The sequence below is a fragment of the Cygnus atratus genome, chromosome 11 (genome assembly GCF_013377495.2).
Source record: "Cygnus atratus isolate AKBS03 ecotype Queensland, Australia chromosome 11, CAtr_DNAZoo_HiC_assembly, whole genome shotgun sequence".
NCBI classification, from domain to species: Eukaryota; Metazoa; Chordata; class Aves; order Anseriformes; family Anatidae; genus Cygnus; species Cygnus atratus.
The window spans coordinates 13,825,846-13,894,192 of NC_066372.1; the positions used below are offsets into that span (position 1 = coordinate 13,825,846).

The 68,347-nt window shown below is 53.5% G+C and overlaps 3 protein-coding genes across 7 annotated transcripts; 2 read left to right on the forward strand and 1 right to left on the reverse strand.

Annotated features, from left to right (window-relative positions):
• Positions 1-679: 679 nt before the first annotated feature.
• Positions 680-9,478, forward strand: MFGE8 (milk fat globule EGF and factor V/VIII domain containing). 3 transcript variants are annotated; one of them, XM_035554613.1, is made up of 10 exons: positions 680-891; positions 2,977-3,102; positions 3,316-3,441; positions 3,726-3,839; positions 3,954-4,135; positions 4,413-4,568; positions 5,327-5,471; positions 6,458-6,642; positions 7,713-7,868; positions 7,988-9,478. In XM_035554613.1, the coding sequence occupies exons 1-10, from the start codon at positions 819-821 to the stop codon at positions 8,129-8,131; spliced, it is 1,407 nt and encodes a 468-aa protein (XP_035410506.1). In that variant the 5' UTR covers positions 680-818; the 3' UTR covers positions 8,132-9,478. The 3 variants fall into 3 exon arrangements, with proteins under 3 accessions (XP_035410506.1, XP_035410505.1, XP_035410503.1); XM_035554612.1 differs by having other exon boundaries at positions 715-891; positions 6,440-6,642; XM_035554610.2 differs by having other exon boundaries at positions 715-891; positions 3,726-4,135.
• Positions 9,479-12,542: 3,064 nt separating this feature from the next.
• On the forward strand, positions 12,543-16,782 carry HAPLN3 (hyaluronan and proteoglycan link protein 3). The gene is made up of 5 exons (XM_035554657.2): positions 12,543-12,616; positions 14,085-14,243; positions 14,433-14,804; positions 15,426-15,728; positions 15,916-16,782. Exons 2-5 carry the CDS (start codon positions 14,117-14,119, stop codon positions 16,194-16,196), a joined length of 1,083 nt encoding a protein of 360 aa, XP_035410550.1. The 5' UTR covers positions 12,543-12,616; positions 14,085-14,116; the 3' UTR covers positions 16,197-16,782.
• A 1,257-nt stretch (positions 16,783-18,039) lies between these two features.
• Positions 18,040-44,996, reverse strand: ACAN (aggrecan). Of its 3 annotated transcripts, XM_035554753.1 has the most exons (20): positions 44,927-44,996; positions 44,014-44,385; positions 42,791-42,965; positions 42,306-42,433; positions 41,417-41,710; positions 38,883-39,395; positions 38,204-38,378; positions 37,646-37,773; positions 37,208-37,501; positions 36,641-36,835; positions 34,329-36,185; positions 33,719-33,974; positions 33,479-33,658; positions 32,502-33,358; positions 23,467-23,580; positions 20,368-20,526; positions 20,200-20,282; positions 19,816-19,960; positions 19,031-19,213; positions 18,040-18,128 (listed from the first exon to the last, which is right to left on the reverse strand). In XM_035554753.1, exons 1-20 carry the CDS (start codon positions 44,994-44,996, stop codon positions 18,040-18,042), a joined length of 6,267 nt encoding a protein of 2,088 aa, XP_035410646.1. The 3 variants fall into 3 exon arrangements, with proteins under 3 accessions (XP_035410646.1, XP_035410644.1, XP_050568918.1); XM_035554751.1 differs by having other exon boundaries at positions 33,479-33,974; XM_050712961.1 differs by lacking the exon at positions 23,467-23,580 and having other exon boundaries at positions 33,479-33,974.
• Between the last annotated feature and the right edge of the window lie 23,351 nt (positions 44,997-68,347).

The window sequence follows — 68,347 nt, forward strand, 5'->3', positions numbered from 1 at the left end:
ACCAGCTCTGGAGAGCACGGCTGGGCTTTTCCAGCACGGCCTCCCCTGGGGTCTGGGCTGGACAACGCTCAAAGAGGGTCTTGTTCGTGGCTGAGCCAACAGACGTGTGGTGCTGGGCTCTGGGGCTGTCCCCGGCCTGGCTGCAGGCTGCTCCGGAGGAAATTGGGCTCCTTGGGCTGATCTGTGCGCGGTGGTGTGGGATGCGCCCTGAGCTCCAAAGCGCCCTGCAGGAACACAGGGGAAGCCCACCCAGGGAGAGAAAATGCACCCCGAGCACGCACCCTGTGTGCTGAGCGTGCTCCCCGTGCACTCTGAGTGTGCATCCATGCACCCTGCGTGCGCCCTGTGCACTTTGAGCGTGCCCCCCAGGCACTCTGAGCGTGCACCCTGCGCACTGAGTGTGCACCCGGTGCACTCTGAGCGTGCATCTGTGCACCCTGAGCGCGCACCCCGTGCACCCTGAGCGCGCACCCCACGCACCACCAGCACGCACCCACAGCCCCGGAGCGCGCACCCCACGCGCCCCAAGCGCGCTCCCCGAGCTCATTAGCGCCTCGCTCGGCGCTTACTAATTAACCACCTCTACCTTTGAAGCCCGACCCACGGGGCAGCGGCGGCAGGGCTGCGGGGGGCCGTGCCGGGCCGGGCCGGTCCCACCCCGGGGGCGGGCGGCGGAGCACGTGAGGCCGGGCCGGGCCGTGCCGAGCCGTGCCGGGCCGCCCCGAGTCACTCCCCGCCCCGAGCCCCGCGGCGGAGCGGAGCAGGAGCGGAGCGGCTCGGCACGGCTCGGCACGGCTCGGCACGGCTCGGCACGCAGCATGGAGCCGGCAAGGCGGTGGCGAGCGCTGCTCCTCCTGGGGCTGGGGCTCTCGCTGCTGCTGGTGGTGGCCGGTGAGTGCAGGGGGGGCCCGGGGGGTGCGCGCAGCCCCCGCAGGAGCAGAGGGGCCGGGCGGGGCGAGCTCGGGGTCGCAGCTCGCTCCTGGCTGCCAAGCCGGGAGTAGCCGAGCCGAGCTGGGCCGTCCCGTGCTTTCGGGCTGAGATAAGCGTGTAAACAGCTGCCCTGGGAGCGGCCGGCGCGGCGCGGCGCGGCGCGGCACGGCGCGGCACGGCACGGCACCGGGAGCCGCGGGGAGAGGCAGCGCCCTGCGGGTCACCGTGGGGTGGGTGGCCCCAAAAGGGTGACCCCCAAGGGTTACAGTGGGGTGGCTGACCCCAAAAGGCTGACCCCAAAAGGGTGACCCCAAAAGGCTGACCCCAAAGATTGACCCCATAAAGGTGGCCCCAAAGGGACGGGTGTGAGCAGGGACCAGGGGAGCGAAGCCCACGCGCAGGAGGGCGCCCGTTCGGCCCTCCCCAGGCAGCCCCGACCTGACCCCCCCCAGCCCCGCCGGTTTTCGGAGGATGTTATTTTTGCCTTCCGGCCAGCCTGTGGGCTCGCATAAGCAAACATTTCCAAAAGCGGTGCCTGAGCTTTGTGGCCTTGGTTCCTGGCTGTCCAGCCCGTGACAGCTCCGTCCTTGACCCGAGAGATCCGCGTGTGGGGAGGATGGAGGTGCTGAACCGCTCCGCCACCGGCCCTGAAACGTCCCAAAAAGTAGGAGCATCCAAAACTTTTTGCAGCAATGGAAAATGTGAGCGGCGTGCCTTGTTGCTGGGCGAGGGGCTGGCCGGTGACACCCGCCACCCGAGGAATTATTCCTGGGAGGGGATAAAAGAGAATCTGCTCCCTCGGAATAAATGAAGTATAAATCTAGCACCGGGACCCCTCCCGTCCCAGCCCTGGGAAGATATGCAGGGAATTTTACACCGCTCGCTCCTTTTCCCGCAGTGTCCCACCCCAGAAACTCCCCCGTCGGAGCGGCGTGCGCGAGGATGGCAGGGCGCACACGTCCGCTGGCACACCGTGCTGCAGGAGGCAGCCAGCTCCTGCTGCTCAACACAGGCAGCTCTGTGCGCAGGGGATCCTTGGGATGCACCCAGGACCTGCGGAGGAGTGTGGGGCGAAGGCATCCCCACGGACCAGCCCGTGTAGGAGCTCTCTCCTCCCGCGCCGTAGCTCATGGCAGCGCATTGATGGAGCATGAGGTCATGCAGAGCTGGCTGGGCAGCGCAGGCAGCGACTTGAACCGGTGCCCGAGGTTTTCTGTCTCCCAAGGCTGGGCTAAGGGAGCTCCAGCATCCTTTTGGAAACCCTCGTGGGACGCCCGGGCCCTGCCTGGCCTGCCTGCTCCTGGTGCCTACCCTACAGTTGCTGAGCATCGGGAAGAATAGGATTACCTCCGAGCAGCCCTGCTATTAAAAGGCTAATGAGTAGGAGCTCGCTGAGTAGTAGCTTAGGCTAATGAGAGCCTTGCTGCTTGGTGTGGGTCCAGGCAGCAAGCCCACAGCTCATTACCTTCCACCTTCTCCAGGGCACGCAGGTAGTGGGGGATCACTGCTGGGTCTCCGCCTGAGTTGGAGCTTTGCTCCGACTCGAGCGTGGCACCGAGCGACGTGCTGTCCCTGCGCTTGGCGTGGGGCTCTTAAGGTTTTCAGGCAGCTCTGTGGGAATCCGGTCGAGGTTTATGGAGAGCGTTGCCACCCTGCAGCTGTTTGGGCAGGGTAGATTGGGGGTGGGAGGAATTTCCCCGAGGCCATGCGGCACCCTGCGCTTCCTCCTCTCCCGTCTCCAGTGGCTGTGAGCGCAGGCACGTGGCTCCCCCTGCGATGATTTTTTTTGTTTGTAAATACTGACTTTGGTTAGCAAAACCCAGCAGGGTGAGCAGCCCCGTTCCCTGGCATCATCCTGTCCTGCTCATGCCTGTGTGTGCCCCAGCCTGGCCAGCCCCGGCCTCCCGGCACCGCAGCCGAAGCAGGAAGGGCGCTGCAGGCCTGGGATTCCCCTGGGCGCTGGGCTGACCTTCGGGCTCTGTCCAACCACTTTTTCTGTGCACTTTTTTCCTGATGGCTCGCGGTGACGCATGGTTTTGCTGGCAGGTGATTTCTGCAACGTAAACCACTGTCAGAACGGGGGCACCTGCCTGACCGGCATCAACGAGGCCCCCTTCTTCTGCATCTGCCCTGAAGGCTACGTTGGGATTGACTGCAATGAGACAGAGAAAGGTGAGGCTCAGGGAGGGACCCGAGTCCCCGTCGCAGGGGCTCTGTGAGGTGCAGGGGACCAGGCAGCCCGCAGGAGCCTGGCAGCGTGCCCTCCTCGTGGCCCTATGCCTCCAGCCCTGTTGCATCCTCAGGCACTGAAAACACAGAGGATGCTCTTTATTTTCCCCCTGTGCCCATGTAACATCCCTTTTTACCTCCTGTCCCCTTCCCCAGGCCCCTGCCACCCTAACCCTTGCCACAACAACGGCGAGTGCCAGTTGGTCCCAAATCGAGGGGACGTCTTCACCGACTACATCTGCAAGTGCCCCGCGGGGTACGACGGGGTGCACTGCCAGAACAGTGAGTACAGCAGGCTGGGGGGCCGGGGGGGGGCTGGAGGTGGCAGCTCAGGCACCCCTGGACCTGCTCCCAAGGGGCTGCGGTGATCCCGGTGATGTGACAGGGGCTGCCCCAAAGCTCAGCCTGCTCCACGCGTGTTACCAGCCCTGCGGTCAGCAGGGACACGGCTTGGAGGAGAGCTTCAGGCTGTGCCAGCAGGCCTGGGGGAACCTCGCTCTGCAGACGCCTCTTTTCCCGGGGCTGGCTTTGGGGTCACCTCCTGAGCCCCCTCTCCTCTGTCCTAGACAAGAACGAGTGCTCCTCCCAGCCCTGCAAAAACGGAGGCACCTGCCTAGACCTGGATGGCGACTACACCTGCAAGTGCCCTCCTCCCTTCTTCGGGAGGTCCTGCCACGTCCGTAAGTTCCTGGCACCCCTTGTCCCCAGGCAGGAGGCAGACGAGCCCCTGGTTCTGCTGCCTGGTCACGTATGGCCCCTGCTCTCCCTCCTTCCCTCCCTCCCCGCGCCCCCAGGCTGTGCCGTTCCCCTGGGCATGGAAGGAGGAGCCATCTCGGACGCGCAGCTCTCGGCCTCCTCCGTCCACTACGGCTTCCTCGGCCTCCAGCGCTGGGGGCCAGAGCTCGCCCGCCTCAACAACCACGGCATCGTCAACGCCTGGACCTCCAGCAATTATGACAAGAGCCCGTGGATCCAGGTATCTATGGGAGGAGCGGCGAGCAGCCCCGTTAGCTGCTGCTGCTGGGGTTTAGCACGGTGCCACCTGGGACGCCGCGTGTCCTGGAGAAGGCGGTGGGCACCCAGCGCGGTGACGTCCCCTCCTCTGCCCAGACCTGGGGCCAGGGGATGCAGGGCTTTAGCGCCGAGGAACCCACGGTGCCCAGGTGTTCCTGGGTGCGATGCTGCCAGGCTGGGTGGTGCCGTGGGTGCAGACCTCACATCCCACTATATTCACCCTCTCGCTCCCCCCCCAGGCCAACCTGCTGAGGAAGATGAGGCTGAGCGGCATCGTCACGCAAGGCGCTCGCCGCGTGGGGAAGTCGGAGTACATCCGCGCCTACAAAGTGGCCTACAGCCTGGACGGGAGGGAGTTCACCTTCTGCAAGGACGAGAAGCAGGACACGGACAAGGTGGGCTGAGCGGTGCGGCTGTGTGCCCAGTCCTGAGCTCGGGGGAGTGCTTCTGACCCGGGTCAAAGCCACCTCGGGGACCCTCCGAGCAGCGTGCCGCACGGGCGGTGGCGGTTCGGGAGTGCTCTCCGGCTCTTTAATTGACCATAATGAGCACACCCAAAGAAGCAGGGCTGATTTATTCAGGTCATTCAGATAACATCTTTGTAGTTAACGTGCTACAGAGGATGTGGGCACAGCCTGGAAGCGCCAGCAAATAACTTGCATGGCTCTGGGCTGAGCGTGAGCCCACCGCGTATCTCGGTCTCGAGTCGCTGAATGCAGCACTTTTTTAGGGGAAATGCCTCCTGGCTGTTTTTTTGTGCACCCAGGGAAAGGCTGGGAATATCTGCCTCGCTTTAAACAAAGAAAAGTTTATCTCATCTGCACAGTGCTGGAAAAAAAAAAAAAAGCATGGAAGCGTGACCTGACAGCACGCTGCATTTTGAACGCAAACAAGCACGCCGCCCCTCTGCTTTTCGAGCGCATGTCGTGATTTGGGGAGCGCAGCTGCAGGGAGTGGGGGCAGCTCTGTGCGGATGAAGCAGGGGGCAGTGCTGAGAGCAATGGGGCTGCTGCCAGCTCGTGCGCTCTTCAGGGGCACAATCGAAGAGCTCAGGTTCCCCTGGTTCTGGGGAACAGACACCGAGGTCTGTCCGTCTGGTGGGCAAGGGCTTTTAGGAGGTGCTGGGGTGCCCACCTCTGCCTGCTTTTCCCAGGTTTTCCAGGGGAACGTGGACTATGGCACCATGCAGACCAACATGTTCGACCCTCCCATCACGGCCCAGTTCATCCGCATCTACCCCGTGGTGTGCCGCCGCGCCTGCACGCTGCGCTTCGAGCTCATCGGCTGCGAGATGAACGGTAAATGCACGCCGTGTGCCGCGGGGAGGTGGCTCTGCGCGGGCTCCGGGTGCTGGGCAGGGGTTGTCCCCTCCCCAGGGACCACGGGGCTGGCAGGGGGGTTCAATCCGGATGGGTGTCGGTCTGGATCCACTGCTGACGTCTCACCTCGCCAGGCTGACCCCGTGGTCACTGCAGGGGACGTAGGACAGGGCGTCCCCCCTCGTACCCGTCCTCGTCCCTACTTGGCCAGTGAGCGCTTGTTTTTCTCAGGCTGTCTCGTGATGCCTGGAAATCCCCACGGGAGCTTTTTGGGAGCGCAGGCTGTTAATCCCATCAGCTCAGCCGGGTAGTGCTGCGTTCTCACGCTGCTAACACCTTCCCAAGCTGTCCCAGCTCACGGCTGGGGTTTTTTTTTATTGTTCCGCATCCAATCCCTGACCCGGCTGCTTTTCCTGCCGGGGAGCTTGGAAAGCTACCGAAGATCAAAGTCCTGTGGGAAACGTGACTGATGATTAGCCGGAGCCCTCGGCTTTCCCTTCTCCTCCCCGCATTCCTGCCCTGCCGCACGTCCTAGGCAGTGCCTGGCACAGCCCCGAGCGGGGTGAGCGTGCCGGGCTGGGGCTCGGGCCGCATCCTGCCCCTACCCAGGTGCGGTGCCAGCTGTGAATTCAGCGCTGAGCTCTGTCCTCGTGCCGGGCTGTGCTGCAGGGCTGTCCACACGTCCCTGCAGCAGGAGGCACTGTGAGGCAGGGAATGGCTCGGCACCGAAAACACCGTCCTGGCTGCGGCCGGGAGCGTGGGCGAGCTGCCAGCCCCGCACGTCCCCGGTGCCGTCCCGTGTCCCCGGTGCCATCCCGTGCCCAGCTCTGCTCTCCGTGCCTCCGGGATGTGCCCCCCGGCCCCACGGGGCTCTGTTGGCTGCGGTGGGGGTGCTGGTGCTTTGGACTCTTTCCATTTCACCGCCCGCATAAACCGTTGTGTTACAGTGTATTTCAACACGGCAGGTTGCTCGGAGCCTCTGGGCATGAAATCCCGCCTGATCTCTGACCAGCAGATCACAGCCTCCAGCGTCTTCAAGACGTGGGGCATCGACGCCTTTACCTGGCACCCCCATTACGCCCGCCTGGACAAGACGGGCAAGACCAACGCCTGGACGGCGCTGCACAACGGGCAGGCCGAGTGGCTGCAGGTGGGTCTGCGTGCCCCAGGCTCTGCCCCGGGGCTGGGGGGGGGCTTACAGCAACCCCCGTGGGGCCCTGACCGCACTCCGGACCCCGACTCCTCAGCCCCAGCTCCTCCTCCCTTCTGTTTTGCAGGACAGCTCAGGTCTGCGTTTCCATTCCCAGCCTGGAATGGGAACAAATAGTTTTGAAATTTCCTTCTCGGTTTCCTTTCCTCCGCTGTTTTTATACTTTTCACATGATTTCGTGACATAATAGGACAAAGCAGTTTAGATATTTGTCCCACTTTTTCTTTTATTTGGGAAATGATTAAAAGCAGCTGCTCCTCAGCCCTAAATCAAGCAGCTGAGGGAAATGCCTCCTGATGGGGTCGCAGTGACACGCTGCCTTGGGCTGTAGCACTGAAGGCTGTACGTTTGTGTACGTGCAGATAGGTTTACATTTACACTCATATATATAAATATACAGATATGTATGGCTAGTACTGGCCTGAAGGAACATAAAATAGGAGCTAAATTAATGAGGCTTTCAGCTCGTTTGCTGGGTTGCCCCGCGCCGTGCCAGCAGCAGTAGCACAGCGTGGCAGAGCAGGAGGCAGAGCAGATAGAACAGAAACCATCTCGCTCACGGCCCAAATGTCAGACCGCGTTGAACCGCGTGTTTCCTCAGCCAGAATCGCTTTCTGCTGGAAATGCATTTCCCCTGGGGGTTCTTTATTTTTTGCCTGGAGAGCTTTGCCATCCTTCCCACAGTGACCTTTTCAGCAAACGGTGCGTAAGGGGCAGCAGCGACGTGCGGGGAGCAGACCCCTGCCCCACGGGGGCTGGGCTGAGGCAGCTGGGCTTGTGTCTCGCTTTGGGTCGCTCGGAGGGATGCTGCGAGTGTTAAAGGCTCGGATATTTCACGACAGCATTTTATTAGCTGCTCTGCCACCGGGGGAGAGGTTGAGTGGTGTTTTCTGTGCTCCGGACCCCCGGGAGGCGCGGGATGCTCTGGGTGGGAGCGCTGCTGCCCCGGCAGGGCTGTGCCAGCCCCGCTGATGTGCGGCGCCGTGCCACCAACCTCCTCTCTGTGCCAGATCGACCTCCGGGACCCGAAGAAGGTGACGGGCATCATCACGCAAGGCGCCCGCGACTTCGGCCACATCCAGTACGTGGCAGCCTACAAAGTGGCCTACAGTGACAACGGCACCTCCTGGACCGTGTACCGGGACAGCCAGACCAACAGCACCAAGGTGAGGGGGCGGCGAGCTCCCGGGGCTCGGGGGCGCCTCGGGATCGGGTGGCACAGGGGAAATTCGGGCTGGTGGCCGGGGGGTTCCCTGCGGTGCTCACCCCGGCCCTCTCCCCCCAGATCTTCCACGGCAACAGCGACAACTACTCGCACAAGAAGAACGTCTTCGACGTGCCCTTCTACGCCCGCTTCGTGCGCATCCTGCCCGTGGCCTGGCACAACCGCATCACGCTGCGCGTCGAGCTGCTGGGCTGCGACGAGTAGGCGCCGGGGCGGCGCGCAGAGCACCGACGGGGCTGCTCTTCCCCGCCGCCCGGCCCGCGCCCTGCCCGCCCCCGCGCACCTCCCGCTCCCAGCTCAAGCCTCCCTCTCCCCCTCCCCGAAAATTCGGAGGCGCTGCCTTTCGCCCTGGCTGGATGGGGCTGGGGAGGCTCCCCCCGCCCTGCCTTGGCGCTGGGGCTGCAGCACTGCGCTTCATGGGGCTGTCGTGGGTGGGATGTGGGGATGGGTCCTGCTCTTTTGCCCCGTGAGCTGGGAACGAGGGGCCCTTCTGCAGCTGGGGCTTGGCTGTGGGACCCCCCGCAAATCCCGGAGCCAACTTTTCTGCCCCTTTTCGCTTCTGCTTCCAGCAGCGAGGCTACAGCCAGCAGCAGCGCCCTGCCTGCGCCACGCCAGAGCTCAGGGCTTGGCTGTTTTGGGGGGACCAAAACCAACCCCCGCCGTCCCTCCTGCTCCGCGCACAGCTGCACGCAGGGGGCTGCAAACCCTCAGCTGGGTCCCCTGTCCCTTTTGCAAGGCCCCGAGTCCCCTTGCCGGTGGTGTCAGTGCTGCATAGTGCGAGAGGAGTGATGAGACGGGGGAGAGGCTGCTCCTATCACAAAGTGCCGCGTCTCCTTGGCCGGCAGCTCTGCCCCCTGGGTCTGGCTTTTTGGCAGCCGAGAGCCCTCCCCAGCCCCCAGCCAGGCTGTTTTCCCCAAGGGAGCAAATCCGGGGGTCTGCGGGGTGCGGGTGGTGGGGGCACCCTGCTCTCCTAAGGGGGGAGGTCTTGGGAATTGTTTCTCTCCCCTTTGATCACATTCCCAGGGTGCCAGCACCAGCGTCCTCCAAGCCTCAGCAGTGCCACCGTCCCCTTTTACTGGGGGGGCTGCAGGTCCCTCGCCCCCAGAGCCAAGCAGTGGCTGCCATCTGCAGTGGGGACGGGGAGCTGGGCACGGGATGCCGGGAGGAGCAGCAGCAGGCGGTGGCTGAGCAACCCAAGTGCAGTGGGCAGGCAGTCGCATCCCTGACCCTTTTTGTAACCTGATTTTTCCCTTTCTGTGCTGGAGGGGAGCCTCACGATGCCGGAGCAGGCGGGAGTGGTAGTAGGAGAGGGGTGAGAGCTGGCACTGCCAGGCGGGAGCGTGGCCAGGGGCTCAGGGCAGCGGCAGGACAAGCCCTCGCCTTGGGGCCGTGTCCCCATGGGCAGCACTGGTGGCGATGCTGTCCCCGTGTGCTGGGACGGGAAGCGGCCGCGGCGCCGGGCTGGCTTTGGAAAGCACCGAGGGGACCTGGCCGGTCTGGGGCTGGCCCTGCTGGGGTGTCACTGACAGTATTAAAACCAGCTGAAACTTCGGGCTGTGTGCTCGCTGCTCTGTGATGCGGCTGGAGGGAAAGCGGAGGGGCCCCGGGGTGCCCCTGTGCCCAGGGTACCCGGGCTGCGCGCATCCTTCCCACGGCCTCCACCCCTCCCAGCTGCTGCAGCCCGGTGCTCGCAGCTGGCCCAGCGTAACGGGACGGGACGTGGGGAGGGGAAGTGGCTATCAGCACCCCACACCCTGCGTATCCTCCTTTGGCTCTGATCCTGGAGCAAATCCCCCAATGTGAAGCGAAACTGGCTCTTGGAGCGAGAGCTTTGGCCAGGGCTGCGCGCGGGGATGCGGCCGGCCGAGCTCCTGGGGGGTGGGGAATGGAGGGTGCTGGATGGGGACCCTGGGCCTGGCGGGGAAGGTGTTGGGGTGGGTCAGCTTTGCTTCCTTCCAGAGGTTTCTGCCTCGCTGGGCAGGGACCCCGAGGCTGGCACGAAGGGCCCTGGTGCCACCTGCATCCCACCGCAGTCCCGCTGTCCCCGAAGCTCCTGAACTCCCCACAGCCCTGGCTGCTCGGTGACAAATCGGTGACACAGCCAGAGCGGGGGGGGACACGCTGAGCTCTGCTCCCATCCAGACATGCCCCCCTTATCGCCGGGAAGCTGCGGCAGAGATAAGGGCAGCCTGCTCCAAGGCAGGCCGAGACAGCCCTGAGCCGGAGGAGGCTGTGCAGGGAGGACGAAGCGAGCCAAAGCCACACGTCGGAGCAGGGGACGCGTCCTCCACGCCCCGTCACCGCTGTCCCCTGCCACCCCCACCCCGCTGGGGGATGCTGAGCCCCTTCCCAGCACTGCGCCGCTTCCTTCCTCCCGCAGACCTCGGGGCTGCCTTTGAAGAGGGCGAGGAGGGCCGGGGCACCCTGCTCACCACGCAAAGCCTCTGTCGGCTCGTCCCTGTCCCTCGGATGCTCTTCCCGGAGGCAGGAAGGCCGGCACGCTGCAGCCGCGGCACCCCGCTGCCTGCTGACCCCGCTGCCGGTGCTGCCAGCTGCCCGCGAGCCTGCTCGGCAGGAAGCAGCCGCAGGGGAGAGCATCCTCTCGCCTCTGCCCGGAAAGCCCAGCGCCGATCGCAGCCTCCTCCGTCCTGCCGCGGGTGCGGGTTTTCCTCCCTGCTTTTAGCCTTCAGCAACAGGTTCCTGCCGGGAGCTGAGACGGGTCCCGTGCAGGCGGCGTTTCGGAGAGAAATCCCCAACGGGGCCGCGCCGGAGCTGTCAGCCCCTGGCTTTGAGGCGGGCGAGCCAGGGATGACATTTTTATGGCTCCTGTTCAACCCGCAGCTCGGCCAGCCCCAAGCACGTGCCCGTCCCACATGCTGCGGGGTTGGATCTGCCCTGACCCCGCGCAGCGCCGCTCACCCCGCAGCCCACGGCCGCCCTTGGGGGGCTCAACCCAAAGCCCCAGCAGAAAGCAGGGCTGGGAGCGTCCCCTAAGCACCGACAATAGGGTGAGAGGAGGGAAGGAGCCCAGGGGATTCACCAAACAATCCCTCTCCCCTTCTCCTGGGGCCGTGCGGAGGGATGGCTCGTTGCGGGGCATTTCGGGCACCCTGCAGCTTTTTCCTCCTCTCCGAAACAATGGGGCGGCCGCGCCAAGGAGCAGCGTGCCCCGGCGGGGAGGGGACCGTCCCCGATCAGATCAGATCAGACGCTGGCTGGGACGTGGGGAGGCATGTCCCGGAGCCGCCGTGCCGGGAGATGTAATCGCCCCCATTGTGGGCTGCGGGGCAGCGCGCTCCGGCCGGCAGGGCGGGCGGCACGCCGGGCGTCACGCACCCATGGCTGTCCCTCGCCAAAAGCGAGCTGGCGGTGCCGTGGATCGGGGCCCCGTGACGGTGCTGGGGGCAGGATGTATATGATTACAGCCAGCATGGGGGCTCGGTGTCCCCAAAATACCCGTGATGGCCTCTGCGTCCAGCCAGAGCTGCTCGGCGAGGCCGCCTGAATGCAGGCTGTCCCTTTTTTTGGGGGTTTGGATTTAATCTCTTACTTCTTTGTGATTAGAGAGGCAGAGCTGAGCTGTGAGACCCCGGGTGCCCCAGCAGTCCCAGCCATGCTTCCCAAGGGGGTCGGGGCAGCGTGGGCCCGGCGGGCTGGTGGCAGATAACGCCGTGTCCCGGCCGCCGCCGCTCCCTATCAGCGTGCCGCCGGTGCCAGACGGGCTCAGGCCCGGGGCCGCCAGGATGGGGTTTCCCATTTATTTTCGCACGCCTTGTTTTCTTTCCGGTTTGACGCCGTCCTGAGCGGCGGCAGGAGCAGGGCCCGGGCCCCTGAGCCTCATTTCCTCGCCATAAAACAACAAAGCGCAGCGCCGGGCTGGGCCGGCGGGGCACCGGGTCAGGCCACACGCTGCTGCTGCTCCCAGGTCCTGCCGGGCGCTCGGCCACCCCCAGCCCTGGGACGGCAGCCGTGCCCTCCCGAGGGATAGATCCAGGGCTCTTGGAGCTGGAAGGAGCTGGGGTTGTGCTGTGGATGGAGATGCCCCAGCGGATGGGCTGCCCGGATGTTTTGGCCCCGTTTCTGTGTCCCGGTGCAGAGCCATCACTGAGTCGCGCTCTCCCAGCTCTGCTTTGCCCACCTGGCCTCAGGCTGAGCCCCGACGAGGCTGAGCCTCGTGGCTCAGTGCCTCCCCTTGACCCCAGAGCACAGGCACCCCCAGAGCTGCTTGTTGCCTGCATGACATGCTCGTGGAGCTCCCACAACGTGCTCGCTTGGCACCACCGCTGCCCGTAGCCAGTCCCCACGTTGGGCAGCGGGATGCATCCTCTCTCCGCGCACACATCTTTGAGCAGGACACAGTGGGGCTCACCCCCTCATCCCGGCATCCCCAACGGGGCACCCCGTTCCCCTCGGCTCCCCCCACAAGCCGGGGCGATGCCGTCCCGTTACCAGGCGGGTGCTTGGCGAGGGCATGGCCCGGGCAGGGCGCGTGGCTCCGACTGGGGCTGGAGGGCGGGCGGGGGTCTCGGGGCACCCACCCCTGCTCCGGGCCGCGAGCAGGGGGTTGGGAAAGGCGTGTGTTTCCCTTTAAGAGGCAGGCCCTGGAGCTGCTTCCTCTCAGCCTTTGCAAGAGCCCCAAACACACCGCACCGCCTGCAGCCTGCCCGCTGCCTGCCGCTGCTGCCCGGCGTGAGTAGGGCTCGGTCCCGGGGACGGGCGCGGGGCGGGCTGGCACCCCGGGGTGCGGCACCCGGCGGGGTGCGGAGGGCCGGGAGGGCTGGCATCGCTTTGGGGCTGCCGGGCATCACCGCGGAGGCTGCCGGGCATCACCGCGGAGGCTGCCGGGCATCGCCGTGCAGGCTGCCGGGCATCGCCACGGTCGAGGACGCCGGCTCTCCGTCACGTCCCCACGCCGCCATCCGCTTGCGGGTGGTGAAGAGACTTGGGATGCAGCGGGGTGAGGTCCGGCGTCCCCGTCCCGAGGCGCGAGGCTGCCGGTGCCTCGAGCCCGCGCCGCCGCCCCGCCAGCGCTCGGCGGCACACGGCGGCGTGCGCATGGCCGCGGTGCCTCGAGCAGCGCCGTGACGCCCCGCTCGCACCCGCCTCGCGGCCGGCACCAGTGCCCACCCCGCGCCCTCCGTCCTGGGGTCATGAAGCTCTCGGGGATGGGGTTTTTGGGGTTGGCTGTGCATGGGCTGCACCCACAGGGTGGTGGCACCGGGCGAGGAGGAGAGCCCCGGGTCGGGCACCCCGCGGTGGGAGCAGGGGGCTGCACGTCCCGGCCCCGGCGGCGTGGCTGGATGTCACCGCTGTCCCCAGCCCGGTCCCCGCTGTGCCGGCCAGCCCCCCGTGCCCGCACCTTGGGGCACCCTCGTGGTGCTCGTAAACCTTGTCCGAGCGGGGGGCACGGGTGTCACATCCCTGCCTGCTTTGGAGGGGGGCTGCGGAGGCTGGCCGGGTGCCGTGCCCCCTCTGCCGGCTCTGGGGAAGGCTGCAGGCCGGCAGGTAGCGATGTGCCTGTCCTGGGGGACACCGCGCTGGGCACCCTTGGGTGCCCGTGGGGGCCGAGCTGGGGGCAGCGACCCCATAGGTGGGTCCCCGGTGCCGTGGGGCAGCCGCGCTTCTCCCAGGGGCCGTGGTTTGCGGCGAGCTCGTTGTATGGGGACAGCCCCTGCTGCGTCTGGGGCGGGAAGTGGCACCCGGCCCTGGATGGGAGCTGGGGGTCTGCGGCCAGGCCGGGGGCTGCCCCCGCTGCCCCGGCCCCGCACAAAGCCGGGCGGCCCCGAGCTCTCCTCCCCTGCTCGGCTGCACGCTCTGCTGCCTCTGTAAGCTGAGCCTGCCGCCCGCAGCCGGGCTCGGCCACCGTGCTCCCCGTGTGCCCCAGGGGAGGCGTTCCCAGTGCTCCCAGTCCGGAGGACGCCCTGGGGTCCTGCTTTCCCTGGCGGGTGCTGTCCTATTCCCTGCTGCGCCCCCAGCTCTGCGGGCTGGCCGAGCCGTGGTGCTGGTGGCAGTGAGCACCCCGTCGTGCCAGGGAGCACTGTTCCTTTTGGGGTCACCCTGCAGCATGGCGGGTGGCCATCGTGGGGGCTGTTAAGGGGCTGCTGGGGTAGCACCGGTGCCTCTCCAGGTGTCGCCCCAGCCCTTTCCCTCTCTGCAGCCCGGGCTCAGGGTCCAGCCCCGCTCCCAGCCATGCTGCTGCTCCCGCTGCTCCTTGAGGCCACCCTGCTGCAGCTGGCCAGCGGCTCCTACCACCCCTTCTACAACGGCTTCTACTACAACCACGTCATGAACGACAAGGGCAACGGGCATGAGAAAGGTACAGCAGGCACTGGGGGCGTTGGTGCAAGGGGCTGAATTGCCCCCACTGCCTCTAGGATGGGGTCGGGACCCACATTTTCAGGGGTACGCAGGGCTGGAGGAGCACTGGGGGTGTTCAGGGATGCTCAGAGGTGGCTGGGGGGAGAGGTGAGGCCCAGCCCGTGACATCTTCCCTCCCTGTCTCCAGTGGCTTACTTCAACGGGGCAAAGCTGGTGGTGGAGACCCCCAGAGACCCCGTTTACAGCTCCAGCGGCGCCAACGTCACCCTGCCCTGCCACTACCGGTTCGAGCCTGACCAGGAGGGCAAGCGCAAGATCCGCATCAAGTGGTCCAAGCTGCGGGACGACTACACCAAGGAGCAGGACGTGCTGGTGGCCATCGGCAAGACCTACATGGCCTTCGGGGACTTCCGAGGCCGTGCCCACCTCCACCAGGCTGGCCGGCACGAGGCCTCGCTGGTCGTCAGCGACGTGCGCCTGCAGGACGACGGCAAGTACCGCTGCGAGGTCATCGACGGGCTGGAGGACGAGAGCGACGTGGTGGACCTCCGGCTGCAAGGTGGGGACGGGGCGGGGACCGGCGAGCGGGGACCCCTGCGGGGCAGCGAGGTGTTTGGGGGGAGAGCCCAGCCGGCCCCCGTGGGCAGGAAGGGGCTGGGGTGTGCGGGGTGATCCTCGGGGCTCAGAGCTCTCTGGGATGGGGGTTTGGGGGTTCCCGTTGTCCAGCTGTCCCTGTGACAGTGGTACAGCCAGCCCCTTGTTGGTGGTGTTCCTGCGGTCTGTGAGTCCCCGTGGTGATGCTGCGTCCCCCTGGGACCCCTGTCTGTGTGTCCCTGGGTCTGTATGTCCCTGCAGTGGTGGTCTGAGCATCCCCAGGTGTTCAGGTGCCATCCCCACGAGGGAGGTGTGCGTGTCCCCAGGACGGAGCCACCAGCTGTCCCTGTGCCACCAGATGTCGCTGGCATCTCGCTGCTGGTGGCTGCGTGCCCAGCGCACCCCGTCCGGCCCCGCCTGAGCCTGGGGCCGTGCTGCCTGGGCTGCTGCACCCTGGGGTGCTCCCTGCCCCACAGCGTGGGTTTGGGATGGGTCGGGGACCCGTGCGGGCTCCTGTTGTGGCCAGGGATGGCGTCGGGTTCGTGGGCCGCCCTGCGAGCCGGCTGAGCACCCCATCCGCCCCCAGGCATCGTGTTCCCCTACCAGCCTCCCCGCGGGCAGTACCGCCTCAACTTCCACGAAGCCGAGCGAGCGTGCCAGGAGCAGGGCGCCGTCATCGCCACCTTCAGCCAGCTCTTCCAGGCGTGGAGCGAGGGGCTGGACTGGTGCAACGCGGGCTGGCTGGCCGACGGCACCGTGCAGTACCCCATCCGCCTGCCCCGCAAGCCCTGCGGCGGGCTGCACCTCGCCCCGGGCATCCGCAGCTACGGCCCGCGCCACCGGCACCTGCATCGCTTCGACGTCTTCTGCTTCTCCTCCGCGCTCAGAGGTGGGTGCTGAGCCCCGGGGGGGCGCTGGGGACGGGGCTGTGCCCCGCAGATGGCGTCCGGTGCCCCGCTGGTGGCATCCCGTGTCCTCCCTGCCCCTTGGGGTATAGGGCTCGCAGCCCGGCGGGGATGCTCCGGGTGACGCTCGGCACCGGGGGCTCCCCCCCTGATTCCCTCCGTCCCTCCTAGGAGAGATTTTCTACCTGGAGCGCCCGGCTGGGCTGACGCTGGAGGAAGCCAAGCAGGCGTGCCAGGACGCGGGAGCTGAGATCGCCAGGGTGGGACACCTCTACTCCGCCTGGAAGTTCCTGGGGCTGGACCGCTGCGACGCCGGCTGGCTGGCGGATGGCAGCGTCCGCTACCCCATCGCCAAGCCCCGAGCCAACTGCGGCCCCGCCGAGCCCGGCGTCCGCAGCTTCGGCTTCCCCAGCAAGGGCAGGTTTGGGGTTTTCTGCTACAAGGAGAGATAAGGAGCCGGGGGAGCTCCTTCTTGGCCAGAGGATGCTTCCAGCCCGAAGGTGCCTTGCACCGGGTGTTTCCCAAGGCTGTTTTGGGGGTGATTGTGGGGGGAGGCGGGGTGGGAGGAGGCTTATTTTGTTTGATTTTTTAATTTTTTTTTTCTTCCTTTACATTTTACACTTTCTCAACGCAGCAGGGCTCCTGGCTGGGGCATCTCGCTCCACGTACAGCGTGGGGCTGCTGCTCGGGGCCGGGGCAGCCCCTCGCCCACGCCGGCCACCCTGCCGTTCCCGGGCTGTTTCTGCCCCCTTGTCCTTGGCCACGTTTCTGCCCCCTTGTCCCCTGCCACCCTGTCTGCAGGGGACCGGAGGCACAAAGCGGGTGCCTCTGCTGCAACCCATCCCCGGCTGTGGCCCTATACCCGTCCCATCCTGCTGGGGGATGCTGCTGTGCCCGTCCCCACGGGAGCCCCAGTGCCTTACCTCCGTGCGCCCCGCGCCCGGCCTCCGTGTGAACTCTGGTGCCTTCTTCTTCGAGCGTTTTGTTACGAAAAGATGTATTTTCCTGGAGCTCTTCTAATAAACGAGGGAGAAAGCCCCGGAGTGATGTGGCTGTGTCCCCACCTCTGTCCCAGCCTGGTGCTGTGGAGGGAGGATGTGGGGGTCCCCGGCAGGACTGCCAGGGTGCTCTCGGGGCCATGCATGTCTCCATCACCTCACCATCACCTCCTGGGGGGCTTCCCCTCATAACGAGTGCTAATTAACCCCCAGGGGCCGGGCCTGGAAGGCAGGGGGTGAGCATCTGCTGGCAATGGGATTTCTCGGTGTTGGGTTTTAGCTGTGGGGGGTGGATGGGGTTGACCCCTCCTGGGCAGCTCCTCCTGCCCCAGCCCCTTCCAAGACAAATCTGGGGAGTAGTTTCTCCTTTTCGGGTCCCCCTGCATTTCTCCCTTGTCCCCACAACTGCACCCCTGGGATCTGGCTGGGGCTGATGCATGATGCCCTGTGCAGCCCGTTTGGGCTCCCTTCCTTCCCCGTTCTCTTGCCATGGAAAACCCTCCACCAGCCCCCCCCCCCCAGACACCTCCCACCACCCCCTTTCCCCCCCCCAAAAAAAAACCACCACACAACCCTATCGGATTTGGCTCTCTTTATTATTTATCATTCTTTCAAAATAGGATATGTTCAAAAATATAAATAGGTGCAGGGAACGCTGGTGCCCCGCACGGTCCCCTGGAAAGAGCACGTCGTCCCGGGGTGGGCGCTGCGCCATGGGGTGGCGGCGGGGAAGCAGAGCGGGGCCGGGACCCCCGGGTCTCAGCATCCCCCCCCCCGGCTCCCCCCTACCGCAGCCCCCGGCCCCCCCGGTACATTCACTGCCCATCTCCCCACCCGCCCCGACGCGCCGCAGCAGTAGGAGGATTCTGGAAAAAAAAAATTAAAAATAAAATTAACCCCAAAAGGTGCTGTCCACCCCGGAGATTAAATAACAGAAATAATTACATTGTTCGTGGATAAAATCAGGAAAAAAATAATCATCTTTATTATTTAACTTAACCCCCTGCCCTCTGCAAACCCACCCCCCTCCCTGTCCCCGAAGGCACGAAGATAATTGGAACCGGACGGTTAGTAAAAAGGCTGACTTCTAATTCGCTTTGCTTTGGTGCTTGGAAAAACATTAATTTTTTTTTTCTTTTATATATATACACAAAGGTGGGTTTGTCTTTAATATAATTTTTTTTTCCTTATATGACAAAAAGCAACAAGAAGAAGAAGAAATCGACTCTGTTAATATAACTGTTCTGTAAAAATCTCTTTCTCTCTCTGTTTGCCCCTCGGTGTCTCTCGCCCCGCTCTAATGGGTGGGTCTGTGCACGGCGCTGCCGCTGGGTCTCGACCGACTCCGGGGGCTCCTCTTGTATAGCCTGCGCTGGTAGCTGGAGGCTGCGGGGGGGAGAAAAGACACCTTGTTGGCAGCACAGACACTGCTTGTCCCGTGCAAAATAAAATCCCTGGGAAAACAAGGGTGAGCACGGGGAGCAGAGCAGGGTGTCCCAGCGGCAGCCAGCACACCACCGTCCCTTCTCTCGCCCCCCAATAGCTGCAGGAGGGTTCAGATGGGGGCAGCAGAAAGAGGGGAGCAGCCTGAGCCCCCTGCCCTGGTGCTTGGCAGAGCCAAGGCTGCATCGAGCCCTGGCTGCCCTGCTGCCTCCTGCCCCTGCTCCCCTTCTCCTCCCTGCCTGGAGCTTTGTCCCCTCCGCCCCGGGACTGCAGCTGGAGCAGCAGCTGGGCTGACACTTGACGGATGTGATTTGGCTGAAGGCGATGACATTGTTGGGAAGCTGCGAGCAGGGATGGGAGCGGGGTGTAGGCAGCCTGGGGATGGGCTGGGACGCCTCGTGGAGAGGGCTGGAGGGCCGAGAGGAGAGGGGCGAGGAGCCCAGCCCCGTCCCTCGGGGCAGCTCTGCCGCTGGGCTCCTGTGCACTCGGCAGCGTGCTGGGACGGGGGGACCCCGGGCACAGTGCCCTGCTCCTGTCCTCTGCTGATGCCAGAGCTCACCACTGCAGGAGTGTTCCTTTTTCTTCCCTAAGTAGCCTTGGCTCTTATTAAGCTCCTTTTTCCCCTTCCTACAGCCCTATCTCGGGAAAACTTCCAGCAAGACAAGGGACCAGGGCATCCCTCTGGCTCGGAGCTACCCTGACCCCATGGCGGTGCCACCCCTGCATCAGCCCCAACCCTCCCCATCCCCAAAGGGTGGCCGAGGGGGGGAAAGATTTGGTCAAAGGCATCCCCCTCTGACATCCCACGGGATGGGGCTGTGGGGATTGGGGCAGCCAAGACGTACGGTTTATGCAGGATATCCGCGGCTCCTCCCACTGCCCGTTGGGCTGGCAGCGGATGGTGGGCACGTGGCGCTGGATGTAGCCCTGGTCGCACTGGTACCGCACCAGGGAGTTGATTTCGTAGCGGTCCTTCCTCCGGCCGAAGGTCCTGGCGTTCTCCACCACGGGGGGATCCCCGCAGGCAACTATGGGAGACGGGCAAAGACAGGGAGAGATGGAGGGATCCGAAAGGTTTCTGGCTCATCACCTGAGCCCCAGTGCCAGAGAAGCAGCTGACAATGGGGCGATCATTTATTTTGGGGAGAAACAGATGGGGGTGATACAAAAAAGCGGACTCTTGCAAAAAAAGTTCATAAAAACTTCACCGGAGAGGCAAGTTTACAGTGAGAGCTTCCATGGCAGGGCATGGGGCTGGCATGCAGGAGCAATGCTGCCGTCAGGGTACAGCCCTGCCTGGGGACATGAGGCCCCCGCTCCTCCTGGCTTGTGTTATTCTTTTTCAAGACCTCAGGAATCTTTCTCCTAGAGGCTTGATCAAGGTCAAATCCTAATGCCAATTCCTTCCACCTTTTTGAACACCCCTTGCAGTGACAAATCCATGTTAAGTTCCTCTTTGCTCTCTGCATTGACTTTCTTGCGCAGAAATGAAGCTTCCTGCGAGGAAAACCCCGTTGGACCTGACCCATGGGTTCCCATTCACTTGCACTGGGTGCTCCCAGTGCTGCCCTCGTGCCCTGGCCCCACAGACACTGTCTGAGCCCCCCTCCTTGCTGGTGCAAGGGCTCACCTGTTCCTTTCTTGCACGTGAAAGGCAGGTGGTAGTTGCAGGGGACGTCGTTCCATTCGCCTTGCTCGTGCCAGATCATCACAACGCAGTCCTCACCCGCGGCGAAGAAGTTATCGGGTTGGTTGGGCCGCCAGTTCTCAAATTGCTGGGGAGAGAGGAAAGCCTTTTACCTGGAGCCAAGCCCTCCCTTTTCTCCCGCTGCCTCTCCTCCCCTCCTTTGTGTCCCCTGCCTTTTATCAGGAGAAACCACGGGCTGCCCACACCGCTTCTACAGCGACTATTTCTACCACCGTGGGGCCCAGCCTGTGGCTCTGTTTCACGAGAGGCTTGGAAATGCCAGGGGAACCCTGCTCCTGTGCCCCCTGGCCTTCCCCAGGGACTCACCAGTGAGTGCCCGTCGGACCAGCGGAAATCGTTCTCCACGGCTCTGTCACTGAGCCCGATCCACTGGTAGTCCTGCGCGTGGCCTGCGAAAACCAGACGGGGAGAGAAGAGTGGGTGGTGGCTCCCCACGGCTCGCTGCAGGTCCTCCACGTGCCCCCCAACACTCACTGTTCACAAATTCTTGCTCCTCTGGGGTGATGATGCTGCTCAGGTGGGCTTGATGTTCTCGGCACCTGGTCTCCGCGTCCATCCACGTCTCCCTCTCTTCAAAGTGCCTGTAGCAGTGCCCCTGGAACTTGGTCCAGCCGTCCTCGCAGTTCTCCAGGTCTGAAACACACAAGGGTGTGATGACAAGGAGTTGGAGCGTGAGCCGGGAGGCCTTCCAACTCACCTGCTGGCAGCTCATGCGCTGATGGCACAGGACAACACACGGTCACTGCCACTAAAAAGCAAACCCTGACAGGGGTGTCTCTCTGACATCCTAGGGAAAATGACAGAAGACATCGAAGAAAAATGCAGAAGAGAAGGGAGCCTGTGTTGAAGGCCCTGTATTTGCCATAGGGTGACCAGTGCTACTGGAAATCTTGAGTAACACAGAGTTATTGCTGAGCAATTCCATCCTCGTTGGTGTCTGGGCTTCTTGAGGAGCTGGCCCAAGCCACAACCCTCTTTTCTCACTTGTGTTGGCCTGCAGAGTTTTCTTGCTTTGGAAAGCATCTCCAAAACCCGAATCCCAGAGCCAAGAATCGACATTCGCATGTTGAAAAGGAAAGGGGGGAGGAAAGCCTGGGTTCAGGTGGTCACATTGTTTGCTGTGGTTCTGGGTTCTGAGGAAAAGGAAACCTACCCAGATGGAGAAAAGAGAGGGGGCAGGAACTTACCGTGGCAGAGACAGAAAAGGAAATCTCAAGAAAAAGTCTTGGAAACTGCGAGAAAAGGACAAAAATGTCTCAACTTTTTGAGTGTCTTTTACCACCTGAGAAACTTTGAAGAGTTGAACCAACTGATTATAAAAATAAAACCACAGATGGGGAGAACAGAGGTGAACGGAGAAGCCACCACAAAAGTAGCTTTCACAAGCTTCCATCGAACACAACAGCACACTTCTTCTCCACGTGCCTGAAGGAAACGAAGGCAGACACAGAAATGGTGCTATGGTGGCACATGAGACTTGGGTTTTGGGCAGGAGCAGCCACTGGCTGGAGATGGTGTACCTCTAGGGCCTTGAATGAGCTCTGCCACATCATTTTTTTTCAGTACCTACGTTCACAGGGATGAGCTTTCCCTCTGCTGTCCATGAAGAGGGAGCAGAGAGAGCCGTACTACTCTGGTCGGAGAGAAGTCTGGTAGAGGTGAGAGCAGAAATCGAGGACACGCCAGGATGGGTTTAATGTCAGCCTTGCAGATGCATGACCTCCCACCCTTTCTCAGCCACCTCCTGCTCTCAGAGCGGTGAGATTTCATCAGTCCTCGTGCCTCTCTCCCTTCCCAGTAAGGTTTTCTGTGCTCAGTTTCTTTCTTCTGTTGTTAAACTCAGTAGGTCAAAGCACGGTCACCTTCAATCACACGAACTCCTGCTAATCCACCTTTCTGTCTCCTTCCAACTGGGGACTGCAGGTGCTTCATAGGTGTTGGAAGGGTTTAAAATGTTTTCTGTCCTCCTTAGCAGATCAGATGGATTATCTGGAAGTAGCTGAAGCTCTAAGGATCCTTGGTCTCTGCAGGCAGACCACTCGCATGAGGTGAGCAGACATTGCTCTGTCTTTTGAGATTTAAATATACTTTTTTCCAGCTGCTTGAATGTCACCTCTTGTCATCACAGCCCGGGGATGGGACAGCACATGGCACAGAACCTCAGCAGGACATTGCCTCAGAGAAAGGCCGCTCTTTCCTACACAGCTGTTACTTATGGGAAAATATGACAGCAATCGTCTCGGAGAAGAACAACAAAAAGCTTTTTCCCTGGTAGGGACACTGTCGTGGTGATAGGAAGGACTGACTAAGTGCACAGATGGCAGAGATCACCTGCAGTGTCCCGGTGCTCTTGGAGACCAATAGATGTCAGAGAAAGGAAGACTTGCCACATGGGAATAATCAAGATTTGCATTCACCACTGAATTTGGGGCATTGATTTCCTCTTGCATGTCCCAGGCTATGGGCCCCAGGCATCGCGAGCCCATAAATCACAGAAAAGAGGAAATTAAGGCTGGCTTGGACCAAACAAGTTTATAAGCGGCTGCAGGGTAGGCATCTTCTGGCAGAACAAAAGACAGCAGGGAGGAGTAAATCAGGAGCTGATTAGGTTTCATTAGCAAGGAGACATAAAGACAGCATCATTATTGCCCAGACGGTCCCAAAATCCTGAGCCTTCTTCTTATGGTCTACTCCATATGTTCATAATGAAAGCAGAAAGAGAGATGCAGACAGGTGAGGAAAAAATCCAACGTGTGTTATTATTACTTGTGTCAAGGTGAGTAAGAAATTGCAAACTTATTCCTCTTGTTTGAGCAAGGCAGGGGAACTTCCCCTCAGTTAAGCTGACAAAAGTTTGGGCTTTCATCAGCTTTAAGAAAAAAAAATGTATTTTTTCTTTTCTTGTAGAAACAAAAAGAAGTATTAGTGCAGGTCAAAGTGTGCCTCATTTTGATGTGAAAGTAGGTTGCTTCATGTTTTCTCAAAGACACATATTCCCTGCTGGTTTTGCCATGGGAAGCCGCGATGCAGAGATGACAAAAATGTCATGCTGTGTCAGATCGGCGGAGGGTCCTGGAGTGAAGGAGGCTTCTCTCAGCTGCATCCTCACAGAGTGAAACGCAATCATTTCACATGGCTCGCTTGAAGCATCCTTCCATGAAATTCCAGTCTAGCAGAGACAGCTTGCCTGGGGTGAAGATGTACTCAGATGTTCCCCTGCTGTTACAGATGAACAGGAGGACCCTTGAGCCAACGAGACAGTGACTTCTGTGACCAGCACCACTACAGTCTGTACGGAGCTCCACCAGAGAAACTGAGCAAGAGAAAGCTGAAGAAGACGCCAGAAGTTCCTGCTCAGGGATCTTAGAGAACACACTGCCGTGATGAGCAAACTAATCAGAATATGTAAGCAAAAGGCTCAAAACGTTCCCCTGCTGTACTCCAAGCTGCTGTTAGAGGTTAGCTAACGGAGATGAGGGCTGACGGGAGCACCTGGGATCAGCTCTTTGGGGTAGGGTGGGAAGGAGGTGATGTAGCTGTTAGTAAGATTAGCTGAAGCCAGGTAGGCCGTACCGATCTCACACAGGTCCCCTCCGTAGCTGGGAAGGCATAAGCATTTGAAAGAGTCGATGCCATCAGCGCAGGTAGCTCCGTTCAGACAGGGGCTTGAGTGGCACTCATCAGTGTCTGCAAGAAATGAAGGGCTTCCATTAGGGCTCTGGGCAGGGAACTCCACCGACAGGAGAACTCGTTTCCTTGCTTGTTTAGGGAGTACCAGGTGTTCTGGGGGAACCTGGGAGTCGTTAGGTTCTTATTTGGAAGCATACTGCCACTGCTGCTGCTGGAGGAACGAAGGCAAGAGGCCCGACCCACCCTATGAGGAGGATGTTGTTTTGGTGTCACTTGATGGTTGAACACCGCTCTGGAGATATCAAGACAGCCTCAGCAAGACATACATCTGATACACAGCACTCAGCCTCTTTGATAGCTAGGGTAACTCTTTCTTGTCTACCATCTCTGCCCAACGGATGGAACATGCAAACTTGTGGCCGTCTCCACCAGTTATGTGTATATGAGGAAGAATGTGGACTTCTCAAAAGTGAGAAAAACATTCTGAAATAGATGTCTATCATCTCCCAGCTGGCATTCCTGGAGCCAGTGTTCCCTACTAGTTTCTTCCTAACCTTAATTCAGATGAAGTCCCAGGGCAAGTAATCTCAGTGAAGCTAAGTGCAGGGAAGAAAAGAAGGGCATTCAGAGGTGGTTCAAAGGCCCTCAGCCTTTTCCTTGTGAGGATTTTAGGACAGCCTCTTCCTCGGTGAAGAACACTGGAGTGTAGTGCCATCCTCTCTGGACCTGTCCACACTATGCACTTTCTTGCTCGTGATGGGTCTGGAAGAAGCTGTAGCTCTTTCCCAGCTGTGGATTCCCTCATGGTGGTGGAAACTATTCCTATTTCCCCATCTAGAGCAGCTCTTAAGATTCCTTCTGCTTTTCCACAGGTGAAAAGAGAAGTTGGGATGGGAAGAATTCAGCCCCCAGCTCTCCAGTGTTCCTCAATCTGTAATTTGCACAAGCCTGGGTGGTAAGTGCCATTGTTTGGTAGCACTTCCATCCTCTATCATCTCAGGGAAGAATGAAGGAGACATGGATGCTCTGAAGAAGGCCATGTGTGGGCAGTTTGTATCTATATGAGAAAATGTAATTTGTGCTGGAATTAAAGTTCTTCTCCTAGTATCTCTCCATACCGAGCCTTAATCCTACTTATCAACCTTTGGATTCAGAAGGAAAATCATTCAGAATGGAAAGATCTCAGAGATGTTCAACTAAAGAAACAAGACTAAGGAAGAAAGTGGGAGCATACCATGCAGGTTAGGTTAAATGATGATTGATTAGCTCTTCATGTGAGATAACACTTCTTTCTTTCACACTCAGAAGAAAAGTAACTCTTTAAAAGTGCTGACTAACTTCCCATGCTCTTCTTGTGGATCAGAGGGGTTAGTGAAGAAACATTCGAAGATGATGAAAATGGTGGCTGTGGAAATACCAGAGCAGAGCAGTGACTCTTCAAGGTCTGTGTTCTTCTGGTTAGGGCATTTTCACTCTGATACTGTCTCCCTGCAGAACAGTGGCCCAGTTGCTCAGTGTCCCCAGACATATGAGAGCAGACACGTTATACCCGATGTGAATGTCTGGTTGCTCAGTGGCCAACGTCTGATTATGTCAGCTAAAATATGGCATGCTTTGTAACGTGCCTAAGAAATGCAAAACATTCTTCCTGACCTTGGATGGTAAATCGATTCGTGCTTTGGAGCATGAGGATTGTCATCTTTATTCTAGGCTGCGTCACTGTGAGCAATGTAATCGTTCCTCTGAAGGCTGATGGACCACTTCAACCAGTTCTGTAGTTAGTTCTTCACTGAGAGAAGGCATTTCTTCCTCTGATTGCCCTTCTAAATAATCGTGAAAGATTTCTGGATTTCTATATTCACTGCAGCATGAAGAAAACTGAAGATCCTATCTCCAGGACACTAATAAGTCGGGACTTTCCAGAACATAATGGAGGTCATGGGCCTGGTAGAAGAGAGAAGCTGCACTTGGCCGGCTCTTGCTTATCAGTGACACTTGGAGTTCTTAGAAGACAGAAAGCGTGAAGGAAAATGAAGCATCCTGAGGGATGATTACAGCTCTAGAGGTCCCCCCAGGCTTCCAACAGCAGTGGCAGCAGACAGTTGTACTGATTCCAAGGGGCTCCAGCTGAACAAGTAAGGAAAGGCTCTCCTTTGTCCATTAGGCTCCATCAAGGGGAAAGCACACCACAGAAGTGGGAACAGAGCACTAAAGCAAGAGCTAAAGCAGAATATTTAGTGGGGAATAATGAGTCTTCAGTCGTCTTTGGCAACGTGGACTAAAACTTGGTGCATCCGAGATCTCTTCTGAGATGCGTGAGACCCACTGCGAGTTGTTGCCATCCCTTGGGCTAGAGGAAGAGGGAGCAGACACACACATGCAAATTCGTTGCCACAAATCTCCAGCTGGGAAATAACACTGGGGCAGAATTTCCTTTTACAGATAGTGTATATAATATGACTGCACATATTATATAGGCTGTAAAAACAAATCTCTGCGTACAATATATATGTTATATATATCTCCATACATACACATATATATCTGTATATATCACACAAAGAGAAAAGGTGTGTACTCACAGGTAGTAAAGGAAAAACAGGCAACAAATAAAAGTGAGACTTTTTCTTTTCTTTTTTTTTTTTTTTTTTTTCCCCCCCAGAAGCATGCTGCAAATGGCTGTAAAGAAGACATTTTAAACACATGATGATCACAAATACCAAACTCCCCCTTCAGCCTGTTTGCTGTTGGGACAGTGACTGTGCCTCCATCTGGATGCAGGATCACCTCACCAGGCTGATATCAGGAAACTTAAACATGTCAGTTAGCTCGGAGGAAGTGTTGCTGATTCTGGTCCTCCCAGAAAATCTGGTCTTTTAGAAAAGTAAGCTTTAAATGGTAAGATTGGCAGCCATGGTGCCTCTGGAAACCCTGGCAAGCCAGTTTGTGGGTGGTTCTAGGATATCGCATCAAAGCCATGGGATTTATGGGAGGTGAGAACTCCAGTGAAAAGAATCCCATCTATCACTCAGCGCCTGGCTTTTTTCTTCTTAACCTTTTCTATGCCAGAAATGCATCCGCTTCCCCAGAGTTTAGGGCTAGGTGAGGTCAGCACATCACTGTGCCCATCACCAGCTGGCTGAGAAGCCTGCGGCACGCACGAGGGCAAGCTGTGCTCAGCAGGGGCCAGCCCCAAGCTCCACAGCACCGGCTGCCCCCTCCCTACCTCGCCACCCAAGGGTCTTACGCATACGTGAGCTGTTTATTTGCTTGGGTGAGCAGTCATTCTAAAGTCAGCTTTGCTTTGAGGTGCAGCTCAAGAGCTTATCAAGCAACAAGAAGAGATTCCTGCTATTATTACCCGGCGCTAACAAAGGACAACTGATGTGGCATGGGATGCAGAACAGAGGCAGCCCCTGGCTTTCAAGAGCTTCAGCTATGAAACAGAGGCAGAGAAGAAAATGTTTCGCAGTGCCAAGAATAGGAAGCCCATTTAGAACATGTTATTAACTCACTTCTCGAGGATAATGCAAAATCAACAACTCTTTGCGAGATGATTTGCACTGCAGTTAATATCACCCAGAAGTTGCAAAAGATTATTCAAACCTATTGTCACAAGAGTTTCTATTTTACAATATTAACTGGACCTAAGGTCTAACTTTTGGATTTTTTTTTTTAAATGAAACCAGAAATTAAAACAAAGAAATCTAATGTAAATAGGCTCTTGCATCTGGAAGATGTAAACTGTTGGCTGGCAAAAGCAAGGGGAGTTGCAGTGTTACAATGAAAACTTTGAATTTCCTTCACCATTTTCTTCCTAAGATTTCTCTTGCATTGCCAGACACTTACTATATTTAGTCAGTACTATTTTCTTTTGATGCAACTAAATACAGCAGAAGTATTTGCCCAGTGTCTTTGAAGACAATGTGCTGTACTAGATCATGGAAACTGGAAAGAAAAATCCTTTAGAAATGAAAGAGAAATAGATTGGTCCTGGTTTTGCTCAGAAGGCAAATGGCATGCAAAAGTGAACGCACAGTGAGAAGGGACTACTTTCAAAATCCTTCATCCCAAGCTAGGAAGACAATGCTAGAGACAGTGCTAACACTTCTTAAAATGGTGCAGTCTCTGCATTTCTCCCAATGGCAGCCTGGATCGATGATAGCAAGAATATCCATCAAATAAGGCCAACTTTGCACTTAAAACATTTCCTGGGGAGAAGCAGCTTGCAAACAGACAGGATGCTATCACCCAACTCCTGAAATAAACTGTGCAGTTTTACTGAAGCTCTAAGTGACTGGTTTAGAAACACACTCTAGGATTTAAACTGCTTTTGTTCTGCAGAGAGGAAAATATAGGACTGAAAGGCAAGGCATTTTCAGGATGTCCAGCTGTCCCTGTTGGGCCTCTCACCTGTTCTTTATAGAATCCTGTGTGTTCATCCAAACAGGGATTCAGAGACCAGACACAACATTATCTTCTAGAGGCCAAAGGAAAAAAAAATCCAGGTACAAATTAAATTTGCTTTTCAGAGACTCCAGGGAAGTTTGAACTGATAACTCAGAGAAGGAAAACATTTGAGCAATTGTAGAATGACTTCTACAAGAAAAGAATAGGAGGAGCTGGAGAAAACAATTCCCTCACATTTTAAGTAAAGTACCAGCATTGAACATCAGGTAGCCAGCTAGTGACTTATGATGAGGAATTACGTTCTGAAAAGAATTAACTTTAATGATTAAACCACATCCTCCACGCAGTGGAAGGGCAGATATTGGCACAGCCTGTTTCTAGGAGAAGCTGCCAATCTGCTGGGATGTTTGATTTGTCCAACACTCCCATGGAAGGAGAGCTCAGCAACTTTGAGCATCTCTGCCTCCAAAACGTTGTGTGTAGAAGTTAACTGATGGATATAGAAGACTATTCCAGGGCTGTAGGCTGCGTCTTCAGAGAAAGGTCTGAATTAAGCAAATAAAAGCTTGATGCAAAATGCACAGTGTGTCCAGGAGACATCAAATCATCTGGGTGGCCATTAATGGTTTCTGATTTTGCTCATCTCTCAGCCAGGACTGGAAGCTCCATTTCCTTCTTGAGAATGTACACTCCTTTCCACACTGGGTGAAGCATTATGAACCAGGTGAATGATTTTTAGACATTTTTCTTCTGGTATAGTCTTCTTTAAACCAACAAAGCATTATCCCTTGGATTTCCAGGGTATGAAGAAGGAGGAAACCTCATCAAGACCTTTCTCCCTATGACTTCTAACCTTCAGCTGTGCTGGGGCCCTAAGCAGCAGGCTCCGTGAGTTCATTTCACCAGAGACAAGCAAAACTTAACATAAATTGCTGCCATTTCAGCACATTTCTATTTTCCCCCCTGACCTGAATGAAGTTGTTAAGTCATTGGCTGGTCGGAGTGCTCCAAACCACAGCCTCTCACTGAAGCGCCAGCTTGCTTTTCTCAGCTAATAATTATTTGTCTTCAAATGTTACCAGAAGCAAAAAGACCCACTGAGTTGGCAAAACTCTAGGCGGAGAAGCCAACTCTATGGACAGTTCTTCAAGCTGTAGGCTCGTAGGGTTCCTGTCCTCATGGAGGAGTCAAACTGCTGACTAAAGACATGTGCAGGCAAAGCCTTCAATTTGGTTAAAAACTAAAGAATACTGGCATGCCAAGCGTTAATTTCTGGTCTTCGTGTGCTTCTGGCTCTATCCTTCAGAGAGAAGTAGGGACTACAGCAGAGCAGAAAAATATCATTCTTCTGAAATCATCCCACTAAGAAGGCTGCTGAATCTAACTGGAACACTTAAACGACAGGACAGGAGCCCAGCAGCCGCGTGCCCCCTGCTCCTCACTCCATGCTCCTTTTGTAAGCTGAACTAGCTTCACCCGTGCTTCAATGGTAGGCAAAACTCATTGCATTTAACGGGCAACCATTACACCCTATGAGCTCTGAGCACAGCATAAGGGACAGGTATTAGAACTGGTCTTTTTGCAAGAGGTAAAGTCAAAGACCAGGAAGCTTCAAGTAGAAAGGGAGCCACAGCACAGGAAATACTATTTTGGGTTCCAACCTGTGGTTCTTCCTTGTAGATTTTTTCATGTTCACGATTCCCAGTGCAGTGGGAGGAGTAGTTGAAGCAAAAGATCTGTGAATATTTTTCCTTCCTCCCCTTCCTTCTGCCATCACTTTGCTTTTCTGCAGGAGTTTCCCCTCGGTGCAGAGGTGCTGCACATTCACGGTCAGTACGCTTTCTTGCTGCCTGGATGAGCCTCGTTCAGACCCCAACCTGGACTGCGTTTCACCCTGAAGGGATACTGCTGCGAAGCTCACTGACCAAAATGTTCTCTCACCCTAGAATATCTTCTGGGGGAGCACCAACCAAGCACGTGTCCTGAAGCTCTTCTCTGGTTGATCAGGAATCCGCAGTTAAGCTTCACGCAGTGGTCGCTTACCTCTATCTGTCACCTGCTTAGAAACCCCAGCTGCCGGAGCATCATTCCCGTGACTCATGAATACACAACATGTTCCAGTTTTGGAACATTTTTCAAACTTCTTCACACATGAACTGCCGAACACATGGTTTTTCTTTCTAAATACTTCACAAGAATGTTGGCTAACAAATGCTCCGCAGAATCTGGCAATCGCCTTGTGGGTAATTTATAAAAAGAATAAGCAGTGAAATAAAACCATTCTTTGGGGCCAATTTTTTTTTTTCTTTCGCTGAGCCTCACTGGCTGGTTCCTTTCCTTTCCCTCGCCTCCGCCTTTGCTGACTTGTTTTTACCTCCAGGCTAGGACGTGGCAGTGAGCATGGCCCAAAAGCAGAGCTCGTTAGGTGTGCTAAGAAGTTTTTTGGGTACGCAGTTCCCAAGCCCCAGGCCCTGGGACTACCCTACTGCCTTGCCCTCGCCCATGCCTGCAGCATCTGCTCTGCAGGGGCTCTGCAGGGATGGGGGACCTCAGATGCGTGGGACCAGGGCTGAACAAAGCTCTACAATTACCTGGTGTCTCAGAGAGATGCAGAGGGAACTCATTCAAACTACCTCGAGGATGGAAGCAAAGTTAGAAACTGGGCTGAGCTTCACAGAGCCCTGCATTTACAGACCCTTGCCAAATCCAGAGCTGCCTGTGCTGCAAGCTGTGGATTAACCAGTCCGGGAGGTAAGATGGGAAGGGGGCAGGATGAATATTACTTCTGCTAGAAGGAACTGAGTTGGTCTCTTAGCAGATACTTTTTGTGCCATGCTTCTGCAGAGTGGCCAATGTGAAGGTGCAGCCCATTCAGAACCGTGATGCACCTAAGCACATGTAGGACCTTTATACCACAGCACAAGCATGAATGGTTTTGCAGTGGGGCCCATGCCCTAGAACCTGCTACTGGCAGCCGCAAAGCGAAACCAAGCCATGGCCAGGGATGTCGTGGGACATCCTGTGTTACTGGGCTCCTTCCTGGCCAAGAAGCAGCAGCTGGCAAGCATGACAACACCCCTGCTCTTCTTCTCCTTGTAGCATCCTAATGCTTCCACGGCATGTCAGCACTGCTTGGTGGATGGTTGTCAGAAAGCTAGCGAAGCATTTTCACCATACAAGGCTACTCAGATTTAAATATTGTATCTGTTTATACTTGGCAGCAGTGGGTCCTGCTAAAGCACCAAAAAGGGGCAGGGTGGAGGGAAGCACATCTATCAGCGGGGCTGCCAGAAGGCAGCGCTGGCTTGCTGTGAGCATCGCCTCGCACGTTTTGCCCGTTTGCACTGCAGAGAGCAGCACAGGACGCAGACCAGAGGGTGGCCACGCTCCATGCCAAAGGGCAGCACAAAGACAGGAGCAGCGTGCCCGATGGAAATGTCACACCCAGCAGTGACAAAGCGGAGAGTGGAGATTTTGGTCCCCAGCTGGCTTGTTTTGCCTCTCAGGCCCTCGGCACTGCGCAGCAGCTGATGGCCAGCCTGCAGCCGTGGAGCAAGTGCTTGGAAACACCCGGCGGTCCAGGCAGCAAGTCAGCACATCATGGAAAGAGAAACAAAACAGGGCAGAGGCTCGCAGCCTGCCTTATCCAACTTCTCAGCCACGTCCCTCAGCCAGGGTGGAAGTCTCCAGCGGGTGGAGCCGTCTTCGCTTTAGTTTCCACATGAGAAGAAAAAAAGATGTTGTTTTCTTTAGATGATAGCAATGGCTAAGAGCAATTTCAGATGGGGCGTGAATGCCTTGGTGCCTTCCCCAGCCATATCACACCCAGTGGCTCTCGCCAATCATTCACAGAATACTCTTTTTCCAGCCCCCCCTCCAGCAGCACGGAGGGGAGATCCCACCTACATGCCGGTGGTCAGCTGTGGACCCGGGGGGCAGAAGCAGATGATGCCCCTGCCGTGTTCCTGGCAGCTCCACCAGGCTGCTCATCGGGGCTGGGCTGCAGCTGCATCCACCAGGAGCAGCAGCTCGGAGGAGCGCCCGATGCCTCCTACAAGGTGCAGCAGGGGAAGGCCACCTGTGCTTCTCCTGGTGCTCCCCTTGAGCTGGTCCCCAGCTGCTCTCCCCGGTAATGGCAGGAGGGAGGTGCAGAAGGCTTCTGGGGATGTGGTTACACGGGCTGGATAATTAGTACCTATCCAACACAGCCTGTTAAGACAGAAGCTATTGAACATGACTTGGTTTGGTGCCTCGTGTGCTTGTGTTGCTGCAGTGTGACACAGGAGCATTCCCTGTGCAGAACAGTCCCCGTGGTCAGGGCGTTAAACACAACTTTCTTCGGGGACACCAATAATTGCTGCATGAGGGACTGAGACCGTGAGGTTTCAGCTGTTAATGCATGGTGGAACCCGCCCATTTTTATGTCTTCCCACCATAATGATGTTCTTCTTGAGTCTCCTTATGTGTTAATGCTCTTTGCTGTAGAAGAAGCAAAAAAGTAACAGCTATGCCCCCTCCCTCCCTCCCCTTCCCTTCCATAGTGTTAGGATTAGGAGAGGGCACAGTACCTTCTGTAGTGGGTCCTAATGCCTCGATGGCTTCTTGTGAGGCTTGAGGCAGAGCAGCAGTAGCGGTGGCTGACAGAGGGGGGTTGTCCAGGACAGCAGCTGTTTCTGTCTCTTGTCCTGATGCCGCAGGAGTGGAGGGCTCTATTTCGAGCTGAGCCTCTTCAGGGCTCCTGGGTCCCTGCGTTAGCTCAACATCTGGAGTGCTGGTACTAATTACAACGTCTGGGACAGAGGTTTCCCCCGAAACGCCTGTGACTGAGTGTGTCGCAGCTCCCGATGTTTCATCATGAATTTCCTTTCCCTCAGGAGCACCAGAGGGCTCACCACTGGCCAGAGATGTGGCAGCAGTTTCCATATTAACAGCAGGCAATGCAGATGTTTCCCCACTGGTTTCATGGAGAGTGGAGGCTTCTATGCTGATCTCAGGATAGGCAGATGTTTCACCCCGGGCTTCTTGACTTGGGGGTGTTTCTATTCTAATTTCAGGAAAGGCAGAAGTTTCCCCACTTACTTCTTGAATGGTGGATGTTTCAATGCTAATTTCAGGATAGGCAGAGGTTTCACCCCTGGCTTCTTGTCTTGTTGATGTTTCTATGCTAATTTCGGGAAATGCAGATGTTTCCCCACTGGTTTCATGAACAGTGGACGTTTCTATGCTAATCTCAGGAAAGCCAGATGTTTCACCTCGGGCTTCTTGACTTGTGGATGTTTCTATTCTAATTTCAGGATACGCAGACGTCTCACCACTAATTTCATGGGCTGTTGAAGTTTCTACACTAATTTCAGGAAATGCAGATGTTTCGCCACTGATTTCGTGGACTGTCGAAGTTTCTATGCTGATTTCGGGAAATGCAGATGTTTCGCCACTGATTTCGTGGACTGTCGAAGTTTCTATGCTAATTTCAGGCAATGCAGATGCTTCCCCACTGGTTTCATGGACTGTGGAGGCTTCTATGCTAATCTCAGGAAAGCCAGATGTTTCACCCCTTGCTTCTTGACTTGTGGATGTTTCTATTCTAATTTCAGGAAAGGCAGAGCTTTCCCCACTGATTTCATGGACTGTGGATGTCTCTATGCTAATTTCAGGGAAAGCAGATGTTTCTCCACTGGTTTCATGGACTGTGGAGGCTTCTATGGTAATTTCAGGGAAAGCAGATGTTTCTCCACTGGTTTCATGGACTGTGGAGGCTTCTATGGTAATCTCAGGAAAGCCAGATGTTTCACCTCGGGCTTCTTGACTTGTGGATGTTTCTATTCTAATTTCAGGAAAGGCAGAGCTTTCCCCACTGATTTCTTGAATGGTGGATGTTTCTATTCTAATTTCAGGAAAGGCAGAACTTTCCCCACTGATTTCTTGAATGGTGGATGTTTCTGTGCTAATTTCAGGAAAGGCAGAACTTTCCCCACTGATTTCTTGAATGGTGGATGTTTCTGTGCTAATTTCAGGAAAGGCAGACGTTTCCCCACTGATTTCTTGAATGGTGGATGTTTCTGTGCTAATTTCAGGAAAGGCAGACGTTTCCCCACTGATTTCTTGAATGGTGGATGTTTCTGTGCTAATTTCAGGAAAGGCAGATGTTTCCCCACTGATTTCTTGAATTGTGGATGTCTCTATGATAATCTCAGGGTAAGCAGATGTTTCACCCCGGGCTTCTTGCCTTGTAGATGTGTCTATCCTTATTTCGGGAAATGCAGATGTTTCTCCACTTACTTCCTGAATTGTGGATGTTTCTACACTAATCTCAGGATATGCAGATGTTTCCCCACTGATTTCTTGAATTGTGGATGTTTCTACACTGACCTCAGGATATGCAGATGTTTCCCCACTGATTTCTTGAATTGTGGATGTTTCTACACTGACCTCAGGATATGCAGATGTTTCCCCACTGATTTCTTGAATTGTGGATGTTTCTACACTAATCTCAGGATATGCAGATGTTTCACCACTGGTTTCATAAACTGTTGATGCTTCTATACCTCTTTCTGGCAGTGCAGATGTTTCTCCACTTAGTTCACCAGATGCAGAGGCCTCACCGCTTGGCCCAAAACCATAGGGAAAGGTGACAGCTGCTTCCCCACCCAGTTCCTGTGAAACCGTTGGTCTTGTCACAACTTCTACTAAATCAGAAGTGACTAAAGTGACTTCTGGAAGTCCTGAGACCTCCCCGCTGATATCAGTCACTGCTGAAGGTTGTCCACTTACATCTGTAGCTCCAGAAATGTCTCCACTGAAATACGGGACCCCAGATGGCTCTCCACTGAAGTCTCCTGTCCCTGAAGGAAACCCACTAGACTCCACGGCTCCAGACACTTCTCCAGATAGTCCTCTGTCTCCAGAAGGAAATCCACTGATCTCCATCACCCCAGATGGCCCTTCTCCCACTTCTTGTGCAATTGATGTCTGCGTTACAACTTCTACCAAAGTGGTATCCACAAGAGAGACCGTAGGAAAGCCAGAGGTGAGTCCACTTTCCTCTCCAGAAGGTAGGCCGCTGGTGACATCCACACCAGAGACTTCTCCACTGCCGTCGATGACCCCGCTTGGAAGTCCGCTCATCTCAAGCACCCCAGAAACACTCCCGCCAAAGTCCATATGTCCTGAAGGCTGACCACTGACCTCCAAACTCCCAGACGCCATGCCTGATGTCTCTCCACCTCCTGAGGGCAATCCACTGATTTCCAAAATCTCTTTTGCTTCTGCTTCTGCGGTTGAAGGGGTTGTCACTTCCTCCAAGCTGGCATTTATAAAGGTAACGCCTGAGGCCTCACCACTTCCATCACCACCAGAAGTAAGGCCACTGAGGTCCACCCCACCGCTCACCTCAGGTATTCCAGAAGGTTCTCCGCTGACATCCAGCCCCGAGGGGAACCCGCTGAGCTCAGGCACCCCAGAGGGCTCCCCGCTGAGCTCAGGCACCCCAGAAGGTTCCCCGCTGAGCTCAGGCACCCCGAAAGGTTCCCCACTGAGCTCAGGCACCCCTGAGGGCTCCCCGCTGGTTTCAGCTCCTGAGGGCAACCCTCTGGCTCCTCCACTGGTGTCCCACTCAGCAGATGGAAACCCTGATAGCTCTCCTTCACCGCTGACTCCAATTGATCCTTTTCCCTCCTCTTGCCGTCCCGGTGCCGTTGTTACAACTTCTACCAAGGTGGAGTCCACAAGAGAGATGGTAGGAAAACCAGAGGTGAGCCCACTTTCCTCTCCAGATGGCAGGCCGCTGATTAGTTCAGTACCGGAGATTTCTCCGCTAAATCCAGAATGCAGCCCACTGCTTTCAACTCCAGATGGCATCCCGCTAATTTCTGGTATCCTGGAAGCAGACACAGTTATATCTTCCTCTGCAGAAGGTAAGCCACTGATATCAACAGTGCCAGAAGTCAAGCCACTCAGGTCCCCTGAGGGCAGGCCACTTTCTCCAGGTAGAAAGCCACTGGTATGCAGGTCTACAGATGGTAATCCACTTTCTCCAATCCCTGAGTGTTCTCCACTAAGCTCAAAACCTCCAGAAGTTGGTTCTCCGCTTGTATCTGGGACTCCAGATACCCATCCAGATGCTGAAGATTCACCACTGACTTGATGCTCTCCGGATTCAGGGATCTCTCCTGACACTGACACTTCAGTGATGGAAGCATTGGTGCTTGTTTCCTCTGGTATTATGGTAGCTGGAGGAAAAGCAGATGGACTCACTGGAAAAAAAAAAGGAGGGGACAAAGAGAGGGAGATAGGACAATCATTTACTAAATTATTTTAAAGAAGCTATCAACAATTTCATCATTGACTTTACCTCCAAACTGATATCTAATAAAATAATAAAATCACCTTTGGGATAAAGGCACTTGCAAAAATCCTTTGATCCCCTCAAATTTGTTAATGAGTATAATATCTTAAATAACTGTTAACTGCACCACAGAGGTCCCAAGCGCCTCCACGCTTCCCAGCACACTCCTCTGAAATGCACCTGAGGCTGTTATGTGAAGTGCTAACTCCACGATAGGAGACCGCTGAGCTTTCTCTTTGAATCCTTGGATGCATTTGGAGAGGATTCCCTCATGCGAGGACACAGCCTGTTTGTTTTAGGAGTGCCCTGGCCCAACAAGAGCAGCCAAGCGTGACCCAAGAGATGGAGGAGCACCTGACCCACCTGAGAGCAGCGATACGTCAGTTGGGAAGACCTCTGTTCCCCAGGCTGTTTGGTTCTCAATTTCGGTGGAAAACTCCATCTCCACAGTAGTTTCCTCCCCGGAAGGTATCCCCTCCACCCCGGGGATCACTTGGGTCACCATCACCTCTTCTTCAAAGAGTGAGGTAACCCCCTCCTCCTCCACAGATGGCAGAGCTGGAAAAGAAAGATATGGAGGGAGTTTCCAGGAATTCGCATTCTCAGGTGAAGTGGCTGCATGAGGGATGAGCCAGATACCAAAACAATGACCCATGGTGAAAAAGTAGACAAAGACTCTGATAACGGGAGACAGGCTGAGCAGAGAAGTGGAGGCAGAGGGAATTGGGTGAGACTTTCCCTCTGAGGGCTTATCAAGACAATAAAGTAAATACATAATTATGAGGATGTGTCTCTGAGTTCCCAGAAGAAGCAACTCTTTGGTGAATCCGGCTTAGCCCAAACTGGGACCCCGATGTGCCCAAGCTCCCTCATGAAACCCTGTTCCCTGAGCAGGGAAGTATTTATGACCTACGAGGGGTGGAATGGTACCTCTGAAGCAGAAGGCATGATGCCGTGACAGCGGGTCAGGAAATCCCGTCTGGTTGTAGTGCTGGTAGATGGTCCTGACACCAGGCGCATCTCCCCCGCAGGCGGGCCGGGGGCTCACGATAGGATACCGCAGGCTGCCGTCGGCTAACCAGCCAGGGTAACATCTATCCAGCCCCTGCTTCCAGGCAGCGTGGAGCTGCCCAACAGAGGCCAGGGTGGCATTTTGGCTCTCACAGTACTGTTGGGCTTCTTGGAAGGTGAACTGCTCTGGTTGGGTGGCAAAGAACACCTCACCTGAGGGACGATGGAGAAGACAAGCATTAGTCTCAGAACCTCACCACGCTTGGCATCCTGCGGTACGTCTGCCCAACCCCAGACGTGGGGTTGTGGGGCATGTTTTGCTCCACAGCAGAGCTCAGAGGAACGGGGACAACACACCCTTTAGCCTGTCGATGTAGCAGTACACGTCGTAGGTCTCCGAGGCTGGGCGCATGCCATACGACCGCACGCCTGGAGAGCTCTCTTTGTCTCCTACACAGTTACTGCGGGGATTCACGATGGGGTACCTACAGAGGGAAGAGAGGAGGCAACCCAAGGTCAGCCTTATGTGCTCTGGATGAAGGCTCTCAATGTATTTGGGAACAGGACATAAAATCTTCACATTTAGAGGTGCTCAGAGACCCCAGCATGACTTGGAAAAAAGTTTAACCTGCATCTCCAGCTCGGGGCAGTGAATACAAATTTTTCCTCCATTTTTCCTGCAATGTGTCAGTATGCTGTGAGGCTCAGAACTGCAGGATGCTCACAAAGATTATGAAAGGGTTTGGACAGGTTGAGAAGAAAGGTCTATCGGCCACTACCAAATACGATGAGACAGCCTTAGGGCAGCTTTAAATGCTGACGATCAGAGCAGCAGGGCACACTGGAGTGAAGCCTCAAACTCATGTCTGAAAAGTCATTCCAGGGGGTGCCTTGCCCTCGCCAATATTGTTTTACCTGACCGTCTGGTCCCGCAGCCAGCCGGCATCGCACTGATCGAAGCCAGCCTCGTAGGCAGCCTGCAGCTGTTCGGGGGTGGCGATAACCGCATTGTTCTGCAGGCAGGCCTGCTGGGCTTGCACGAAGGAGAGGGCGTATCTGCTGGTGGCGGCACGGTAGTGAAACACCACACCTGGGGGAAGAGGAGACACAGTGAGACAGGGCAACAGGAACCTGCCAAACCGAGATGTATGACCAGATAAGATCTTCCTGATGGCAATGTAAGGACTGCCACCTGTCAAACCCACTTTGATGGAGATCCCTCACTCATTGAGCTCTGCTGTTTTATAGGGTGATGCTCTGAGGATCTCTTTAGCCTTCCTCCAGGATCTTGCTACCTTGACTTCCCCCTTCCCTGGAGCCAGATGTCCATGGGAATGCAGATATGACCACTGCAGCCCCAAGCAGCAGCCACCTGAGCCCCTTCCAGCATATATTGAGGTGGCTCACAGCCCCCTCCTCAGCCCTCCTGTCCCACCTCAGTGGAGGCATTCAGCCTGCCTGTGACCCCAAACAGGCCCACATGCCTCCAGAGAGCTGGGTGCCCTCTGTGGTGGCAGAAGCTCAGATTTTTCAGCTGAATAGTTATCTCTAGAAGAAGCTGATCTTCAGGTGTCTCAGAGTCCTGCTGACTTACCGGTGGGGGAAATGGGCTGCCGGGGAATGAGGGCGACATCAGGGACTGCTGTCACTCGCACAAGATGATCTTCCACTGTGAACGCCGAGGCAGGCTCCAGCCCTGGAGTGGCAGTCACCCCCACCGCCTCCTCCACCGAGCTCACCTCTACCGTTTCGGTGGTGACAGTGGTGACTGAAACCAACGTAGTGACCTCTTCAGGCACAGCCCATACCCCCGTGACTTCCTCTCTGGTCACGTTCTCCTCCCCTGGGGATGATGTCTCTCCTGTGGCAACGGTGGCGAGGAGATCGGGCAGGCCGGTGAAGCCCTCGTACAGCTCCGTGGCAGCGGGGGTGATCTCCATGGGCTCCAGGGTCGCAATGCTGCCGCGGGCCTCCTCCTCGGTAGCGTTGCGGGGCAGGGTCAGCTCCACCTCGGTCTGGGTGACAGTCTGCACGGTGAAGGCACTGCCCAGCTCGCTGCCCACCTCGTCAGTGAACTGCCCCGGGACTAGAGTCTCAAAGTCCTCACCTGCATCACGAGACAGAGCAAAATGACCAGGGGTCAGTCCAGAGAGGTGTGCGGTGCTGGGGCTGCCTTGGAGGAGGAGCTGGGTGTTTGCTGGCTGCGAGGTTAGCAGGAAAATCCTGATGTTCTTGTAAAACACATGGCTTTCCTTTCTCCACTCTATAACAGCCCAGCATGGAGGGCATAGAGTCATGGAATCACAGGATGGTTTGGGTTGGAAGGGACCTTAAAGCCCATCCAGCTCCAACCCCCTGCCATGGACAGGGACACCTCCCACTAAACCAGGTTGCCCAAAGCCCCATCCAGCCTGGCCTTGGATGTTGATGAGTTAGAGGCAATGACTCACCACAGCTGGGAAAGCAGAAGACTTTCCCTGTTCTCCTCCCAGCCCTCGTTCCTGGGAGCATCTTGCCCATATCCAAGTCTGCACTGACCTCTAGTGCCCGCTGCAAGGAATTTAAGGTGGCCGGAGGAAAGCAGGGGACTGGGGAAACCTCCACAACAGGTCTGAGCCCGAGGGAGGTACAGGGAGACACCTGGAGCCTCACACTAAAAGCATGAATTCTCACCAGGATCACTGCCTCCTTCTGCTCTGAGAGGACCTAGGAACTCATCACATACAAGCATGCTTCCTCCATCACCAAACAAATTTCCCCTCCCAAATCACCTTCCTGCAGAAGCCACATCCCTTAGGGGTAGGAGAATGTGCTTGTTGACCCTCCACTGAGAAGGTCAGCCTACAGCAGGTATGGAGGCTTAAAGAGCAGCATCAAGCAGAACCAAGCAGGTCAGGGAGGGATAGAAATGCAGCAAGGCAAGTATCAGCTGGGGAGGGAAAGCTAACAAGACACCGCCAGGCTTTGCCTCTAAGACTGTTGTCCCTGCTCTATTTATTTCCAATTCCATTTTCCTGATAGTTCATTTTAGGTTGTACCTCTTAGATCTTAAAGGATTCAATAAATTAGACAGAGATGTTCAGACAAGGACTGGCTGTACTCAGCAATTTTGAATGCATGCCCTGAGATAACCGGAGGGCTGTGCTGATGGAACCATCTTTGGCTTGGCCACATAGATGGATACCAAGAAGTCTGAGAGGTTTTACAGGGACAGGCACTTGGGCCTTCCGATACACTGAACACACCTACATCTGGGCACAATAGGCCTGAAAAAAAGGGTTTCAAAACACATCTTCTTCTTATCATTTCTGCAGAGATGGAAGCCTTATTCGAATGCTGACCGCTGGCTGCCCTGAGCTGACCGTACACAGCTGTGCTTTGCCCCCTTCTTGCTGCAGGGAGAAGAGTGCAGTTAGAAGAAAGAGGGCATCGCAGGGATGCTCTGCACTTCCCAGGTGCAATTTTGCCCTATTTACAATTGCCAGAGACTGCTGCAGTCTCTGATTTATCCCAGTACGGAAACTAAGTGTCTGCACCACATCACAGCACTAGACAGGGTCAGATCTGTTCTCTCTTCTCTTCTTTTCCAGCATTCAAAGTCCCGTACAAAAAGCACCTGGGCTCTGTTCCATGTCTGCTACCAAAGCTGGAAGGCGTGGGGGCACTGGGGAGCAGAGGACTGTGTTGCTCCCCCCTCCCTGGAGCCTTTCTGCACAGCACAGGCACCCGTGCACTTTCTGGACTCTTTTCTTCCAACCTGAACATAAATGAGGGATTCAGCCCAGGTCCCTTTGCCTCTGTGCTGCTCTGCAGTGACCAGACGCACTGAATTACTACCTGGCAGTGCCTGGGATGAAAAACGACCAGGAGTGGAAAATTCTCTCCTCCATCAACCTGTGTGAATTATTGCAATTAAATTAATTCATGCTCCTAGACTACACTACTGGATGTTTCTTCAAGAAATATTTGGGTAGTCCCTCCCGGTCCTCTTTCAAACCAGAACAGAAAAACCACTGGTGAGCAATAGCGACAAAAGAAAGCACTGGGGACATTTTCAGGCTAACTTAGCTGTGGCCAAGGAGCTGCTCCTTGCTTGCAGGGTACAGAGACATCTCTTACTGCACTCACCGCTGTAGCAGATGGCATCGTAGCGGGAGTGGGGGTGCGGGTACCCCGTCTGGTTGACATACAGGTACACCGTCCGCACGCCCACCAGGTTCCCCCCACAGTTGGGCCGTGCTCTGGAGATGGGGTAGCGGACGCTGCGGTCGGCCAGCCAGCCTGCGCTGCACATGTCCATGCCATCCTTCCAGGCCAGGTACAGCTCCCCCGTGGTGGCCAGCCGCGCTCCCAAGCTGCGGCATTTGTCGAATGCTTCCTGGAAGGTGAACTTCTCGGGGGAGGTGGCGTAGAAGACTTTGCCTGCAAGCAGAGCATCCGTTAGCACAGGGATTCGCTGTCGGGTTTAATCCCAGTTCCCTCTCTTTCCCCTTCCCAAGCCAGAGTCTGGATAAGAGGAAAAATCCTGTGCACTACAGCTGAGCTGCAGCCCCACCTTGTGACTATCTCTAAAGACCAGAAGAAAGGGAGTCTTACGGAGTAGATAACTGAAGGAAAACATATGCAGCTAGCTGGAGTCACAGGGTAAGAGGAGAATAAAGGACAATTTCACTTCTGATGTGCTGAATATTTCATTGGGTCCCTATTATAACCATGGGTGGTGGACACTTCTGGAAATCACAGCCCTGAATGAATGATCAGAGACAAGCAGGATGGCATGGCCTCTGGTGGAGGTTAGTCCAGCTCCACCCTCTGGGCTGCATTAGTCATTTGACATTAAAATCGTCCAACGTCTAACAAAGACACCGTAGAGAACATGCGGCCTGGCTGGGGGATGATGGGTTTTTCATCTTTAACCTGCCATCTTTTAGGCCCTTTGTGCACTGTTGTCTGGTCTAGGCATGAACAGAGCTTTGGCTGCCTCTGCACCTAGGAAGACCTGCCCCCCCAAAATCACCTTGCATTTGCTCTGCATAGCAGTAAACATCATAGGTTTCATCAGTCTCGCGGACTCCGTAGGTCCTCACTCCTGGAAACTCATCCTTGTCGCCGTAACAACGCTCCCGGGGCAGATGGATGGGGTACCTGGGGGGAGAAGGTGCGTGGGGAGATGGGAACGGGACAGGGCAGGGAGATCTGTTGTCCTGCTCTCCCCACCATGGTCCTGGGCTCCATGCCAAGGTGCCTCCTTGTGGGGGCTGAGCCACGCTCGGGGATCTTTCCTTAGCATCTGTTTTGTTCATCAGAGATGAAGGATTGGGGTTAAGCTGTTGTCCACTCAGCTCTCCTCCTAAAGGTCCCTCCCCGGCACGAAAAACCTTGCAGCCCACACCTCCCACTGCACGCCAGCAATTACAAGAACCGCTATTTCACAGCTGCATCCCAACCACCCTCATCCAGCAGTTTATCACAGGACTCCTTCCCTCACAGCCCTGCCCTTACCTGACAGTCTGGTCAGCCAGCCAGCCGGCATCGCACTGCTCGTACCCGTCCTCATAGGCAGCCTGCAGCTGCTCGGGGGTAGCAATGACGGCGCTGTTCTGGATACAGGCCTGCTTGGCCTTCTCGAAGTTCAAGGTGTACCTCGTGGAGATTGCTCTGTAGTGGAACACGACGCCTGGAAAACACAACGGGCATGAGCGGCACGCCTGCTGAGGGGGAACCAGCCCCTTCCTTCCACAGGAGTTAGGGATGCGGAGAAAGGGATGAGAAACAATGGATGTTTGTGTTGATTTTCTGTGTTTTAGCATCTTGAGCCCAGGGTGACTCGGTGGGCACAGCAGGGGCTGTGCTGATGTGTGCATTTGAAGGGTGCAACCCCTTGGTCCTGGTCCTGCTCAGGACCAAGGGTGCCACCGTGCAAACACCCAGGGAATGATAACAGTATTTCATACAGGGCATGCCACTTAAAATCTCTGGGTCATCTGAAAAAGTAAGTTGTGTTTTTGATAAACAGGGGGCTTTACAAGGGAAGGCTCTCTGCACACTCTGGTCTGGCACCAGTCAGGTGGAAAATTCACCAGGAGGCAAAGAGCGGGCTCCCAGCCTGCGCTGTGAGAGGGAAACTCCAGTGCCTGTGACCAGCAGAAAGCTCCTGGTTTCTCCTGCTGTGGTGGAAGCTGTCTCCCTGACTTGCACTGAAAGCAAAACCCATGATAAAGATAAGGATCATAGGAAACTCAGCTTTTCTTATTTTATCCACCTATTAATAGGGTGGGCTTTTTAAGACTGTGGGGAAAGGTTTTCCAGGACAGACCAATTCTCCAGCTGAGGGCATCCCATCTCCTAAAATGTCTGGGTGAATTAAAAGGTTTTGTACTAGTCCTGTTCCTGCTCCACCCCTCTGAGCAATAGCTCAGCATACCCAGCACCACCTCCTGACAAGGGCGTCATCTTGCTGCCTCTGTAACTCACCTTCTGCCAGAAGAGTCATTTTATTGCCATGTATTCAGCCATGAGTCATTTCTGTTCTGTTTAGTCTGGTGCTAACCTGCTGAAATAAAAGCTTGGCCCATGGCTTCTGCTCACTTGCCCATGACCCTATTTGAGGCCTGACCAAAAGGGACGACGCTTATGGGGAGAGCAGCACCTTCCCTGCCCATATATTTCTTCTTCCCTTCTGCCCAGCACGATCCTGGGAGGAAACAGCAAAGGCAGGGTCTCACCTTTTACTAGGACCTCTATTGTGTCTTGCCTGTCCTCAATCCCATACATCACTTCACAGCGGTAAATCCCAGTGTGGTTGGATCTCAGCGCCTTGATTTCCAAGGTGGCATCGGTGGGGATGGCAGGGTAATTGGGCAAGGAGACCACCTCCCTGTACTCCGTGTTGAGACGGATTTTCCCACCGGTGGCCACGAGCAAGACAACTTCTGTTCCATTTGAGAGCTTGCTCCACTTGATCCGTGGGGTCAGGAGAGCACTGGTGTCCTCTTCCTCCGGGATGTTGAAGTAGCAGGGGATGTTCAGGGAGCTTCCCAGGGCAACGCGTAGGGGAGACTGCTCGGGTATCTTCACTTCCAGGCCATCACTACTGTCTGCCAGTTCCCAAACAAAGCAATGGTTACAGAGATAATACACTTCATCCAAAATATCCAGTGCTTCTGTACATCCCGATGCCTGTCTGCTATGAAAACTCCTACCCACATGTTCAGATGAACCCTTTCTGGCCTAGTCTACAGGAAAATACTTTGCAGAAATGTAAGTTACAACAACGACCCCTGCTCCATGGTTGCTCTTGGGAGTTAGGACCAGTGCTGGACGTGGGAATGAGGAGAATGAAGGGCTCTACTACAGTGTGCCTACTGCCCACAACAAGAGATCACACCTGGTAGGGCTGAAAAAAGGGGGAGTGATGAAAGTCCCTTGGTTTCCCCCTAAATCCACCTTTAGCTGAGCTACCTCCCCAGCTCCCCAAGCACAATGACATTGACAGACTGTGGTCGCAGCCACCTGTCAAAGAGCTCTGTGTGTACACAGAGCAAATTTTGGGCACACCTAGAGATGCTCACACTCGGGGATGGGACCTGCATGCAGCACCTTGCTTGGTGCCGACTACCTGCACCCTGTAGCACGTACCTGAGAGCACCACAGAGGTGGCCGCGGTGATGGCTCGCAAACACACAAACACTAGTAGTAAAGTGGTCATAGTTTACCTGCAAGAAACAACACATGAGAAAGGATTTATGACAGCCACATGTCCATGCAGAGCAGCATGCTGCGGCAGGGCAGGGCAATGCTCTTGGCTGCCTCCTGCATGAGGCTGGCCTGGGGAACACAGGAAAGGAGCCCTTGGGCAAGTAAATCAGATGCTCTCTTATGTACAACAGACCTAATTGTCATTGTAGATCACTTATTATATTTTTCTCTTGTTCTTTCTCTTGTGGTTCAGTCTTCCCTGTGGAACAGAAAGACTATTTTCCAACAAATCCTACCAGTTATTTTGTATTTACGCCACAGGGACCGTCACACACACTAATGTTTCACCTCACAGAAGGAGCTGCCCCTCACCAGCATCCTCCATCCAAGCCAGCACTGGCTCTCGGGCCAGATGCCTGGGTGCATTTTGTACACCTTAAAATGCTCTGAAGGGAAATCTGCTTCCATATGGTGAAAAAGCCAAAGGTTACAGTGCTTTGGTCCAATTCATTTCACCGACAGCATACATAGGTGTAACTGCAAATGGATCCTGAACTGATGCAGGAAATCCCCAGGATACAGTTCTGGGCATCTTAACCCACCCAGTAAATTTCGTGTTGGGATCCTTCAACCAGTCAGAGCAACCTGCTACTTCAGAAAGCTCTAGGAAAAGAAAAGAGCACCCTCCTGACTCTGAATGGCAGAAGCAATAAAGGCTTGACCAACTAAATTAATCCTAAATGGATTATCATTCATAACCATTCTGAGGTATAATATCATCAGATTTTTCAATAGCCACGAGTGCTCTGGTCGGTTTCAATATTTCCAATAAAAACGCATCCTCCGGCGACCCAGCACTGTTTGGCGTTTCAGCACTGACTCAGAAGGAAGGATCCCACCTACTGAATTACTGGAGTTTCCTCCTGGTCGCCCGTCCAAATATCAGCTGCCTTGCTCCTGTGGCCCAGAAAGATCCCAACTGGCTGCAGCTGACAGGGAACATCCTGAGCATATGCCTATCAGCCTGGCAGAAAGGGCCACGAAATATCCTCGCTTGCTTCTGAAATATCCTTGCTTCTGAAAAAAATTGACCTCCATGCACTCATCCATTTCAATGTGATACATTGCAAAATGTCATCTTTTTGAAACCTTCGGTTAAAAGAGACAGCTACACTGGTGGAAAACAGGACAGAGCAGGGCTGGAACACGTTGGCGGAGAAGCAGGAGGCTTGAGTTTGCAGCTGTAGGGCTGGGTAAGGTCAAACAGGACATATCTCAGTTTCTGCTGGGCCTGGGAATAAAAGACAAGGTAAGGGCCAAGCTCAAGGAGAAGCCATGGAGTCGTGTGTGTGTGTGGGCGTCTCTTCAGTTAGGAATGGTACATACTTGTGTAAGCAGCTTAATAGGAACCAAAGAAACACCAGCCATGGTACTGGCCATCAGCAGAGGGAAATGAAGACAACTGTCATGGTGCGGTGGTGCAGGAGAGGCCAAGGGGTTTGGCAGTCAGTATTTAGGCAAAGGCAGGGGCATGTGCCCATAGGACAATGGGCACCCCAATGGGGTGGGGGACGGAGAAGTGCCTTCTGCTCCTCGGCAGGCAAGGAGAATTGGAAACACCATCTGCTCTGGATAAACAGGCTGAAATCAGCGTGCCCAAGAGTCCTTAAAGAGCTGGCTGTGTAAATTGCTGGCCCACTGCTGTTCAGTTTTAATCTGTGCTGGAGCACTGGGGCAGGTCCCGAACACCAGAACAGTGTGCCAAGATTTAGCAAAGATATACAACGAAGAACCTCCTAAATACACCCTGGTTTGACTGACATCAGCTCCAGGCAAAATAATGGAAAATCTGATACAGACTTCAATTCATTAAGCACTGAAGAAAAGGCATAATATTATTTTTAGTTGAAGCACTTGCAGAGAAAACAGGTGCTTCCAAACTTGATTTTGTTGGTTGGAATGATTCTAAGGTTGCCTGATAAATCTGCCTGCAATATTTTAATGGAAACAAATATAAAAATTATCCGCTGATGAGCAAGGGACGCAGAACGTGACTGAAAATGGGATGCTGTGTCCTAGGGAGCAGTACAGAATATATCCACGGGCGAGGATCTGAGGGCTGGAGGAAATGCCTGATGTGGGGAGACTAGGAAGCCTGAATCGAGTTATTTTAATGACAACGGCGAAGACTGAGAAGTTGACCATAGTGCACAAATATCTTTTCAAAAAGAAGCTGTGGGTACTGAAGGGCTCTTTAATCTAACAGAAAGGCATAACGAGAACTAATAGCTGGGAGCCATATGCCAAGCAAACTCATATGGGAAACAAAGCCCACATTTTAAACAGGAGGTGATGGATCAGTGAAACTGGCACCGAGGGAAACAATGGAGTTTCTATCCTTTGGTAGCTTCAAATCCAAACTTGAAAACTTCTTCGGAAGAAATGGCTTAGGCAAGTGTGAGTTACTGGGTTCTGTACAGAGATAGCTGGGAGAAGTTCAAAGGGTCTAGATACAGAAATCAGCCCCAGATGGTTTCTTCTGACATTAAAATTCATGAATACAAATATATCAATGTTTCGATCTCTGCTCTTGTATTATTAATCTTGCCTGGCTCTAGGCAGTACAAAGAGCCATGAATATCATGCAAATTTTTTAACTGCTTTGTAGGATCGAAGGCAAAAAGACATCCTGTGAAGTTAACTCCCTTCCCTCCTCAATCTAAGCCAACCATCCCTGAAGTCTGCGTAGGATAGGCATCAGGAGGGAGAAAGAGATTTAGGGGTAAGCTGCCAGTGAAGGAGATGGGTGAGGGCTTAACCTGTATTTTGGGGAGCCCCCTCTGGTTATAGATCAGTCACTGCTGACACAAGGCACTGCGAAGAACTTGAAGCAGATACAGCTTCAGCATTTTGGCATACCTTTATGCTTTGGGAGGAAAAAAAGTCCAATCATTGAAACATATTCTTGTTTAGTTAGAAGAATGCTTCCTACAAGCACAAACAGCTGGGGGACTGGGCATCGAGAGCCCTCCTCGTCACTGCTTCCACTACGGAGCAGCCTGACCTCAAATGGGGGATGTCTCCCTGGGATGAACTGGGGTTGTGGGGTGTGCTCAGGTAATTTCTGCTTTCACCATCCCAAACCTGCCATGCCAGCGGACATGAGAAAAGAGAGATACTGAAATATAATGGGAGCTGAAAACTCTTTCAGGGTCCCTGTCTACAGCACGCTACTATTGTTTTGAGTCTCACACAGTTGTTGTTTCTGTGTTCATTTGTAGAGGGTAGGAAGAGAGCAGGTTCACCTATACATCAGTGGGACATCACAGAACCAAATGCTCTAAATGCAGGAAATTCACTTTGTCCCAAAAGCTAAGACAAGCTCGTGCACTCCTGGTCTCATTCGAGTCTTATGCTGATCTTCCACATGGAAAAAGTAGCCTCATATGATAAGTGCTGGGATCTGCAGTATCTCCACAGATTAGCTTAGCTGTAGGGAAAAAAAAAAAATCCACAGAAGCCCAGAGGCAATGCCTTTGCCTTGTGAGCAGTGGTTAAACAAATCACAATAATAATGTTTTGGGTGTGCTCTGCCAAAGCATTGACTCCCCGCAGGAAGAAACCCAACCTACTCCTCCGGGTGCTGTTTGCAATGCTGATCTCCATTTTTCTCTCCCGTAAGCACACCAGAGAGATCCAACCCTGAGGACACACAGGATTCGCAGTGCTGGGAAAGCCTGTGACCCATTTCCCGTTGTTACAGCGAGGCTCCGTGCTGTAATGCTGCCACGCCGTGATGACGGCCAAGGGTGTGATAACCGGCAAACAGCTGCTTTAAGGAGCAGCTCTGGATTTAAATAAAGAAAAACAGCGATCTGCTGAGGTAACACCGATCACACATATGATAGAGACCTGCTCTGCCTGGCCGGGGGATTTGGGTCACTCTTCTAGTTTTAAAGCACCATCTAAAGCAGACCGCACAACACGTACTGCAGAACTGATGACCGCTGCCTGTCGGAGCAGAGGGGGTGATCAGCTCAGGTGCGGATGTCCTCTCCACAGAGGTCTGGATTTGGATTAGATGAGCCATGCTCAAGGAGCACGAAGGCACAGTTCAGCACATGGGAGAACCAACGCGGAGCAGTGTGTGCTCAGAGACTGGATCGTGCATGCCTAAGGAAGAGCCTGAGCTGCACGGCTGAGTAAAGGCAGAGCAAAGGCCGGAGCATCGCCTGCTCGGGATTGTACTGATGGCCCCATGGTGGCTGAACAGCTAAGGAGAGAAGTGGTCTGAGCCAAGTGTTGAGGACACAGGCAATGCCTCTACCATTTGTATCATAAACAACACAGGTTTCTGGTGATAATTTCATTCATCTTTTTTTTTTTTTTTTTTGTAATGAACAATGTAACCTGTCTGATAGTAGAAGGTGGGCTACTAAACCCATAGGAGCTACCAGGTCGCTGTTGTCAGACTCCAATTGAGTGGCAAGGTTCTTATCTCCTATTAGAAAATATATATCTCCTAGTAAAAAACCTTGAAAAGAAGTTCTGCAGACACGTTGGTGGAGCTCTTCCTAGGGTGAGCCCTAACTCAGGGCTGTCCAAGCTCTAGCAGGGAGCACTGGGAGGGACTAATTCTTACAGCACACACCCACCACAAGGAGCTGTGATCGCACTACGCTTTCTGCAAGGCCCATGCTACAGAAACACCTCCCAGCCCTGCAAGTGACTTTCTTGCAAAGCTCCGTTTGCTCTTGCTGGGAGAACAGCTGGGGCAGGGAGCTGTTGTGGCAGGAGGTGGCACACGTTGCACAGCACCCCTCTGCAGCAGAATAACCATCCCTGCGCAAGGTGCCAAGCAGCGTGGAGGAAGAAGAATCCAACCAAACTGCCACAGAAATCCCGGCCATCCTACCTTCTCTAACCAGTGACCAAGACAGGAGCAAGGCCCTCTCCGATTCAGCCTGGGCCAGGAAGAGCTCAGGAAAAGCTCTCACCTTTCCTGTAAAGACAGAGCCGGGAAATGCTGGTAGGCTCAGGAGCTCTCCACCCCGGAGAACAACTGTCCCTTTCACTGGAGTTTATTGCCACTTTATTTTATGCCTAAGGCCGTGCTTCTGTATCAGCTTGTGTGCAGGCTGTCCTAAATTGGCTGCATATAAATATGTTTATTTGAGAATCTAAGTGTGTGTGGAGGAAAGTGTGTACATATGTGCAGACAGGTTTAATCCCTTACTCTTCCAACCCTGTCCCCAGGTTTTCAAAGGCCTGAAGAATCTGGAGAGAGCAAGAAAAAGAAAAGTCACTGCAGTGAAGGCCCAACAAAGTGCCTACACAGTAAGACTGTACGGTGGAAAATAGCCAGATGGCCCACTTGCAGCACAGTCTAACTTGTTTGCTTGCTGGAAAGCATTTTCTGTTCTAGTTTATTTTAATTGAGTCCCATCTGCAGTTTCTCCTGTGGCCTTTGCTTGTTCCATACCACGTTAATCACCCTTGTTGCAATTAAATTTATTTTCATCACCCTTAATCCTGCTGTTGTCCTTTTTTTTTTTTTTTGGATGGGGGTGGACAGGTCATTTTAAGCTTCCTTGTTTCTCATTTTTGGAAGACCTTTAATAGACTTGCATATTGTTTCTGGCAGCTAATAAAATGCCACTCATTAACTAGAAGATATGCCTGGGCATAAAGGTGTTTCCAAAGACAACATTTCCTTTCAAACTGTGGATATAAAGAGGCTCCTGAGCATGAGTCAAAATCAGCAGTAGTCATTTAGCCTTGGACTCTCTCTCTTCAACTAGTTTTCCATCCCCCGTTTATTCTCCATCAGGGAATGGACCTTAGTATCCCTAGGACACCTCCATCTAGCACTGTTTCAGGTACCAATGCTGGGGATCAAGGGTACGATGAGGTTTGAGGAGACACCACCACCCAGCAGAGACATCAGGAGGGTCCTCATGCCTGGTCAAGCAGCGTGCTCCATGTCCTTCGAGAGTGGTTTCTCCTCTCCCGTGTAAAACTACAGACCGTTCCTCTATGATCTCTGTGAACAAACACCTTATTGTCCCCCTGCATGTTCCCAGCCTCTGTGCAGGACTGAGAGTGTTTCTGTTAAAAACCTCAGCCTGGTCCAGGAAATGGGAGGGAAGGAAGGGGAAAAAAAAAAGTGAGGAGGGTGGGCAAAACTCATTTTATTTCTTCTTTTTCTTTCTTTAAATAAGGCAAACTTTGGAACTGAAATACGGTAATAAATGCACTCCTGTGATTTTTCATGTTTTTTCAGCTGTAAAGAAAATAGGAGAAATATTCCATTCTGTCTGGCTTCCAAACCATTCTGAGAGTAAGGTCTTTATGTACAGAGCAGCTTGGATGCTGCTCCCGCCTGCTCTGCCTCTAAAACCGTCCCTGGAACAATAAAGCCTTTTTTTCCCCAGTCAGAAGGACACACAGCAGTTACTGCTCTGATACTGTGTCATCGAGGGATGTCGTCCTCCCTGCTGACAGCCCTGCACGACTGGCTGCCTGGATTGCTACAGGAGATGGCAAATTGGCAGCGCCGAGGTGTGCTCAGCACCCAAGACAGAAAACAGAGAGCAGTGGCTGAAGACTAGGAAAAATGTCAGGTTTCTGCTGAAGCCTCAGCTGGCTCCTGTCCTGAAGCACCCCTTGCTACTGCAGGCACGAACGTGGCCAGATGCAGCTCTGCTCACACCCCTGGGGCTGGTATCAGCGTGCCCCTCGGCAATATCGTCTGGTTCAGAGCTCCTCTCTCTCCTCCTCTACAAAGAGCCAAAGTCGCCCCGACCTGTAATTTTGGTTCTGTGTTTTTCCATTTTCCATGTCTTTATGGCCTTTCCTTTAATAAAAGAGCTCCAGTCTGTTATAATTTGACTGTTTACTTAATTATATTGCACTTACACTACAGGAAGAGCCAAAATACCCAAGGATGTGTGGACAAGCCTTCAGTAAGCAGGATGCCAAAGGAAATCTTGGTCAAACCGAAACTGTCGGATGCTAGGCTTGGTTAGCTACCCAGGCTCAGACACACGGTCTGGAACTAATGGCCGGCTGAACACAAAAAGCTTTATAAGCATTTATCTCTTTCCTGGTAACTACCACAGAATGCCTCTCATTCTCCCCTGATTTATACTGGTTTTACATTACATCTCCATTAACTCCAGCAGCATTTCTCCATATATTTTTTTTTCCTGAGAGCAAGCTAAACAGGCAGACCTTGCCACCAGCCACCCCCAAATTAGTTCTCATGCAGGAAAACCAAAACTGCCTGTCACTTGCAACACACACAGACAATTTTCCTGCCCTCCAAGGACAGAGAAGCTGCAAGATGCCCACTCTGGTGAGCAGATGACAGCTGGAGTCTCTCATGCAAGCTACAGGATCAGCACTACGCCTGAGCTGCCGTGGCTCTGAGTGGCTGCCCAACGTGGAAAGCCAGAGCCACATTCAACAGCCCCCAGAGCCTCTAAATTCAAGGCAACAATGAGCCTTTGAGACTTGCTGAAACTTCTACTGAGAATCCTCTCTGGTCCAAGGGGAGAAAAAACCTTCTAAAGAGCAATTCATCTCCTTATGAAATAGATGTCTCGGCTGAGAACCTTTAAAGAGCTGCTCAGCCACTTGTCTGATGGGTGGTAAGGGGGCCTGGAGCACTAACATCTAGCTTTTAGAGATGGGTGGGTGGTTAGGCACTTCATAAAGCCTCCTTAGACCCTGTTTTATGCACAGCAGCGGTAATTGGGATGTATTCCTTGGCTTGCAAGGAAGAATTTAAGCCAGAAATAAAGAAATGGAACTTGGCAAACTCCTTCCTCCTGGATATGGTGTCTCTGGGAATGACAGTCACCCATCACCCTTCTTTGGTGGAAGAGGCAGGTAAAAAATGCTAACCCAGAGAAAGAAAGTAACAATACAGGTGTTTTCTGGAGCTGTCATCAGCCTTGAGCAAATCACTTCTAGACACAGAGAGGAAAACCACCGAAACACAGAAGAAGGCACCTGAGACATCACATTCCCTCAGGATGTCAAGCGTGAAGGTGGCAGCTTTGGCCGTGTGGCTCTCCAAGTGACACCATTGTCTGCTCAAATGCATTGTCTCACCATAAATCCCACTGAGAAATCCCAAAGCTGTTGCTGCTGTGCTCCTAGGACCTGAGCTACCTATGCCTGGTACAGAGCAGGAGAAAAGGACATGGAAAAACCTCTGTCCATTAACTTGGTAAGGCTCATACCATTTACCCTCTCTAAACCACCACATACCCACCTACTCCAAACAGGCAAAAGCTAAACAGGCGGGTAGGTTCTCTGCAGATGCTGAGAGAGATGAAGGACAGGTAAGGCTCAGCTGATGGACAGCAGATATTTGCCCTGCTGGGGGATGAGCCATTACTCTGTTGGAGAGTGTGAATGGTGCTCAGGCTGTGCTGGGGACATTCACTTGTGCAGAATTTGCCTCTTCACTTCTCTTGTGAATGGGTTGAAACCTCATTTGTGCAGAGAAGCAGCCTTAAAAATGAGAAAACGTGCTCCTGAGGCTACAGGACAAGATACAAATGTGATTGCAGAGAAGCAAACCTCAGTAACGCTTCTGTGCTGGCAGAAGCTTCAGGGACATAAGCCTTGCTTCCCTTCATGGCTGATGCTGCACTTAGGACAAAAAGTTTTCTGCAATGCCCGTGAGACCTTGTGTCAGTACAGAATCCATAGGCATAGAGATGTAAGCGTGAAGCTCTTCACTCACTTTGCTAGCTACTGCCCAAACCTGATATCTGTCAATACTCTGCTGTCCAAAATTGCCTTGGTTTGAACATATGTGCTCCTAAGAAATGTGATGTGGAAATTCACCTAACGAGGCACTGGGCGGGACTGGAAGAGACATACCAGCTGCCAGCTTCACAATGGACAAACATTTTCCTCTTGCTCCAGGTAGAAAACATCAAACTAGCTTGGAAAATCAAGAAACATAGGAGATTTGAGGGAAGAGCCGCATGAGCTCGTGCATGGCTGTAGGGCCTCTGTAATAACTGCATGTTTGGGTGAATACACACAGCTGGCAACACTAACCATCCTCCCACTGTCACCGCATGGACACAACGGAGATAGGTGAGCAAACACATCCTATCTGGCCTTTGCACTACCGAGTAGTTCATGTTTAACAGTGGGAAAACAACCTCCCATCCACCCTGGAGGAAGAGTTTCTAGCTTCTAGCTTCTAGTTTCTAGCTTCATTACAAGCTCAGTATCTGCCTCTTTTTGCTCCCCATTTTCTCTTTCCAAAGCTGGCACCTGAAAGTTTTCTCTGCATTAATTCCAGACATTGTGTAAACACTGTGCTTAGATTTACTTATATGAGGCTGTTTCAGCTACAGCTTTCCTCCCAAATAGATTTCCTGTCTCATAAATTCAAGACATGCACAGTTTAGTTTTGCTGGAAAGGTGGAATCTCGACTCGATCCTCCCTTTGGGGTGACCTAGAAGACAAAAGGGCAAATGGCATGGGAGAGGGCCAGGGCCTTTCTGGTTACTGGCTGGGAAGGGCAGAGATATCCTGCCATGTGCTGCTCAGGAGGCAGAGCCTTCAGTCCAAGCATTACTACTTGCCATAAATAATCTGCAAGATTTGCAATCTAATGATCTCTTGACATTTTTTTTTCTCCGTAACTCATTTTTCAACACAGGACAATCTCTTTCTACTGAGCAGATCAGTGACATTTCCAGCGGAGAAGCAAAAGATTATTATTTTCTTCTGTTTCCAGATGCTTCAACTCTTTGCAACTCCTCAGAGAGCCACATGCATACAAACTGTTCACATGTATTCCTTGCACAGGAGTGGAGGAGCCTTTTTGCCTTTATTCACAAGCCTCTAGTCACCAGCTTACACCGAAGACTTCAGGTACTTCTTCCAACAGCAACGTGAACCCCCAACTGCAATGCAAGCATGGGTTTTACTACTGCTGCCGAAGGATCTCTCACACCTCTTTGTCTGGAGAAGCGCTTTACCAAAATTTCAGAGCAGGTTTTCCTCGAAGTTGTTTGCCTCTAAGGCTGATATGATGAGCCTTGGTTCTGGAGGCACTGGGCTAGGCTTGCCTTCCAGTTTACACGTCATACCAACTGAGACCACAGACTTTACATTCAGACTGTAAAGATGGGCTGAGGTCAAGAAGAATTTGGCGCTTCTGGTAACCCTTGGCTCCTAACCCGCACTTCTCTCTGTGCTGGACGTGTCAGCTTTTATGTCAGGGCTCTTCCTGTAGCACAGCAGCCATCTAAGAGACCATTCATACAAGAGCCGCATCACCAAACCAAAATACCTGCAAAGTTGTACAGACCACCCCTCCCAAGCAGTGTACTGGTTTTCCTGTAAGTATGTTGAAAATCTGTTAAAATCTCCCTGGCCTGTCGCTTCTTTTTTTCTTTTTTCTTTTTTTTTTTTTTTCCTTTTCCCTTTATTCACCCAATATTCTGTTGACTGCATCTCATGGCACATGGTTGCCCTCCACCATCCCTGTACAATCCCTTCCTTCTCTGTGTGCTCGCACCTCTCACATACCAGGAGGCTGTTCTGGCATGCGGTGCCCTCTTCCCTCGCAGCCAAGACACACAGCGCGTGTTTAACTCAATTTGCCTGGCTCAGTCAATAAGGTCCCTGTTTATTGCTCTGTTCCTCTGGGGGGATGGAGTTATCTGCCCTGCCCCATCGTTCCAAGGGGATTTCGCTGCGTTGGGAACACTGAGGGATGCTCAGCTCCCCTTGCTGGGAGCAGCCGTGTTGGGCATGGACACTGCTCCACTGCCCCTATTCACTTGTCAAGTCATTTTATCCGAACAATAACTTCTGCCTTTGGTTCAGCCTGCTCTATTCTTTTCAGGCAGAAATCAACTGGAGCTCCAGGCAGAAAATAAATCTTCCTCTTTTTTTTTTTTTTTTTCTTTCTACAACAGTGATGTTTTTGAACCAAGCCAAATTGTAAAGCAGGAAACAAAAGAAGAAAGAAGATAACAGCAAAATAGTTCACAGCCAAATGGGCTTGCCTGGGGTTTGCTACAGAGAAGACCATCCATCAGAGACCACAAAAGTTTTGGGTTCTACTTTATGAGACTGGTAAGGAGTTGGAAGGGAAGGAGAAAGGTGATGGAAAAGATGCCTAAAAAATTGTCCTGGCCCTCTGTGGAAGTGCACGTGAGTGTCTGGGTGATGTATTCATCCAGCCAGCAGGAACAATAAGGAGACCCCTCAGCATGGAGGAGGCAACAACTGGCAGAAGGGTTTCAGTTCCCTGGCTGAGATTTCCATTTTCAGTCAGTCCAAAACTTCCCCTAGAAAGCTCCTCAAAAAACCAAAAGAAAACAAACAAAGAAACAAAAACCCCAACCACTTTCTGAAATTAGCAGCAAATATAAAAGGATTAATTTTTAATCATGTGAGGCCTATCGTTTAATCCGGAAACAAATCACAGGTTTCTGCTTTGTTTCCAAGGGAGATTTCAGTATCTTCCAAAAAAATGCCCACTCTGAATGGTCTGTTCCCTTCAAACACATGATGAAATTAGCCTGAAGAAAGAATAGAAACATTGCACTTTAATAACAGCCTAACTCTTTGACCTGAATGTATGTTATGTATACGGAGAGCTCTCTCTACATACATCTGAATCTATAATCAGGCATTGGTTTGGTGTTACTGAGGAAGCAACTGTGATGACATGATGTTGAAAGAGAGAGCAAGGCAGAGACAATTAACCTCCCCAAAATTAGTTTCAGATGAGGGTCACTGAATGCACATCAGTAGTCATTGCCTTACAGCTCAGATCTCAGATCTCCACTGAATTACCCCAGCCCAGACAGACAACAGGCCCTGCCTCAAAGATCTCACAATCTACAAAGTATGCAGCTGACCAAACCTAGCAAACGTGAATTTGGGGAGACCATGGAAATACTGAAACAAAGCAAGGCTCTTACATGAAATATAAAATCATACAGTGAGGTGCAGACTGCAAAGGGAGAGAAATTTAACCTAAACACAAGCCACAGACATTTGGAGAGCCAATGCTGTTAAGCCCAAATCTACAGTTTGCTAAGAAAAGTCCATATGTCATACCTTCAAAAAGAGAAAGCGAGGTATGGAGGAAACCAGAAACGCAATTAAATGGGAATACAAAGTTTTCTGAGAGGCAAATAAATTCCTATGCATGAGATGTGGTCGGGAGAGAGAGCCAAAACGCTGCCCAGTGTTTGGTGAAGCATTCTGTAAAGGCAACAGAAAATGTTGTTTTTCCAGAGGTATGTGGAACAGTTTGAAACCAACAGTGCCCACATTTTGGGGAAACAGAAAGGCACCAACACAGATCCCCTTGTAGGCAAAATAACTGCCTAGTGAAGTGCTTCAAACCAGCAAATACACTCAGGCAGTGATGGAAGAGATGCGGGCTCTAACACAGACCCTGGAGCATGCTATACCGGTGTTTTGACTCAGACACACAGCACTAGCCAGAGAAACTGTAAACAAATAAAATTTGTTTTATACTATTGTCGTAAAAGACCAATTCAAAGACAAATAATAATGATCTGTTTTAAACACGCTATCTTGTAATTCTCCTGGTAAGATGGGTAGGTAAATTATCTGGCGGCCAGATCCAGTTTTTCCATTGGAATCAGTAGAAATGAGGCCCTATAACTCCAAGGTTCATGACATTAAGCCCAAGCTATGGTTTTAAAACCTAGTCTAGACACGTAACTCTCTGAAAGCCCCAAACAGGCAGCAGGGAGAGCACTCAAAAGGAATTCCCAATCCCCACAAGTTTGCACAGAGCACTCTGCTTTCAGACAGCAGAAGAATTAATTCCATAAGACAACATAGCAAGGAAAATCCTGTTTGGCTCTCACAGAGTAGAAGAACTGGATCTAATCACACATAACATTTGGGCACTGTCACGGAGCAGTCTGCAGACTGTGGCAATTCCATAGCTGTGACCAAAAAGCCATCATGACATTCATACTCACCAATCCACGCTGCTTAAATAAGCCACGCAATGGGAGTGCTGCTCAGTAAGACTAGCTGACAGTTAAATGTTCAAAATGAAAATGTTCTCTAGCTTTTAGGATGAGCATTCTGGCAAATGTGGTTGAATGAGTCCTGCTTCAAGTTAATGACTTCTAATGGAAGTATACTGGGAAGGTGAGGGGCAAATGCTGGTATCGGTTCTGGCCCTCAAAGGTCAGTCCCTGCAGACCCCAGGCTTGTCCAGCCTATGTCTGGGGCCTCCAGAGCTCCCTGTGCTGCTGCAGCATTGAGGATGTTCAAAAGTCTGTTGGACCTTGTCTCCCCTTGGGCTGGGTGCTTGCTCCCTGAAAGACTCAATGCGATGTCCTTCCTACTGCAAGGATGTCACAAAAGAGAATTAAAAGTATAAGCGAGTATTTTGGAAAGCAAGAAAAGCATGCACTGCTGGTCATTAAGAAAATTAGCAAATGGCTTCTGAGCTGAGCTTTAAAAGATTTTGATTACAAGTTTTGATACAGCAGCAATAGATTAAATTCTTACAGTGTACTCTCCAATGGTTACCGCGAGAGTTATGGGAATGTCAAAATTGCTTTGTAAAAGTCTGATAACCTGCCCAATTGTCCGCGGTATCTCAGAATTTAAAGATGCAAAAGGATGTCTGAGGCACTCAATGGAATTTGCAGAAGTGCTTTTCTGTGTCTTGGGGCACTTTGCTGCTTCACAAGATGTGTCCTTGAGTCCCTAAAGCAACTTCTGGAAAAGGACGTAATTTTATAAGGGAAATAAATCCAGTCAGATATCTGAGTGTCTAATGACTCTCATTCCCAATCAGTTTCAAAATATTATTGTTTAATTACACTAACAGCACAGATAAGAGAGACATCTCTGAAGGATGAGGCACCACAGTTCTATACAAAAAGTCAGCTGCATTTGCAGTTGAGGAACAGAGAGCAACCAACTTGGAGATTAGAAGAAATTGGTAATAAACCACGCCAGAATTGAAGAGAAGGTGCCAACCACTGTATTCCAGTGTCGTCAGTTTCCCCAGTATACATAATGGAGGCATGAGAAAAGCTTCAGCGTTACTCAGAGTGCAGCATGAGAAAGCTGTCTGCATTTTAAGCACGAGCAAACCCAGCCTTTTGTCTTTGATGTTAGACCGTGACTCTGCAGCTGCCAAAACTCTCTGTGCAACAACATGTGGACAGGTGAGCGGGGGCCTGAGAACCTAAAAAAGAAAGGGCTGAGCATAATATACATAAAGTACTTTTATTTAGTTATTTTTTACACCGGTTGGATGTGCTTATTCGAAGTCGGGAGGAATGCAGTTTTAAGTCAGCTGGTGGTGGCAATTGAATGAAACTTTTGGCAAATTATTGCCAAAACAAGAGCAGAAGTAGCAGAAGTGAGGTGGATTGAAAAGCTGGAAGAAAGGCTTGTGTTAGTCAAAGCATCTTTGCTTTCCAGCATTCTCAGCTGCTCTTGGAGATACCACCTCAGTCACAAACCTTACCTTGACTAAAGGAGAACTTGTGGTGGGGCTAGCAGAAAGAAGGACTAAAGATTGTTAACTCTTTGAAATGGGGTCTCTGTGGGAAAACATAGTTTCTCTAATGGAGGATGTAGGTGAAGGCTGAGGGCTATGAGCCCTGTCTTCTTCAAAAGGTGCTGTAGAGAAGGCTGAGCTGGTTGCCCCCTGGCTAAGCACCTTGCCGTGGCAGTGGGGTGTCTGGCAGATGCCAACTCACCCATGAATTTATCTCATCAGGAAGGTTTTGAAGCCCACACTGAACTCAATGCTGTCTAGGTTGGAGTGGTAATGGTAATGTGAAGTCACTTTGGGAATGCCAGTGAGAGCTGGAAGCAGGGTACTGGAGATGAATTGAAATGAAGATCTCCTTTGCTTCCCTGCCTCTGAGATCTTCATGCCTATGATGCATGTCCTACATGGCTACAATGAGAGAATGGCCCCAAACAATGCCAAACATATTTCAGAAAGGTGTAAAGAAATGTGTGCCAGCCTATCAGTGCTCGATATGAGAATAATTTTGGAGCAGAAATGGGCACACGAAGCACACAGCTGTAGTCTCAGGCACTGCACCCTCCTGCTGGCGCGCTCGGCAGCATTAGCAGACCAAGTGCCCTGCCGCATGAGGGTATCACTTACGTATCAATTGCTACAAGGCAGCAGGGTATTATTTATACAATAAGTGCTATATAAAACAGCAGGGTAATATTTAGAGGGCAAATACAATGGAGAGGAAGGCTGCAATTTGTTCGGCAGCAGCAGGATGTTCTCTACTCTCCAAAGCACCATGCAGGATCAGGGTGACACTTAGATGCCAAGTACTGTGGGAGGACAGGGTATTATTTAAACCCCAGATACAAGAGTAGGTAAAGAGTATTATTTACTAACCAGACGGAATGCAATAGCAGCAGTAACTGCATGGTATAATTTACAGCAGAGGAAAAGACATCATTTGCAGACCAATCATTACAGAACGGGAGGGTATTCGTTAGAGTACAGCACTGAAGCATTGCTTTGAAGCCGAGCACCATAAAGACACAGGGTATTATTTATACTCCGAACCCCACAGAAACTATTTTTCTGGGGTAAGTAACAGTGACAGTTAACCATTCATACAAAAGCCATCCTGTAATTTCCAATATGTGAACTACGTGATGATTTCAACCTTGAAACCGTGGTACAGATGATGTAATGTTAATTACACTTAGCTGCTGTGCCACAGCACTGCTAATCCCGAGTAATCCTCTGAAGCCAGAAGAGTTATGCCAGCCGGGCTGAATCTGCCCTGTGTAAAGCCTGCTCTGACTGGGGATTTCCAGGGCTGTGGCAGGGATTTATCTCTGGCCCATGCAGGATCCCAGCAGGAGCAGCAGGTTTTGCTGTGCATTACGGGTTGTTCAGTCCTGGGCACGGCTCTCCTGGAGGAGGTGTGAATGAGGGAGTGGAGCTCCAGCTGGAAGGGATCAGCGCCATCATTTTCACCTGTTTATCTGCTGCTGGCCTCCGTGTTTCCTTTGCACACCTTTTTCCCTTCAGTCCATGATCTAAGACTCAGTTCCTTGGTTATTTCTTGTTAGTTTCCCCTAAAGAGTATATATATATTTTCCTTTCAGATTATTCCTATTTAATTTTCTCACTATTAAGTCACATCTATCCCTCCTGTGGCCTTCACAGACAATTCCTTCTGTCCTTCAGTGGTTGTCATGACTGTTAATTACCTGTCCAAGTCCTCTGCCTAGTGTGAACCAAGGGCATTGTGGAAGCAAAAGCACTTGGAAATTGCCAGCCCAAATGAAACCAATGGTGTGTCCAGGCCAGCATCCTGTCTTGGACAAGATCTGTATCACCAGCTTCAGAGCAAAGTTCTCATCATTGAAAAACGGGAGAAATTGCTGAGGAGGAAGTTTCTTTTTAACACTAGGCATTTAGTGGTTGCCTTATGCCTTGAAGCATGAGTATTTACATTCCATATCTTCCCGCTAATGTAAGCGAGGTTTATTGGGCATGGCTGGATAGACAGATTTACTCTCAGGCCTAACTCGTGAGCAGTCCTTTCCCTACCCGGCCGGAAACACTTTCCTGTCCTGGTCACCTCACTTCTGCCTTGCAGATGCCCTTTTGTCTCGTGTTGCCTGATGTGGCCCCTGTTGCACCTTCCATCGCTGGGTTCAGCTCCTTACACCCCCTGCGTGAGACCCAGGTACTTCAGAAGATTCCTAGCTCCCATGTAGATGCCCAGGTAAGATGGTGGCAACCAGGGCCATCTGCGTGGTCAACCTTCATCAACTGTAACAGCAAGTGCAGGACAAATGGAGCTGACCTGCCTTCCCCAGGACAGCCCATTGGCCAAATTCCTCTCAGCAACCTCCGCTCCTGGCCGGCACAAGCCTCCGCACCCCGAGGACACCTCCGATTCCCCGGGGGGAGCTGAGCAGCGAGGTACGGCCCTCATCTGAGTTCTGGGCCTCTCACAAACTTCCCCTACTCCACATGAGCCAGCTGTGCTCCGGCTTGAGACAGTGTCTGGAGAAAAGCCACGAATTGCCATGCTTTGGTTGGCACAAACAGTGACTACAAGGGTGAAAACACAGATGGTGGTGCTTGTCAGAGGCCTCCTAGTGCCCTGCTTTCCCAGCACAGCAGGCCTTCCTCCCCGGGGAAGTGCAGAGCCACTGGGACACCCGGTCACCCAGGTGCCACCATCTCCTCTGCTCGCTTGTGGGGCTGTAACGTGGCTCCAGGTGAAGCCATCTGGGGTGTTAGCTCACCACGGTGACTGCACGGGGGCTTGTAAAGCAGGGGAAGGATAGCTGAGCAAGGCTGTCCACTTGGCTGCTGCTTGGCACCTCAAGGCATTTCAGCAGCTAACACGTGTGGAAGCTGTTGGGGTACCCAAGTCAAAGGATTCTGGTCTTCCTCATCATTTCCCCCAGCCTTCGGCTCTCTAGTCTGTGCTGAGGAATCACTGGGAAGGAAGAACATCACGCAAGGGAGAAATGGAAATTTTTATTAAAAAGGGAAAGTCCGTCGTAAAACACATGGAGGGAAAAATCTCAGTGCGAAGAATAAAAAAAAAAAAAAAAAAAAAAAAAGGCTGCCCGGCGAACACTACAAATCCCCCCGCCTATTCATGAGGCCAACAAAAAGCTTCTTGAGCTCTGCACTGTGAGCCCATTGAGCACGGAGCGGGGCAGCGGCGCACACACCCTGCCTTGTGCACACAGGCAGTGCCCGCAGCCCCGCCGCGCACACAGGCTGGGCTGTTCTGCCCGTGCACAAGGAAGCACTGAGTTTTTAAAAGTAAACTGTAAGGTTTCCGTTGTTGCACTGGGCTCAAGTATTTTTTTTTTTTAAATATATATCTATAACAGCTCCCTCTCTTTGCCGTCTCTCTCTCTCTCTCTTTCCCTCTTTAAACAGCCCTGAATGCACCGGGCTGCTCCGCAGCCGTCCTGCGCTGGCTCCGTATGTGGTCCAGACCCGGGATGAAGACGGCTTTTGTTGCTGCTGCTGGGAAGCTGCCTGCGAGCAGCACACACAGCCCGGCTTGTTCACACGTGGAGGCTGCCGGGGGGAGCAGGAGGAGGAGGAGGAGGAGGAGGAGAGGGAGGCAGGCTGCGGAAGGCTGGGCTTGTGGTGGAGCAGCCGTCCCACTGCCGGCGGGGAAAAGGGGGAAGCAGGGAGACGGCGGCGGGTGGCGGTGGAAAAGATGTCTCAGGCAGCTAAGAAAGGTCCCGTTGAGTGTGGAATGGGCAGCAGCTGGCCCTCCACCAGCCTGCGTCCCTGCTGGGTGTAGGGCAGCGTGGGGAGGCAGGGAAGTCACCGGGCCTGGGCAATTTATGGCTGAGGAGAAGCTGCCCCAGGGAGAGGAGGAGAGAAGAGACCAGTAACGGAGGGGATTTTGGAGTCCCCAGGTTTTCTGGCCACTATACACATCTCTGGTTGATACCAGAGCATGGAACAGCAGTTTACACACTCATTCATTCACTTCTGTCTTTTAAATGATACCATCCATCCTCTCCTCCTCCAAACCCCCTTACATTTCTCTCCAATTAGGTCGTATTTTACAGTGAGGAGCTGCCGTTTACTGTGCTAAGTCTGCAGCATTTTAGTTAATGTCCTCAGCTTCCTGACCCCGGGCTCTCTTTGCCCACCTGTCCTCCAGCCCTCTCGCTGCTGTCAAACCCTGCTTCTGTCCGTAGACATGGTTGTAGGAAACATCAAGCAGGAGCTCAAGCAGAGGAGATGAGTTTTTCCCTGAAGGCTGCTGGGGCTGCTCATAGCCCTCAGGCAGCACGGGAACATCCCTGGCCCAGCGAGGGCAGACGGGGATGCCTCCCTCTTCTGTGCTCTGACAGCACCTCCAAACGTCTTGGGGAGGGAAAACACCTCCTGTCTGCCCTACCGGGTGGGTACGGTCTCAGAGGTTTTACAGGAACATATAGCACCAAGTAACCAAAGCAGAGAAACAGCTCTCCTCCACAGGGTCTGAAAACCCACCAAATCAGTCCCCAAACCCCTGGCCCCTCTGCCCAGTCAGCATCCTTTATCTGAAGCTCGTAGGCAAAAAACAAAATAGCGGGGAATGCTAAAAAATTCCTCTCACCCAACTATTTCATCATGGGATATTTCCCCCTTCCCACATCTGGCAAAGCTATTTTAGAAAACTGGGAGAACTTTTCAAACTGCATTTTTTTGGCTAAACATCTCAAAAGGGCAGAGTTAAAATGCATGCTTTCCGCTACGTGCAGAGGGTAGGCTGCTGCTGAGCACAAAGTTTAAGCGAAAAGTCTTAAAAAGCAGGGAGTGACCCAAAAGGAGAAATTTCCGACAGAGGCTCCGAAGAACAAAAACTTTTTGCTCTGCCTGCTCTTAGAGAAGAGCTCAGCTACTACTGAGCTACTGCTAAAAACGGGTTTCAGCCAGGAATCAGCTTGGAGAGGGGCAGCCACTGAGCAGTGCCCAGCACCATGCTCTGGAAACCATCCAGGAGCTGCCACCCGTGCCAGGGGCTCACTCGCAGCCGTGGCAAGCGGGCTGCACACCGTCCGACCTCCCCGATCCCGTCTCCTCTCATCCTCCTGCTGGGCTTGTCCCCCTGACCTGTGGCTTCACGTCCTTCGAGCCCGCAGAGCACCCTTTGCGCTCTCGATAGCGATGCGGTGGCAGCGAGCGGAGCAGTCACCGGCAGACAGCCCGTGATGGTTTGGGACGTCAGTGACAAATGAGCTCAGCCGCAGCCTCCTTGCCCCGCGCTCAGCAGCAGGATGAGAAATGCCACTGACAGCAGCCAAAATCCATCGCGCAGGAACACCGACAGCTTGTGGGGTTGCTTGGGGAGCAGGAAGAGGGGTAGCCCCCTTCTCTGCGCTCCCGCCTGGTGGCATTGGATGCCCGGTGTCCCAAGCCACGTGCCTTGCTTTCCCTCCCTCGCCCAAGAGGACTAACAAACTCAGCACATAGCCCCAGTCTCAGGCTATGGGGCCATGCCCCCACAACCCCATATCTGCAGGGGTTGGTGTGGGGCCGGCACAGCAGTGCTGCTGGCAGCCCAGCCCCATAGGATCCCGGCAGGCTCCTCTCACAGCGGCGCTGCTGGCATGAGGGCAGCTCCGTGGAAAACCCTGGGAGCAGTCAGTGTGCAACTTCCCTCGCATCTCTGCTCACCAGGGAAAGAGACAATCCACTTTTTTAGAGCCCGCGTCTATAGAACACCGAGGAAAGAAGTGGGGAAGTTAAGGAAAAAATCCCAAAGAGAGAAGAGGGAGGTAAAGCGCAACCCCTTACCTTTAACAGTTCAGTGCAGTGCTTGGAGAATCTAAGTCCCATACACCTGGCAGAGAAATTAGGTGTTTTTTGGTGTTCAGGATGGAAAGAGCTTGCCACTTCTTGCTGTTGCTGTATGTCTTCTTTGCAATCTCCAGATGAGTTTTCCTGCCTTTTTTTTTTTTTTTTTCCCGGTTCCCCAGAAGAAATCAAAATTCCCTGTGTGGTATTTCAGGTCCTTTCAGGCAGTGGCAGCAGCAGCAGGCTTGAAGAGTAAGTGCTGTGTGTGAATGGCAAAAAAAGAGAGAGAGGGTTCAGACCACATTAGCTGCCACTGGCTGCAAGAGAGACCATCAAACTCCTGTCAGCCTCCTTAGATACCTCTTGAAGAGCTGGCAAACTAAGTGTATTGGATCCTCCTCTGGATTTTAGAGTAAAGGTAGGCAGGCATCCAGGGGGCAGGGGGAAATAGGAGGGCTTAAGGACAGAAAAGGAAGCCCAGCCTCTTGGAAAGAGGGGAAAAAAATAGAAAAGAAAAGAAAGGGGAAAAAGAAAAAAAAGAGCATTGGCAAAAAAAAAAAGCATTGGCAAAAAAAAAATACTGTAAATGGAGAAAGCTGAATGGGGAGTGGGGGATTAAATTTAGCCCTCTGGTTTGGAAGCAAACTACATGGAGCACCACAAGTGGTTGAGAGAGAAGAAATAGTTTATGTAATAAAAAGAGAACGTGGTTTATGTAAACTAAAATAACATGAAGCTAATTAAGGAACCTGAGCAAAGCACGCGTGTCTGCAATGCAGTCAATATCGCTGCAGTCCGACCAGCAATGGGCACGTTTACCAGGGAGCCCAAAGAGAGCAGCAGAGAAGAAAGTTCGGGGACCTCTCTGGGGGGCTCTGCGGGGCAGAGGGGGAGGCAGGTGGTGGAGGTGGTGTTGGTGTGGGAAGAGGGAGGGGATGCTCGCTGTTAGGACATGGAAAACACCTGGAGCAGCGGTAACTGATAAGTGGTATCGAGGCAGAGGAATGAGGCTGATGGGTGGGGTGGAGTTGTCCAAAAGCGGTGCGTGTGGAATAACTGGGGAAGAAATGCAGAGCTAGGGAGCACTGAGGAATGATGAAGGCTGAAGCAACCATCCCAAAACCTCAAGGAGGATCCCGTAATGGAATCCTTGGCAGTTCAGATGCTGTGGGAAGGTGCTGAAGAGGCTGTAATGAGTTTTGACTTTTATTTATTTATTTTTCAGTGGTGGATGCTCGTGACTTTGAGTGGGAGAAGCTGTGCCTGAGGAAAATGCAGTGGGTCTGCTCCTGCAGGCCTGCACCTCGGCTTGGGAAGGGGCTGGATGACAGCTGGGAGGGGTGGGAAGCAGCTGAGGCTTTCCCAGTTGAGAAAACCTCTTCTGGCTGAGAAACTCCGCGTGCCTCCCCAGCGACACAGGAGGGTGGGTGCAGGTCTGGGGACTGAACCTCCTCAGCCTTGCGAGGAGTCCCCTGGCTCAGGCCGTGCCTTGGTCCCTTCACCTGCCTGTTCATCCCCCTGTGCCTGCTCAGACAGCTCCAAGAGGTCAAGGTGGGGAGGCCCCAAGGACAGCAGTACCTGCAATTTCAATGTCTGCATTTCCCTCTCTTTTCCCAACACCCTCCTTTGCTTTCTGTTTTACAACATGATGGTTTGCCCTCCCTCCATGAATTGCCTTGATGCCATGCCTCATTTCAAAGCTTGTTTCCTCGGCTGTCCCACTGCTAGACCTGAGGCTCGTAACCCCTTCGCTGCGTTTGTGCCCTCTCGTGAGAGCCAGGCATCCATCATCCCGACAGCCAGAGCCAGACCACAGCACGTGGAGATGCGCTTCTTCCCAAGAGGGAATTTGGCCATGAATCTCCCCCTTGGAGATCACCCTCTTTTTTTTTTTTTTTTTCTTTTTTTTTTTTTTTAGCAGTGAAAACTTAATGCTATAGATTTCTTGGTACCTTTATTCTTAAGGTCAAAAGGGCGGGGAGGGAAAACTCTTCAGGACCACTAGACAGGACATTTACAGCCCTGTCCAAGACTCATACTTTATTTCCACCTGCCTTGCATGCATTTTGGTGTATAAGAACGCTGCCTGTCAAAGTCATATTTAATCTTCCATCCTTTAAGGTCAAGCGGGGGCGTCCCACAGACTTAAAGGGCACGGGCTCGGCCCCAGGGGCTGCTGCCATCTCCAGCGGTGCTGCGGTGGCTGTGCCGGAGCATCGCCTGCCTGCCCACCGTGCTGTGCCGGGCAGCATGGCATGGCTGTAGCAGCAAGATGACAGGCAAGGCGCACTTCAGACAGGGCACGACAGCCTGTGCTTGAGGCAGGGCTCGGTATTTCCAGCTGGGCAGAAAGAAAAGCACGTAGACAGGAGCTATAAAATGCGCCTGGAGTGATTCTGTTCTGACTCATGTGTGCGAGGGGCTCTGCGACACATCACGCCTGGCCACAGCCCTTTCTCACCGTAACAGAAAGTCCTCCTGGGCAATGTATACGTTCGGTTGTTTTGCTGGGGAGGGACTGGGAGGCCTGTGTACCCTCTGCTGCCACTGTGGTTTGGCGAAGAAAACCCCATCTGAACCTTTCGTGAGCTGCAGCCAGGGAACAGAGAAAATTCCACTTTGGAGCTGACCAGCTAGGAAAATGTGATGCTCCACACAAAGCAGTTCCTTAGCAACTTTTGGGAAGGGATAGAAACTGCTCAGTACCTGCTGGCCGTCCCAGTTTTGTGTCTGCATCGGGAGCGATTGGAAAAACAGCTAAATACGTGCAGAGAAATTGTGATTCATAAACCGCTGCTGGAGCTGGTTGTGTTTGTTTGTTTTGAAGCTGAGGAGAGGCTGGGTCAAAAAAGCCATGTAAGTGGCTTTTGTTTTTTGTTTAAAGCAGGGATGTGACAATTCAGAGGTCTCTGGAGTACAGGTAACAAGCTGGAGGAGTGCTTACAGTTAGGTAAAGATTTTACATGTCATTATAACGTTCAAAGGAGACCTGTGGCTATTCCCAGTGAGGTTCAGCCTTTGGGGAGTG

Excerpts from the sequence above, each read along its gene's own strand:
- MFGE8 (XM_035554610.2), top strand. The coding sequence starts at position 819 with ATGGAGCCGGCAAGGCGGTGGCGAGCGCTGCTCCTCCTGGGGCTGGGG. Across the intron at positions 3,103-3,315 it reads CTGCAATGAGACAGAGAAAG|GCCCCTGCCACCCTAACCCT; the intron begins GTGAGGCTCAGG and ends CCCCTTCCCCAG. Across the intron at positions 5,472-6,457 it reads CATCGGCTGCGAGATGAACG|GTTGCTCGGAGCCTCTGGGC; the intron begins GTAAATGCACGC and ends TCAACACGGCAG.
- HAPLN3 (XM_035554657.2), top strand. The coding sequence starts at position 14,117 with ATGCTGCTGCTCCCGCTGCTCCTTGAGGCCACCCTGCTGCAGCTGGCC. Across the intron at positions 14,244-14,432 it reads GGGCAACGGGCATGAGAAAG|TGGCTTACTTCAACGGGGCA; the intron begins GTACAGCAGGCA and ends CCCTGTCTCCAG. Across the intron at positions 14,805-15,425 it reads GGTGGACCTCCGGCTGCAAG|GCATCGTGTTCCCCTACCAG; the intron begins GTGGGGACGGGG and ends ATCCGCCCCCAG.
- ACAN (XM_035554751.1), bottom strand. The coding sequence starts at position 44,996 with ATGACCACTTTACTACTAGTGTTTGTGTGTTTGCGAGCCATCACCGCG. Across the intron at positions 37,502-37,645 it reads CTACATCGACAGGCTAAAGG|GTGAGGTGTTCTTTGCCACC; the intron begins GTGTGTTGTCCC and ends ATCGTCCCTCAG. Across the intron at positions 18,129-19,030 it reads GCGGATATCCTGCATAAACC|CCTCCAGCTACCAGCGCAGG; the intron begins GTACGTCTTGGC and ends TCCCCCCCGCAG.